The sequence below is a fragment of the Pholcus phalangioides genome, unplaced genomic scaffold (assembly GCF_987345545.1).
Source record: "Pholcus phalangioides strain wild (caught in Gottingen) unplaced genomic scaffold, Ppha-v1.0 ptg000024l_1, whole genome shotgun sequence".
Classification (NCBI taxonomy): Eukaryota; Metazoa; Arthropoda; class Arachnida; order Araneae; family Pholcidae; genus Pholcus; species Pholcus phalangioides.
The window spans coordinates 13,580,853-13,635,829 of NW_028301616.1; the positions used below are offsets into that span (position 1 = coordinate 13,580,853).

At 39.0% G+C, this 54,977-nt stretch overlaps 1 protein-coding gene across 2 annotated transcripts; it reads left to right on the plus strand.

The window, feature by feature from the left end:
* The first annotated feature begins 20,716 nt into the window (after positions 1 to 20,716).
* LOC149068772 (uncharacterized) lies at positions 20,717 to 35,197 on the plus strand. Of its 2 annotated transcripts, none has more exons than XM_089250644.1 (4): positions 20,717 to 21,233; positions 25,763 to 26,356; positions 30,131 to 31,066; positions 34,999 to 35,197. In XM_089250644.1, the coding sequence occupies exons 2-4, from the start codon at positions 25,867 to 25,869 to the stop codon at positions 35,088 to 35,090; spliced, it is 1,518 nt and encodes a 505-aa protein (XP_089106770.1). In that variant the 5' UTR covers positions 20,717 to 21,233; positions 25,763 to 25,866; the 3' UTR covers positions 35,091 to 35,197. The 2 variants fall into 2 exon arrangements, with proteins under 2 accessions (XP_089106770.1, XP_089106771.1); XM_089250645.1 differs by having other exon boundaries at positions 20,737 to 21,233; positions 30,131 to 30,868.
* Positions 35,198 to 54,977: the final 19,780 nt, after the last annotated feature.

Sequence of the window (54,977 nt, forward strand, 5' to 3'; positions counted from 1 at the left end):
CGAGCATGTCCCAAACATGCTCGATTGGATTCAGGTCAGGAGAGCACGCTGGCCATTCCATACGCTGTATTGTTTCAGCTTCAAGCATGTTCTCCCCCAGACGAGCTCTATGCGGTCGTGCATTATCATACTGGAAAACAAAGGAATCTCCAATGGCTCCGGCGTAAGGGATGACATGAGGTCGCAGTATCTCGTCTGCATACCTTCGGGCCGTCAAAGTGCCATTCCGAATAATATGCAGGTCCGTACGTCCACCTATGCTGATTCCAACCAGCTCGTCTGTATTGTGACCTTTCACGAACGAATGCGGGGTTATTTCGAGTGCCCCTGTCCCTCCATACCAGAACACGTCGGGTGTCACACTCCAGACTGAATCGGGACTCGTCTGTAAACTGCACTTGGCTCCAATCATGTTGCTCCCAATCTCGATGTTCAGCAGCCCATCTTCTTCGGGCCGCACGGTGGCGTGGGGTCAACGGAATGCAGACCAGTGGCCTACGTGCATAGAGCCCTCCCTCATGAAGCCGATTACGTACTGTTTGGCTGGACACCCTTCGTCCTGTTGCCAAGAGCAACCGTCTTTGCAGCTGCGTAGCAATCTATGTTCTGTTTCGACGGGCTGTTAACCGTACATACCGGTCATCAGTTGCTGTAGTGGCGCGTGGCCGACCTTGCCCTGGTCGACGTCTAACATTTCCTGTTTCTTGGAATCGATTCCACAGCCTTGCAACAACACTTCTGGTGACTCCAACAGCGTCCGCGACACTACGTTGTGTTTGCCCGGATTCCAGTCTGCCTATAACACGCCATGCCATGGATTCCGGTAAATCACGTTGTTGAGACATCCTCAAGTCACCTTGTCTCAAAAAAAATACTGCGCAATCGAATTTCACAGTTACGGCAGTAAAACAGACGTGTCTGCAACATCCCGATTTCTGCCCTTATCTCCTTTTTCTGGTTTTTGACGTCATGAACTTTGACTTGCATAAGAAGTTTTCTTCTTCCGTTTCCTGCTAGGCTTTAAATTATGGATGATTCATTTTATGTTACTTATCGGTATACATCTTTGCGTAATTTTGTTAAAACCATGTGCTCCCCTAATTGTTTTGAGCAGTGTGTATTTCCGTCAATTGAAAACTTACCCTTACGAATGCTGACTAGTGCTGCTACCTAGTGACAGTGTTTGAAAGTAGAAACAAAACACGTAAACTGTACTCGACTTATGTGTAAAAAGTTGAAATTGTTATAATTTTTTTTTCGGAATCCGCGTAAAAAAATGGCTTCTAAACGGGATTAATGGGGCCGGGGGCCCCCAAATTAGTGCAGATGCTTTCTAACAAACGTGTGCATTGATTTTCGTCAATTCTGGGATTGTTTCTCTCAATAATTCCGAATTTTCATCAATTCTGGAATTTCCTTCTCTCATTAATCTCGAATTTTCAACAATTCTGGGATTGTTTCGCTCATTAATTTCAGATTTTCATCAATTCTGAGATTATTTCTCTTATTAATTCCGAATTTCCATAAATTCTGGGATTTATTCTCGCCATGAATTGTGAATTTTCACTAATTCTGAGATTGTCTCTCTCATTAATTCTGAAATTTCTTTTCTCACAAATTCTGAATTTTCACCAATTTTGGGATTTTTTTTCTTTGATCAATTCTGAAATTTCATTAGCGAATAGATATTTTTCAGCATTCGCGTATATTCTGTGGTAATGTGTGCAATCTTTGGTGCATTCGCCAACAAAATAGAATATAAAATCGGGCTAAGAGGCCCCTGAATTATTTTCGCACCAGGCCCCACGTCTGACAAGGGCGGACCTGACCCTCACAAATTAGGGCTAATGGGACCCCTACAAGAAATTTATCAAGAGAAGTCCATCTTTTAAGATCTTAAGACGGCCTAAAAGACATAACTACATGTTTCAAATCTACTTTTGTTATGATTAATTATCATCGATTATTATTATCGCGAGAAATAAAACCGCTGAAATTTATATGCATCGACAGGGCTGTCTGCCTTAACACATGGCCCACACTTAGAAACAGCCCAGGAGGGCACTCACGATAATTACATCTGGTAAGGTACTCGAAGCCCGACTTCGACATGTAAATGGGCCCAGTGCAATTAGGTGGTCCTTCAACAAGTGTCAAAGATAGTTGATTAGTCAGTGACAATGCTTAGTCTCAATTTTGGGGGCCTTCAAAATTATGAGACACCAGACCAGCGGTTCTCAACCTTTTTTCACTCTATAATTTCTACTATGGAGCCCCTTGGGCGTATTTGTTTTTAATTTATGTATCAGATCTACTGATTCATTGTATTGCACTGGAGCTGCCGTGGAGCCCCCCCCCCCCCAGAATAGTACGCGGGGCACAGGGTGAGAACCCCTGACCTAGATAGTTTGCAAGCACGTGAGTGATGAAAACAATGTGGAAGCACATGGGTGATTAAAAGAGTGATTCAGAGAGCGAGGGACCAGTTCGGCGAGTGACCAAGAAAGTGTGCAAGCATATGACTGACCAAAATAGTGACCTAGAAAGTGTGTGTGAGCAGGGGAGCAACATAAAAGAGCGAAAACGCACTGAGTGAGCGGCCAAAAGAGTGACCGAGCAAGGGTGCAGCAAGCATGTGACTGACCGAAAGAGTGATTTATAAAATGTGTATGTGATGTGGGAGTGACCTAAATGGCGAAGGACTGAGTCAGCGAGTGGTCAAAGGAGTGGCCAAGAAACTGTGTAAGTATGTGATTGACCAATAGCCGTGGTTCTCAACCTTTATTGGAGCTCTTTTTAGAACAAGATATTTCCACACATGGCGGAACCCCGTAGTCTTTTTTTATTAAATTTACTGATTTATTTTATTTTCCGCGAGCGACCGCGGAGCCAATGGGAAGTGCACATGGAGCACCGCTGCCCTAAGCTAGTGCTCCACTTTGTAGCAAGTGCATATGGGTGGCCACAGAAAGGTTAAATCGTTAAAAATGTCCTTATTCGTTGAATATCAATTTAATTATTTTCAATGTCAGCAACCGGAGGCACCGACACGGTGAAAACATTGGAAGGGAGCGTTTTCTGCCAGGCGTCCCGTATATAAGGGATTCAAAGACAACGCAGTGATGGGATAACCTGGCACTACTCGGGCGTACGTAGCTCCCATTCTGACGGAGGTATTTTGATGAAAATTTGTACATGGTAAAAATAAAGATTTAATATAAAAAAATAGTTCAATTTTTGATCACCATGTGAAAAAGTGGCGCTTTTTATCAGTTATAATGGTCTAAATAACGTATATAATATTTTACGAAGTTTGCAACGAGCACTATACAACCGGTCGGAGTCGGTATAATTCAACTGTCACTACTCCGACCTGTGTAGCGCCCGTTGTGGTGAACGTATTTCGTTGAAACTTAGTATATATACGTTGTTTGGACCATTATAACTGATAAAAAGCGTCACTTTTTCAAAAGTCTCGCCACAGAGAGCAACAGGCCTACAACGACACAAATATTCAATCATTCCACTTCGTTCACAATTTGAAATATAGATGGCAGGCAGCACTCAACATTAACACACAACACTATATACGCACTCGGACTGTTAAACTGTTAGGTACACGCATACACTCACACTTCCGGCACAGCTAAATCGGTAGTAAATTGTCCATGGCGATAGACCGGGGGGGGGGGGGATTTCTGTTTGGGAAAAAAAATAGATTAAGAGCCCCTGTTCTAGAGGATGAAGGGGGAGTTGGTTGAATTGAGACAGGATTTTAATTTACCTGGAAACATTCATGTGGCCCATGTGCAAAGCATCATAGGCTGCCCCCAACCCCGCCCCTACAGACGAACCTGGTGGAAGTCTGACATGGATTTAGCTGAGGGGACCCTCGGCAAGGATATGATACTTGATTTTTTCTTGATAAAGCTGCACACAGTTTTTCAAAACGGGAGCAAAGTGTGCTAAAAGTTCATTGAGCAAAAATGTACGTCACCATACTTCCCGCTCCCCCCCCCCCCAAATCACGTGCCCAACTCAGATATGTCATTCATGTTGTAAGGGGTTGTATAGCTATAAAATAAAATAAAAATAACTGTTTATACGTGTGCCAAAGAACCCAATTAAGACGTTGTTGCTCTGTCTTTTCCCCGATGACAGCTAAAATAATTTCACGTTTCTAAGAGCAATATTCACCGAGATATGCGAATTCGAAAAATTGAGGAAATTTGGGGGAAAAAAACAGCATTAAATGCGGGTAGAATGGTTTCCTCTCATTTAATGATGTTTTTTTTCCAACTTTCTTCGAATATCTCAGTGAATATTGCACTTAGAAACATTACTTTTTTTTTTTGTTGGAGACCGGGAAACAACTTTTCAATTGGGTTTTGAGGCACAGGGTGTCCACATAAAAAGTTAATATTTTAATTTTAATAACTATGTAACCCCTGGCAACATGAATCAAATATCTGAGTACTACACATTATTCGGGTACTTTTTTCCAACTGGAACTCTAGGACCAATGGTTCGCCATTAAAATGCCATATGCTCCGTTACCTATGCTCCTTGTATATTACTATAGTACAGACTATTATGTGAAATTTTGTGTTGCGTTTAAGCCAACTCGCACGTTGCTTCGTTCGCCTGCGAGAGACCGGCCACATTATGAACCAAAAAGCCACTTGAAGGCAACTTGTCATGCAATGAAATATCAGATTTTCACCGTATCGAAATTGAAGTCAACAAACTGATAAGAGGGGGTTTCGGATTTGCTGACTTTTGATGACAAGGAAAGGGGTTTGAAGGTTGCTTACGTCATCAACCATCCCTTTTAAAGATATGAAATATTCTAAGCTGCTGACGAAATTTTGCTGACGGGGGGGGGGGGGGATCAGTGTTTTGCTGACTTTTGCTGACAAGGGAGGGAAAGGAGGTCAAAAATGGCTGAAAATCTGCTTACGTAATATTTGAATGGCCCCTTATTTATATTTTCCGATGGGCTTGAAATCCTGATAATGAATCATTATTATGTTCACACGAACAGTTTTGTCACTGCGTTACGCAATGACAAAACCCGTATATACCGGGTGACTCGAAACGTTACGCCGTCCGCCAATAGTAGTTTCTTTTCTTCTTTTTTTTTTGCCTTGTAGCATTTGCCGCGAATTCACAATGGCACTAACAATTTTAAAAGAGAATTAAAATTAATTTAATACTCTTAAAATACTTTAAGAAATTCATTTTTAAAAATATTGTTGGTGCTGCTACCTACTTTCAAAATTAGAAGTACCTTATGTGGTGATGATGAAGCTCGGGTATAAAAAACTAAATTCTCAATTCAGCTTCACTCTTTATAAACAAAGCTTATAAACTGACCTGAAAGATCAAAATTCCAGTTCAGTAATTTTTTCAAGACCCAAGGAGACATCCAAAACAAAGGTCCTCCACACAAGCAGACGACAGGTAAGATCGTGAAAAGGATATTTTTCCACACTGCATTTTAGTGTAATGTGCTGCCATCTAATGTCAAATTTAAAAGTGACTCATGTGGTGATGATGAAGTTCAAAGTGAAAAAAACTATATTCTTTATTCCGCTCAGTTCCTTATAAACAAAGCTCGTGAACTGAACTGGAAATTTGAACTGAAAGTTCGGTTATTTTATTTGAGCATAAGGAGACGTCCAAAACAAAGAACCTCTTAATGAGCAGACGACAGAGAAGAAGTCGGTTCCCTACAAGCTAAGCTCACAAACAGAACTGGAAGTTCAAACTGCCAGTTCAGTTATTTTTTCCGGACACAAGGAGACGCCCAAAACGAGTAACCTGGAGAGAAGCAGACGACAGAAATTATATATTACTGGAGGGAGCATCCAGCTACCGCGACTGCAGCGACATCAAATGCAAGGAAATCACGGGACTCGGTCAAAACAAACTTCCCGCCTGGAAATTTTTCCATAGAAATGTACAGTTCGGTCTCTAAATATTGGGTTTTAAAGATATAAAAAAATATGGAGAACTCATCTAAAGGTGAAAAAAGGTTAAATTATTTATTTCATTAATTTTCTGGATTTTCCTTCATTATTTCTTGAATTTTCTTTCATTAATTCTGGAATTATTTCCTTTATTAATTATTATTTTTGTCATTGATTCTGAAATTATATCTCATTAATTCTGGAATTATCTCTTTCATTAACTTTATTATCTCTTCCATTAACTTTATTATCTCTTCCATTAACTTTATTATCTCTTCCATTAATTTTATTACCTCTTTCATTAATTTTGGAATTATCTCTTTCCTTCATGCTGGAATTATCTTTCATTAATTTTATTATTATCTCTTTCATTAATTTTATTATTATCTCTTTCATTAATTCTTTCACTAATTTTGGAATTATCACTTTTATCAATGCTGTAATTATCTCTTACATTAATTCTAGAATATGTTCTTCCATTAATGCTGAAATTATCTTTCTTTAATGCTGAAATTATAACTTTCATTAATTTTGGGATTATCTCGTCCATGCTGAAATTATTTTCTCATTTATTGTTTTAAACTCCTATTTATGTCATAAGAAAATAACGGGGGATCGTGTTTGTTTTCACTGAGTGACGTGATGTTCCGTCGAAAGATATTGGGGGACACCGTTCTCACAGTACTGCCAAGGCGGAGACCGCTGACGTCATACTCTCTCCGGAGGCTTGATTTATATACTGTTGGTGCTGCCATTTAATCTCGAAATTTCAGGCAACTCATGAGATGATGAAAGAGAGAGACAGAGAGTTCTCTTTGTCATTTTTTGGCATAAAATGAAATTTTTTTACGAGACGAAAATTTCGTAAACAAAATTCGTGCAATTGCAATAATCGATTTTTTTATGTAGAAAAAAATGATTATTTATTCCCACAAAAACATACGGACAATATGGATGATCGAACAAATAAGTGAAAACACGGATTATGTGGTCTTCAAATAGGGTTACCGGATTCAAAACTGAAAAAGGAGGACGCCTGGTGCGAACCTTAGGCAGTGCCGTCTTAACGCATGCTTCCCCCACCCCGGGCAATGCCCGAAGGTCCTCGAGAGAAGAGGTGCCTCAGAAAAACGAGACGTACTTGAATTTTTCGAGAATTTTACAGGTAGGGCCTCCAAAAAATCCCTTGGCTCGGGGGCCTATGATGCTATTACGACGATCCTGCCTGTCAGCCCCACTCTTGTGGGGGTCATGGAATTCCAGTACTTGATTCCTTTACTTCTATTAATTTACATTAATTACACAAAAACAGCTATAAAAGATTCGAAAAATGATCAAAGTTGTCGAATTGCAACGTATATTTGATAAATAGCTGATGAAGCGCTTTAAAAGTATGACAAAATTTTATGACTGTTCAATATGGTTCGAGCCACGATGAAGTGTCAGCAGATGGACCCACGTGCTAATTATTATTAATAATCTATGAATTTTGTAAAATTAATTTAAATGTCATTCTCTCAATGGATCGTGTTTGATTACGATCCAGACTATGAACGCGTTCCTGAAATAATGAGAAAAAAAAATGATTCGTTTTTTTTCGTGAAAACAAAATTTCCCCTTCAAGATTTATGTTCGTAACTCGAAAAGTTTGTAAGTCGGGGAGCAACTACATAAAAAATTTTTAGAGGGGGCCATAATTTTTTGTTTTTTTTTTGCATTGGGCCGTGAAATTCTCCTAAGCCCGGAGTTGTCTCCGACTTTTGAATTTAAATATCTCAGGGAATAATGAAGTTAAAAACATGTAATTTGTTTGTTGGGATCAGAAGAGAAAGAGCAACAACTTTCTAATTGTAAGTTAGAGGACGCGGGGGGGGGGGGATCGTATAAAAATTCCATTTTTATTTTGTGTACACTGTATTTCCATCCTCAAAACTCGTACATGGTATGGTCACATACTATGTGTATATCACATACCATGGTATGGTCGTACTCGTATGGTCACATTTTGAGAATTTTTAAAATTAGAACCACACCACTACGACGAACGGTTGACGAGATAAAGGCTGTAACAACACTCCAAGGAGAGACCATTGGATCTTAGAATGGCCATAATATTACCAATAGGCAGGGCCGCATGTAGTTGGGGGGGGGGGGGGAAGCAAGCGAATCTGGTGCCCCGGGCGCATTAAAAAAGGGGCGCAGATTTAACCATTCAACCTATCCTTCAGCATTACGGGGGGGGGGGGGTGGTGCCTGAATGAGTGGTTGCCCTGGCTAACCAAGTATCCAGTTGCGGCCATGCCAGTAGGTATCTTATTTCTGAGGAATCACCATTATATATATTGGGTATTTTTTATTTTTAGATACATTCTCAAGTTCGTAATTTACACCTGGTAGCACTTTTTTTTACTTCTATGGGTCAAACTACACAGTTGATCCATAATGACCCTCAAAAATGACGTCCTTATTCTGTAGAACTTGGTTTACTGCACGGGGCCCATCCGGGCACTTCTCCGGGGTGTCAAGTGACAATTAGATCTGGTTCCGATTTTCAAGAGTAAATATGCAAATAGGTAGGTAGGAACTTTTAACTAGGTTGTAGTGCCTCTCTCAGCAAAATCACTTTGTATGTGGGCGTGTGATAATGTTAAGAGACAGCTCTGGGCGTACTTTATGAAAATTGTGAAAAGCTAATCAAAAAACTCAGCAAAATAATGTGGTCTAGTTTTATTAGTTTCTCATCTTTCATGCCATTCTTGTGATAATGATCTTCAACTATACAATCAAGTGGTCTTACAATTTCAGGATCTTCTATCGGATGATGGATGTTGAAAAAAAATCGGGCATTAAAAAGAAAATACCATATGATATCTTTTCGTGGTGCCCCTTTAGTACTGATGCGCTAAGCACGTGCTTATTTTGCTTAATAGTTAATCCGGCCATGTGACTGCGTACATGATTTCTCTGGAATGAATGTTTCAAACAAATATTTAAAAAATTTTCACACGTATTTTAGTTCATTTTTTTAAGTTCATCGTATGGCTACAACATGAACCTATATCTTTGATACATTATTGAAAACGATGTGAAGGGTTGAACTTTTCAATTGTGATTCATTTCTGTGTGGCCTCTCCCTCATTATATACTACTTTTATCCGCATGAAGAGAATAAAATTAATAAAACTGCTTGCTACCACGTTTTGCGATGTTTATCACTATAAGAATGCGTATTTTGGAAGCTACAACTGACATTTTCTCAACGAAACCATAATCATTTACACAAAATTAAACTAATTTGAAATAATACAAATTTCATCCATGATGAATTTTCCTACATGTGTAAGTGTAAGAGGGTTCTCATACTAGGGGATTTCAATTACCCAGGTATTGATTGGGTGAACCTTTCATCTAGAGATCAGTATGAAAGAGACTTTCTTAAGTTGGTGCTCGAAAATTTTTTGTATCAGCATTTATCAGAAGCCACTATGGGTACTGCTATTTTGGATTTAGTTCTTACTAGTTCTGAGGATCTTGTTGAACATGTTTCGGTAGGGGAAGAGTTTTCTTCCAGTGATCATTGTATAGTCAGATTTCACTGTAACTTTTCTTTGGGTAAGGTTGATAACAAAAGACTGGTTCCTTGTTTTCGGAGAACCAACTTTGATGTTTTGAGAAGAAGGTTAGCGGAAGTGTTCGAAGACCGGTTGAAATCAGTAGGGGTGGTAAGTCAATGAGAAGAATTTAATACGAAGCTGTCCTCTTTTGTGCACGACGTCATACCCTTTGTTCGAAAAAAGTGTATTTGTACATCGCACCCTCTATGGTTCACGGATAGCGTGCGTAACCTTTATCTTGAAAAGAAAAGAGCATTCAGAGAGTATAAAAGTGGACGAGGTGACCTATCATTGTTTACTGATAAAAGAAGAGTATTGAAGAGAACGATAAGGGATAGTAAAAAGGAAGTTGAATATAGGTTGGCAGATAACATTATCTCTGACCCAAAATCATTTTTTCGATACGGCAATAATGGATGTAAGGGGACAGTTGGCCCCCTCTCGATAGGAGGCTCTAGGGTAGAGAGCAATGTAGGCATGTGTAGTGCTTTCAATGACTTTTTCGCGTCGGTTTTTAATGGAGATAATGATATTCGATATACGGGTGTTGTATGGGGTAATAAAACCCTCAACGATATTCAAGTAGAAGACGTGGAGGTCCTAAATCTTCTAAGAAATGTATGTGCAAGCAAAGCACCAGGACCAGATGATATCTATCCCAGGGTTCTCAGGGAAGGCGCTAATGAATTGTTGGGGCTGTCGCACAGATATACAGGAGTAGTGTTGCTGAGGGTATCGTCCCAAGGGATTGGAAATTTGCTAATGTTGTTCCGATATTTAAGAAGGGTATTAGAGAAGCTGTGTCCAATTATCGTCCAGTGAGTTTGACGAGCTCCATCTCGAAAATTTTGGAAATTATCATCAAAAGGCAGTTTGTGAAGTGGATAGACGAGAGTAATGTATTGTCGGATAATCAGCATGGGTTCAGGAAGGGAAAGTCATGTGTAACTAACCTCCTTTGCTTCTATGATCACGTGACTAAGGCTTTCGATAAGAGCAAAAATGTAGATGTTGTTTACCTCGATTTCCAGAAGGCATTCGATCGGGTCCAACATGGTAACCTCTTGAAGCGTTTACACGAGATTGGAATTGGGGGAAACTTGCTGAATTGGATAAAAGAATCGTGGTTAAGAGATAGGTCGCAACGAGTTATGGTGAACGGGGAATTCTCTGATTGGACAGGCGTCATAAATGGAGTTCCTCAAGGAAGTGTCCTTGGCCCCATACTTTTTTCACTTTTTATCGATAAGATTACTAGCAAATTCGCAGATGCTGTGAAGCTAATGGGGGTAATCGGAAATCAATGCGATAGGGAGCTGCTCCAGACCAACTTAAACAGGATTGCAGAATGGGCAAATGAATGGAGCATGACGTTTAGCGTTGATAAGTGCATGGTCACTCATTTTGGTACGAACAACTCACGGTTCTCTTACGAGTTGAATGGTGTCACTATCCCAGATGCAACTAGGGTCACCGATTTGGGAATTCTCATTGACGAGCGGCTTAGGTTTTCTGAATATTGTTCAGCGGTGGTCAAAAAATCGAATAGAATGCTCGGTTTCATTTTCAAAAAGGTCTCTTCGCGTTCTCCTAAAGTCATTCTTCCGCTTTTTCGAGGGTTAGTTCATCCTGGACTGGAGTATGCTGTAATGTTTTGGAGACCATACCTACAGAGGGACATGGACTTGGTTGAAGGGGTGCAGAGAAGAGCTACGCGTGTCCTTATTGGCACACGGGGCTTGAGTTATGAAAGAGAGACTTCATTTTTTGAATATGTTTACATTGGATGAACGCAGGTGTCGAGGAGATATGATCGAAGTATTCAAAATTTTCAATGGGATGGATAGGATGAACCATGAACTATTAGTACACCGCCAATCGACTGCTTTTACAAGGGGATACCAGTATCGATTGGTGAGGGACAATTCAAGGTTATGGTGTCGCAGGGAATTTTTCTCTAATAGGGTTGTTAATAAATGGAATTGCTTACCCCAGGAGGTAGTAAATTGCAACACAATTGACATGTTTGAAAATAAATACGATAAACATGTTGGGGTAAATCGGGAAGCTCTGCCAATACTTAGAATAAGACAACCATAAGTATGGGCATGGTATAGTATTTTATCATGTATATATATATCTATTCTATAATATAAAATCACAAACAAACTCGAAAAGGGCCTGTTGCTAAGTAGCCGAGTGACGGAAATCTGTTACGGAAGTCGGTTTCGATTCATATATCGATATTCACATTCATATATCGTACATTCATATTCATATATCGATATGATATCATATATCATATATCGATATTGGGTCGATATTCACATGTCGGGACCCATTTGACCCATCGGGACCATGTTATGTGCATGTACCAAGAGGCTCCTACATCCTACAGCAGAGCCCTTAGGCTGGAATTTAGATTTCGAGCCCCCAAACCAGCTTTCCAGGGGCCCCTCTGTGATTAATTTATAGTGTGAAAAATCAAAAAGTGATAAGAATCGTTGTGGCCCCTGTCAGCCCTTCCTTTGTGGGGCGGGAGGTCCATGCCGAGAGGTATATATATGTATAATATACACACACAACAGCAGTGCTCCCAACACAGGGTCGGGGTACCCGGGGAAGATTTCACATATAAGTAAAAAGTTTTCATTCCCAGGGGCCCTTGATGGATCTCATTGTTTTCTTGCTGCTTTAACGTTGAAAAATTTCGATAGCGGAAGCAAAAGATATATCCAGTCTGGGGCCCCACCAAAAGTATGCGAATTGGTGTCCCGGGTAATTGGTTGGGGGGTCCTGGATTTTATTCGTTGGTAAAACGAATACAAATGGAAATTTTTCATGGCACTCGCTCCGGGGGATGACCGACAAGCTTCCAAGTCGGGGCCCGTGTTTACAGGTTTCATTTTGGGTGCCCTGGATTTTATTTGTTGGTAAAACGAATACAAATGAAAATTTTTCATAGCACTCGCACCGGGGGATGACCGACAAGCTTCCAAGTCGGGGGCCCCATGTTTACAGGTTTCATTTTGGGGCCCTGGACGAATCTCATTCTTTTCTGTTGTAGAATTCGCAACAGCGGAAGCCCGAGATAAAGCCAGTCTGGGGCCCCACCAAAAGTATGCGAATTGGTGTCCCGGGTAATTGGTTGGAGGCCCTGGATTTTATTCGTTGGTAAAACGAATACAAATGAAAATTTTCCATGGCACTCGCTCCGGGGAATGACCGACAAGCTTCCAAGTCGGGGGCCCTGGATTTTATTCGTTGGTAAAACGAATACAAATGAAAATTTTTCATGGCACTCGCTCCGGGGGATGACCGACAAGCTCCCAAGTCGGGGGCCCCATGTTTACAGGTTTCATTTTGGGGGCCCTGGATTTTATTCGTTGGTAAAACGAATACAAATGAAAATTTTTCATGGCACTCACTCCGGGGGATGACCGACAAGCTTCCAAGTCGGGGGCCCCATGTTTACAGGTTTCATTTTGGGTGCCCTGGATTTTATTTGTTGGTAAAACGAATACAAATGAAAATTTTTCATAGCACTCGCACCGGGGGATGACCGACAAGCTTCCAAGTCGGGGGCCCCATGTTAACAGGTTTCATTTTGGGGCCCTGGACGAATCTCATTCTTTTCTGTTGTAGAATTCGCAACAGCGGAAGCAAGAGATAAAGCCAGTCTGGGGCCCCACCAAAAGTATGCGAATTGGTGTCCCGGGTAATTGGTTGGGGGCCCTGGATTTTATTCGTTGGTAAAACGAATACAAATGAAAATTTTTCATGGCACTCGCACCGGGGGATGACCAACAAGCTTCCAAGTCGGGGGGCCCCCATGTTTACAGGTTTGATTTTGGGGGCCCTGGATGAATCTCATTTTTTTCTGTTGTAGAATTTGCCACAGCCGAAACCCGAGATATAGCCAGTCTGGGGCCCCACTAAAAATCTGCGTATTGTGTCCCCGCTACTGGATGTGGGGCCCTGGATTTTATTCGTTGTAAAATTGATAAAAATGAAAAATTCTCACAGGGGGGTGTCCGACAAGCTTGCAGGTCAGGGCTTCATGGAAATGTTGGCAGGTTGTAATTCGGTGCCCCTGAATGTATCTCATTGATTTTTGTGGTTTAACATTGTAAAATTTGCAACACATCGGTAGCCCAAGATATATCCAGTGTGGGGCCCCACTGAAATTCAGCGAATTGAATCTGGGGACCCCCATGGGGAAGTTTTCTGGGGATACTTGATGAATCTCATTTGTTTTTTGTTGCTTTATTATTATTTTCATTAAAATTCGCTTCTTCAGTAGGCTGGTGCTTTCACACGTCCCTTTCCCCTTTTCCATAGCACGCTGATGAAGTGGGACGAAATAAACAAGATATGTCCGGGAGAGAAGTGGGGGGGGGGGGTTGGCCGCCAAAGGCGGCAGGGGGGCAGAGCCCCCCTAGTATATATATATATAATTGCATTTTTAATTGGGTTGCTGTATTTTTGGAATATATGACATCCATATTTGTTATGGGCATCTTTTTCTCAGCCACCTCGTTGTGCATTTTGCCTGTTGTAGCGTTGTATTTGTATTTATTTGTATTTACAGTAACTTGATGACATTGTGCCGCCTTCAAGCGCAGAATTTACATTGATTGAAAATAATTTATTCTATTTTTTTTTTACTGTATTCTATTACGTTTATTTTTCTCTTTCATTATTTTCGTAAATTAAAAATTAATCAAATTAAATTCAAACATATTTATATACTTCAGACAATTTTTGAATAACTATCTTCTAATGGGAAAACGGGGGGGGGGGGGTGTAGAAAATTATTCATGTTCCCAAGAGGGGGGGCCATAGGAATGAGTAATGGTTGAAAGGGGGTCATGGACAAAATGCCGAATTAGAGGAAAGAGTAGTCAAGAAAACTAGACTAGAATGGGAGAAGGGTGGCAAATTTCGTCTAGACCGCCGACGGCAAAACCATAAACGCGTCTCTGAGAGTGGAGGCAACTAAATGTACATTTGGTGCCCCCGGATGATAGAGTACATTGAGGTAGGCCTATTGTCGTCCCACGCTCTGTCGATTCAAGTTTTCTCAACATTTCGTCGTCAAGGTGATGGTGACATGGCAATTTTTTACTTTTGTAAACTTTTGAAATTTCAGTTGTCTATAAATCTTAATCTGCAGCCCCTTGCACCCTCGTTTGAGCCGCCCGTGCCGAAGTCTACACGGAAATGCAATGAACTTCATCCGTGTCTCGTAATAAATTTTTTTACGGCTTGACATTGAGACACCATTCATAAAAAATGCAAATTATGTAAATAATACAGTACGCACATCACGCGAAATGTCGGGGGACGCGCGCGTGATACACACATTCTCGAGAGAAATAAATAAATAAATAAAACGATCGCTCCATTTCTCAGAGAGCGCCCAGCGTGACCATTAACCCTAAACGCGCCATTCCCTTTTCACGTGCGTCTTTTTCTGGACCTTCCTGGTTCCGGTCGCCGTTTTTTTTTTAGTACGTAGTACTAGTAGTAATAGCAATAATGATATGAACCCAAGTGCATTATCATCATCATCATCATCATCCTAATGTCACGCATGTTGTCACGCGAACGCATTAAACCTCGAACCGCGGAGCACAATTTCCATTTTTTTTTTCTTCATACTCACTCGAATTAGTATTAATTATGCACGAATCAACGACCATCTAGAGATTTTTTCCCATCTCCGACTAATGGCGATGGTTTTTATTTTTTTACTATAACAATGTTCTCTCGTAATTATTATTATTTTTAGCTACAATAAACTTGACACTAATAGCTTTTCTTCTAGGGGTTCTTAATCAGGAGCTCACGGTCCCCTTGGGAGGTTAAGTTGGGAAGGATTTTAAGGGTCCGTGAGCTTTCGTTGAAGAAACAGTTAACGTTATTTTACATTATACAGGGTGTCCTGTAAGTGCTATAATGCTTACGTCATCAACGACCCTTTATAAAGATATGGAATATTCTTAATCGCAATTCAGTGCACCAAAAACGGAAAAAACCTTTCGATAGTTATTGGGAACCCCTGAACTAACATAAACCCTGAACTACCTATTGATAAGTCCCCTACATAGAGAGCCACTTTAATGATCTCTAAATGTTTCACGGATCCTTCGAGCGTGCTCTGGAAATGTTTCCGGGCCGCTTAAGTGCTCTGGGACTTTGCCAAGCATCACTCAAGTGATCCGTAATTATACCACGGATCGCTTAAGTAATCTGGGAATGTTTCGCGGATAATTTGAGCGATGTGGAACCACACTGGGGGCCGCTTAAGTGATCTAAAACTGTGCCACATGTCACTCAAGGGATCTCTAAATACGCCACGGTGATCTTTGAATGTGAAAGTGATCGTTGAGCCTACTTCAGTGATCTGAAGTAGGTACTTTTAGTAACCTACTCAAAAGTAGGTCTGGCTAATCACTTTATATTTAATCTCCTGGGCTTCGTATATCTCTAAGCGAACTCAATATTTCAAAAATCTAGAATTCAATAAAATTTTTTAAAATTATTGATGTGTGGTGGAAAATCCCGCCAAATTTCCGCATTTCTACAGTAAAATCGGCAATTTTAACACTGATTTCTATGAGAATTACCCTTTTCCTGACCCTCAAAGTGATGCTGATGATGATTATGGGCCACTTAAATGCTCTGGAATTGTGCCACGGGTCATTTAAGCGATTTATAAATGTGCCGCTTAGTTCATTTTTACAAAATTTGGTTTGAGGGGGGCAAGCCACATCAGATAACCTTCAGGGACACATTTGGTCCGCGGGTTAAGGATTTCCCATATATGGCTTAAAGATAGCAAGATAGAACTTTTTTAAAGAGTAATTTTGAGTTCTTACCCTTTAAATAGCATTTAAATTAACAGAAATCGATTATAATAACATAAAGGTATTTCCTTTCGAAATTTTAATTTTTTTTAAATATTTTTTGAATTAAAAAAAAATTTTGTCTGGGGGAGGCGCACGAGCCTCCTATGCCCCCCTTCCTCGTACGTTTCTGATCCCACCAATATACGTTAGAAGGTAGGGGGCAGTGATGAAATTTTGCTGACAAGGAGCGGGGGGGGGGTGGGGGTCAAAAATGGCTAAAAATTTGCTGACGTAATACTTGAACGGCCTCAAACCATTCTCGACAATTTGTGAACGTAGTCAGTTGCCTTAACAGTCCGAGTACGTATATAACGTTGTGCATGAATTTTTAGTGCTGCCATATCTTCTTTACAAACTATGAGTGAAGTGTAATGGTTGAATATTTGTACCGTTGTAGGTCTGTTGCGAGACTTTTTGCCTTGGATTCAGGAATCTCATTCACGGCTCGTGGTTAAGAAACAGAAAACCAACTTCAGCTGACCACCACTGTGTTGCCGGTGGGTCCTCGCAATGCGAGTCCGTCCGTCACTATGACCACATGACCGCACAGCGGCCTTGTTTTTTTATTCCGTAAATTTACTATAAATCGGTTCGTGAAAAAATTCCTGGATTGGTTTTTTCACGAGCGAGCCCACAAAATATACCGATCAACAAAAAATGGTTCCCCTTTTCAGAATTGATAATTTTCCAATTGAATTCTTCGTGAAAAGTACAGATGCACTATACAGTGATATAACATTTGAAAGTTCAATAATTAGTGTACAACACTACGTAGAGGGATAAAAATTGGCGCAACTGCTGAAAACAACATTGGGTGTTTGGTTATTGAAACCTTAAAAATGATTATGAAAATGGCCATCATTATAATGCATGTGTTAGAAACGATTAAGTGAATTAAAAATCTGTCCAGTGGCATGTGTGTTAGCCATTTTTTTTAAGGTTTCAATAAAACCCCATATTGTTTCCCTCATATAATATCAATTATCAATTTTTATCCTTCTACGTCCATTATTAGGTGAATTATAGAACTTTCAAATCTTCAGTGTTTTTTGGGGTCACCTTGTATATTCAAGGAACTGTGATTTGAGGGAATGACTGTGATTTCTAGGGAATGTTCCTCTAAATAGCACTCGTGCTCGTCAGTACACAGTCAAATGCTTCACGTACACAGAATTTTTACAGCATAGTGGGGATTCATATACAGGCTTCGATATATTATCATACCTTTATTGCCACAGTTTGCTATATTTTTATGCATTTATTGCCACCAAATTGTAACAAGTTCAATCATTGTCAGCATTTTAACGTGTGTTTTGGCACATGCATTGCCTAATCCTGCGTCCATTTGTGTTTGACAGGTCCACACTGGTAATTCCCGCTGCATCTGGCATTTTACCGAATCTTGGATGACTTCATGAGCACCTACCAATGTACTTTTCTAGTAAGGCAGAATTTTTATATAAAAGATGGAGTGCTGAAATGCCAGTGTCTTTTGTAGTAAAAACGCGTTGCAGAGAGATTCGTCTCTCTCTAGCATTATTGTTTTTCTTCCTTTGTTGTGTTTTTTTTTTTTTTTTTTTGGAATATCGATGTAACAATTTCCAAACCATGTTCAAACTAGGTTTATACGATTGTTCAAGAAAAGAATGTGGTTAACTGTGGACATTAGTGAAAAAGTAGTGCATAAAGTCACGTTGGATTTCTCACGTTGAAGGCAAAAAAACTAATCTAAGAAAACAACTGAGTTCCCTATTCCAGTGGTTCTCAAATTTTTTGAAGTGCGACTCCCTCCCACACGACGAGAAATTCATCAGCGACACTTCCTTCCGTTACCACATGTCCCGGTTTCACCGGACATTCCAAAATTACATTGCTAGTAAATGTGCTGTCCCGGGCCGTTTGTTTCGGTTTTTCAGACGATATTCACTCTCATATAGAAATGTCCTCTCCACTTGCCAATACAAGATTCATTGAGAGGCTGGTTTATTTGTTTAGATGAAGATTACAAGGAAGAAAATTCATCACTGCCCCCGCGGGGACTCGAACCCCGGTCTCTCGCTTGCCGGACGAGCGCTCTATCATCTAAGCTATGGACAAACATTCTATCGGCTTCCATAGCTTAGACGGTAGAGCACTCGTCCGGCAAGCGAGAGACCGGAGTTCCAGTCCCCGTGGGGGGCAGTGGTGAATTTTCTTCCTTTTAATCTTCATCTCCACAAATAACCAGTCTCTCAATGAATCTTGGATATTCACTCTTTTATAAAGATATTCATTAGTTTTTGTTTTTTTTTAATTTATATGTTTATTTATATTATATGTTGATATTTATTTTGTTTCTTCATGTATTTTGATGTTTTTTTTATGTCAGATGGAAGTGCAGCGAGGTGTCTGCTCCTTGATTTTGGTATACAGATTGATAAAGAAAGATCCACCCGATTTCAAAATGGTTCTACACTTGAAATCGGCCATTAATAATAACATTGTTCATAAAACGTAGGCATTTTCCCTCCTGATATTTACGTAATTGCTTACCATTCTGTGTTTTCAATTTAGAAAAATGCATTCAATTTTGAAATCGGGGGTGATCCCCTCTGAGTCACACTAAATGAGTATTAACTTGATATATTGATCAAGTAGAATTTGATAAAATTACATTTTGTATGATGCATGGTGAGTAGCTCAGCTGAGTAAAGACATTTGTTTTTAGCATTGACGTATGTATTTTTAAATTAAAAATAAATCTCTTATTTGGATGGTTTTATTTTGGAAAATCTCTCGCAACCCCCCTCCCCCCAGTTAACTGGCGTGACCCTCACTTTGGGAACCACTGCCTCTTTGTTAATATTTAATGCCTATTTTAACATTGATCAGCTGGAATACATCGAGAATGTCGTTCAACCTATGGATCAAGGTGTACCATTCAAAATATGAATATTTTTATCGTTATTAAGTATGGAACGTATCGGAAAAGTATGAAATGTAATACGTTAATGGAAGTACAGTATCTGCATATTTTCTTGATAGCATTAAGAATGATAAGCAAAATTTGGGAAATAGCTTTGAGCATAGTCAAGCAATTCCGCAGTGTTGCTGATTCCAGAACAGTGGAGTAATGTGTGGCAGTTGAGATAGATTATTGAAATTTGGGAAACTGTTTCGTAGCTGATGATAAAATTTTAATAGCTAATAACCATCATCCTATGTAAATGTTGATTATTAAGTTGTGCGTGTGCAATTTGCAGTCATTTTACAGATCAGTTGTAGATCAGTTGAATAATTCAAATTTTAGATACAGTTGAATCCCGTTATAACGAACGTCAAGAGACCGGAGGAATCACTTCTTTAAAACGAAATTTCGTTATAAAGGAATTCCAGGTTACCTAGCATTGTTCAATACGTAAACTTATTTGGGGGATTAGAAAAGTGTTCGTTAAAACGAGATTTTCGCTATAATGGTATTCGTTAAAACGGGATTCGACTGTAATTCGAACTTTTTCCAGTGTGACTTTGGACTTTGAATTGACCAAGTTCGACTGTATTAGCCAGCGGTCGTGGCTCTACCTCGCAGTTTTGGAATGCGATAGAGCAGCTTGGAATGCGACAGAGCAGCTGAAAAGAGTGACCATAGCGATTTAAAGGATTAAAACTCTACATTAGTTTGAATCAGTGTCTTTTGGAATTTTCAAAGAATGCAGTCGAACCCCGTTATAACGAACTCAAAGAGACCAGAGCAATCACTTCATAATAACTAGATTTCATTGTAAGGGAATTCCAGATTTTTACATTGTTCCTATGTGCACTTATCTGGGGGGATTTAAAAAAACTTCTTTTCGCTATAAAGGTATTGCTACATTGAACACCTACTTCTTTCACCTTGGAGTTATTTCAGTTAGTTCCTCCGTGCTGTGCAGATATAATTACACGCGTGTACGCGCGTATCATTTCGATATACGAGAACGCTCCGAATATAGATTCCCTTCGAACATAGAGAGAATCAACGAAGTTAGGGCTTCAGCACAATGCAGTGCTCTACTAACTCCAGCTCATAATTGCAGCGATCCGTATTAATTCATCGCAACGGCTCATTCAGTCCTCCGTTCGGCAATAAAGACACACACACACACCTTCATCTAAAACATTTAATAATAACTTACTCATTCGGGCAATCGCGCCCCACTTTTTTTTTTATTCGATCGAGCAAATGTGAGCCACGGGGTTAGTGGGCAAGAGAATCGGTTTTGGATGGGTCACCGAACTTCATCAATTCCTTGACCCGTGCGTGTGTGCTCACGGGGGTCCATCCGATCATGTAATTGAACGAGTATTTGTACGTGTGTGTGTGTGTTTCTTTTCCATTGGGGGGACTCGCTTCGTTGGCCATCTTGGTCTTGTTTTGGTCCGTTGACGGGCATCTTTCTTGCAAACGTTATAAGAGACTTCTTTCTTACTACTTTTATGCAATAATCTTCTTTTACTGCTAGTTTCTTCCAAGCGAAACGGGAAAACTCCCCGAAGAAACAAAAGAAAAGACGATGATGTCGACATGCTTCGAGTGAAAAACGCGTGTTATGTGCGTACGCACCATGAGAAACGTCGCTGCAGCAATCAATAGCGCGCCATCTCGTTCATTTCTCAGGGAACTGGTGTAAGTGATGGTGGAACGAGTTCCGACAAGCGAAAACGATTGCGAAACAACCTTCTTCACCTTCAGTGGATACACGATTCCTCTTGAAGTAAGTACTGCTGAAATTACTCTCGATAGCAAATTTGCCAAATGCAAATTCAACGGCTTTTTTTTCTTGAGATATTGTGCTACACGAGAATCGATCTTATTGTTAGAGAATATACAGCTGGAGTGGAGCGCTGTTATATCAAGGATGTCCAAAGAGCAGAATTCATTAACCTTCTTTGCTTCTTTGCCCATGGTCCCCTTTGGACCATATTATCTCCTCTTACACTCCTCTTTCTTATCAAGGACCTCAACCAGGAGCGAGACCTTTTCTACTAAGTAGAGATTGTTGTTTCAAGTAAATTAAGGAATAGAGGGATGGAGAAGTTTTTTTTTTTACGACTGACCATAGGCGGAGATATGGGGGGGGGGGCCCCCAGTGTCAAGGTGGAGTCGACTGATCTAATGTGTATGTCCATATATGAATTGACATCATCATCATCATCGTGCCCTCCCCCCCCCCAGACTTTCAAGTCCATCTCCGCCCATGCGGCTGACTGATGCGAAGATGAATTTAGGGGAAAGAGTGAATTTTCAACTTCTCTTGCGGGGAATAAAGAGAACCCACGTCCTCTCACTTGCCGGGTGAGTGCCCTAGACCACCCTTTACTAAATTCATCTTCGCATCAGCCAGCTGTGAACACCCCTCCGATAGCGAACACTGGCATCATCATGCTCGGATTGTATCGGGTGTTTCCACCAGAGCTGATTTTCTAAACGTTTCTTGCTCGTGGTTCCCTTTGGACCATAATTTCTCCTCATGCCCCTTCACACACCTTCATCCAAGAACGAGACCCCTTTCTTCTAATTAGATTGTTTTTTTCCAGTAAATTAAGGAATTGGGTGATGGAGAAGTTGATGGATGAGGAAGATAGATGCAGTTATTGTGTCAAAGGTGCCCGCTACTACTACTACTGAACCACACATGCACCTCGTCCATATTTCTCTGCGGAACTTCTAACGAATTGGTCATAGGCGGAGAGTGACTTAGAAGTCTGGAAGTCTCAAGGTCGTTATTGCGGGGGGGGGGCACGATGATGATGATGTCAATTCGTATATACATATATACATTAGATCAGTCGACTCCACCTTTGACGCTGAGGGGGGGCAGCCCCCCCCCCACGCCCCGCCCCGTATCTCCGGCCATGGAATTGGTACATGTTGGAATGTGTGTATGTGTAACGAACCTGGCGTGAAATTGGTTTCTGTGTAATGCTTGTTGTGTGTAGTGCTTCCATCTGCCATCAATTTTTCTAACTATAAGTGTAGTGCACTGGAACAGAATTTAACATTTTTTGCCCATGGCTTTCTTTGGGTCCCATTTTCTCTCCTCAGGCTCCTTCCCGTTTTATCCAAGGCCTCACCCACCCTCATCCAAGCGCGAGAACGTTTCTACTTAATGGATTAGTTTTGGAGTAGATTAGTAGTGAACAAAAGTTTTATAAATGAGGTCGATCTACGGACCCCTGGGCTACAATTCAGTAAAATTCCTTCTTGTGAAAGTTCTATGCAATGCAGACTCAACAAAGTCATGTTCAGTGGATGGAGGGAGGGCATTGAACTTGAAATGCTAGCTTCCCCAAATCCTCACAGTATCAAATCATATCATGTAACCCCTATAGACATGACGTTCTTTGTCCTTGCACGATTGAGCCCATGGGTCAAATGGTCCTGGTTCTATGGGCGATTTTGTTGGATACCGAACGTAGTCACACCTTTTCTCCCTACATTTTAATACAAATACAACGATACAACAGGCAAAATGCACAACGAGGTGGCTGAGAAAAAGGTACCCATAACAAATATGGATGTCATATATTCCAAAAATACAGCAGACCCAATTAAAAACACGATCACAAAAACTATAAACAATATATACACATGATACAATGCCCATAAAGAATACTTATGGTTGTCTTATTCTAAGCATGGATAGCTTCTCGATTTACCCCAACATGTTATCGTATATTTCATTCAAAAGCTTTATTTCTTCGCATCTAAATTTTTTTACAGCTCTCTGTGGTTCCCCCCCGATCCCCTTAACAATCTGTAATGACTTTCGCTTCCACCTAATTTCCCCCCATGCCCCGTTCTAGAGTATCCCAGGACCGCAAGATGGCCATATGGCCCCACTGCTCTAGCGTATAGTTCAGTGGTTGAGAACCACTCCCCTCTTTTCAGGCTCTAATATAAGTGCAACATTCGATTGTTTATAAAGAAGGGGGGGGGGGGTCTAATACCTTTTCGCGTGATAAAAAAACTATGTTCTCGTAGAAATGTCCCGTAAAAATGTTATTAAGTCATTGATTTATTTCAAATTTTTTCACGTATTCTCAATTGTACATGTTATCCTCTATTCCTCTATGCTAGCATAAAATTACATACATCTCTAATACTTGATTTTCTGCAAAATTTCAAAATAATGCATTAAAAGCAGCTTTGCGCGAATCGTAAAATAGCGTAACATCAATGTAATTGAATAGAAATTGATTCAAAATATGAAGGAAACTGTTTAGTTCATGAAATGAAGCAAACGTCAGATTTAGTTCACTCAATATTATTTAAAATAAAATTTTAAATTTAATTACTAATGAATCAATTTTTTATGGCATGCTCTTTTATCATGGGTGTAAGCTGCTCATAATGGTTTTTTTTTAAATTTGCAAAAAATCAAGTATTAGAGATATGTAAAATTTTATACCGACGTATAGTAGCATAAACAATCAAAAATTTGTGCAAAAAAAGACGGTGGCGTCTGGAAACATAGTGGGTGCTCGAGCAAGTGGAGCCAAGAAGCATAGTGAGTGCTCGAACAGGTAGAGCCAAGAACATAGTGGGTGCTCGAGGAGCCAAGAACATAGTGAGTGCTCGAGCAGGTGGAGTCTGGAAACATAGTGGGTGCTCGAGCAGGTAGAGCCAAGAAGCAAAGTGAGTGCTCGAACAGGTGGAGCCAAGAAGCATAATGGGTGCTGGAACAGGTGGAGCCAATAAGCATAGTGGGTGCTCGAGCACCATACCAACACCATAATTTGTAGCATAGCGGCCGAGCACCTAAGAATTCAATTCATAAATCAAGAACATCAGCAGAGCATCCACGTGTCCGAAAAACATCGGACGACCCAGAGTTGTCCCGGAAATCCAGCTATTTGGAATGGACTTTAAGCTGTAGATTCCAGTCCAATCAGATCTTATTTGCATAACAAAATAACCGTAAAGCCGGGGAGAAAAACACCTTATTTAAATACTGCAAGCTGATTTGTGTGACTTAAAAGCCGTTTATTGTATGCTTTATCACACGCGGTGATTAATGAAGAGAAGCTGCTAGAAATTAGAACAACATAAGAACGCTACAAACGACCGTCCTTAAGAAAGAGGACAAACATCGGCTTTAAATGATAATTCCCAGAGAAAGTTTGGCGGATGTTCCCAAAGGTATACAGTGTGAGAAGCTCTTCATTATAATCCTCTGTGGAACCAACCTACTTCTTGGGATTTGTTCCCAAAGACTTCACCGCTAAGAAATTCCCAAGACGCGTCCTAAATATTTGAATTAGGACTTAAAACACGCCAGTTCATCTTGCGGAATGCGATTTTTCCAGACATCTTTGAATTTTCCGTGAGATGGGAAAAAGGATCCAACACCATCAGACTACAAAGGCAACGAATTTCAATCTTTCTCATAGCTCGTGTGTGGTGATTGGGGTAGTACATGGACGGTCGGACCTAACTCGGAAAGATTGGTGTAGCCTTTGTAGTGTAGAGCTCTAGGGCGCTCGCCGGACAGGTGACAGGACGAGGGTTCGCAAGAGCACAGTTGAATTTTCTTTCTCTCCTAAATTCATCTTTGCATCAGCGGAGAGTGACGACGTCTTTGGATACCTGTAATTTTCGTTGTTCCGATTTTTTGACCTAGAGAGCGAGTTGCCAGGTCAGTGACTGAACAAAAGATTGACCTAGAGAGCATGTGAGCATGGGAGGGACCTAGTGGGAGCGAGGGACGGAAATAGTGACCTAGAGGGTGTGAAGGCATGTGAGTGTACAAACAAGTGAGCAACCACAAGAGGGAACCTAGATAGTGCACAAACAAGTGAGCAACCACGAGAGGGGACCTAGATAGAGTACAAACAAGTGAGCAACCAAAGCAGTGATCTAGCGAGTGTACACGCATTTGAGTGACCTATGACCTAGAGAATGTGAGAGCATGAGAGTGACCCGGAGAGCAAGGAACCACGTCAGTGAGCAACTAAAACAGCTACTTAGAGACAGTGACATATTCACGTGGAGGGTGGCGGCTAAACAGGCTTTAGCCCGGGGAGGCTAATTTGAGCAATGAGTGGTCAAGAAAAGTGGATAGAATGGGTAAAGGGCAGCAAACTCTTTGTGTTGCTCGCAGACAGCAAAACCATAAATTTGCCTCCGCTCACTTTTTCTGTATAATAGTGCTAATGTATAATAGTGCTTTATTGCAATTATCACAATTATTTGCTCGATGGTAAAATTTTTTTGCATTTATCTCAAATTTTTCTCTTCCAGGACGAACTCAAAGACGATGTCGAAACCGAGGATTTACTACGAGGTTTAGCTAATAATTACCTTGACTGAGGTTAGTGGGTGTGTGTGTGACTGTGTATGCGTTGATGGTGACTCTCACTGAGTGCTTTCGCACGGACTTGAAAATGACCTTCAACAGGACAAGGTACCATCGGTCGCAAAACTTCGCCGTTTTGTGTGTGCTCCTCGCCTACGTTACTGTTTCTGCAGCGGCAAGGATTTACAAGAACACCGTGAGTTTCCCGACGAGCGACAGCCATGGAAGATCCTACTCAAGATCCGAGGATCATCAACGTCCGACGTCCCAGACGCTCGTTTTCGCGCACGATCCCGAAAACGAAGCCGTCTTCAACAACACGCTGCTGATCAGCAAGACCAAATTCGCTAGACCAGAGCAGTCCAGGTCTGGTGGTGGCGGTGGTGTCACTTACTACCAGGGTAAGAGCCCCTCGATCCCCGGGCTCTTCATCAGCAATCATCAGCCTCAGACTGCAGAGATACCGAAGAGAGCTGCATCTCACAAAGGTGCTCAACAGGTTCCATCATTGAGTTGGACGATCGGGGACATTTTACATGGTGAGTATACTCTCGAAACTTCTTTTTTGAGTGTATAAAGGGTGTCCCGGAACTCATGTATAAAGGGTGTCCCTCAACTCAACTGTTGAAACGAGAGGGGGGAATTATTTCTACGTTAATTCTATATTTTCAATTGTGGAATTTTTTTTTCCAACCCATGATTCTGAAATTTTATCAATTTTAGGATTATTCCTTCCGTTAATTCTCAATTTTCATTAATTCTGGAAATACTCCTTTCATCAATTTTGTAAATATTTCTTTCATCAATTTTGCAAATATTTCTGTCATCGATTTTGGAACATTTCTTTCATCGATTTTGGAACATTTCTTTCATCGATTCTTAATTTTCGTTGGTGGTTTTACATATACTGGAGTTATTTCTACGTTGGTTCTATATTTTCAATTGCGGAATTTCTTCAACCATTAATTCTGAACTTTCATCAATTTTGGAATTATTCCTTCTTTTAATTCTAAATTTTCATCAATTCTGAAAATATTTCTGTCGTCGATTCTAGAGCCATTTCTTCCATGGATTCTCGAATCGTTTCTTTCACCGATTCTGGAACCATTTATGATATCGATTCTGGAACCATTTCTTTTATCGATTCTGGAACCATTTCTTTTATCGATTCTGGAACCATTTCTTCCATCGATTCTGGAACCATTTCTTCCATCGATTCTGGAACCATTTATGATACCGATTCTGGAACCATTTATGATACCGATTCTGGAACCATTTCTTTTGTCGATTCTGGAACCATTTCTTTTATCGATTCTGGAACCATTTCTTCCATCGATTCTGGAACCATTTCTTCCATCGATTCTGGAACCATTTCTTTCATCGATTCTGGAACCATTTCTTCCATCGATTCTGGAACCATTTCTTTCATCGATTCTGGAACCATTTCTTCCATCGATTCTGGAACCATTTCTTTCATCGATTCTGAATTTTCATTTCAGCTGAAATTATTTTCAATTCATCAATTCTAAAATTTTTATTAGGTTCGTTAATTATTTCTCTCAAGTTTAAAATTACCTTCAGTGCCGAATTTTGATCAATTTTTACGTTAATTTACACTTTAATTGTGCATTCAAGTTTTTTTTGTATGGATATTTCTCAGCATTCCTGCATATTCCGAAATAATGGATTCCTATCTCCTCACAAAAAATATATAAAATCGAGGCAAATGGGATTCTAAACATTTTTGGTGCTCGGAAATTATTGAGACAACCCCATGCCTCGTTGTCATTTTCATAGCGGGTCCGCGTCGTGTAACCGTAAGGGCGGTTCTGAATGAACCGTCCTCTCGCTAATCACTTTTCTTATGGCATGTTAACATGCAATTTTAGTCACTGGGGCAAAAAAAAAAGGGGGAGAGGAAAAAAATCCGAAAGTAACCCTACATTGATCGGTCGTTTTAACAATTCCGGTGACCCGGGAACATTTATTGAGGGTCCCTTTACACTTAAATTTTATCCTGTCCGGAAAATTCACCGATAACAGTTCCACATGAGTAAATGCACAAGTGAATGAATGATCGAGTGAGTGAGTGAACGAATGAGCTCACTCATTGTGTTACTCATTCGCTCACTCACTCCCTGTCTCGCTCACTTGCTCACTAGGTCACTCACTCTGTCTCTCATTAGGTCACTCACTTGCTCACCAGGTCACTCACTCTGTCACTCATTAGGTCACTCACTCACAATGTCGCTCACTATGTCACTAGATCACTCTCTCAGTAGGTCGCTCAATCACTCAATAACTCGAACTTCTCATTTACTCCCTAAGTCACTCACTTACTTCCTAGATCACTCACTTACTTCCTAGATCACTCACTTACTTCCTAGATCACTCACTTACTCACTAGGTCGTTCACTTTGTTATTCACTCACTAGGTCAGCATTATGTTACTCACTGACTTGGTTGCTCATTCTATCATCAACTCACTAGGTTGCTCATTCTATCATCAACTCACTAGGTTGCTCACTCTGTTGTAAACTCAATAGCCTGGTTGCTCACTCTGTTGTAAACTCAATAGCCTGGTTGCTCACTCTGTTGTAAACTCAATAGCCTGGTTGCTCACTCTGTCATTCGCTCACTCATCAACCAGGTCGCTCACTCTGTTGCTCCCTAAGTCGCTCATTTTATCACTAATTCGCTAAGTCGCTCATTTTATCACTAATTCACTAAGTCGCTCATTTTATCACTAATTCACTAAGTCGCTCATTTTATCACAAATTCACTAAGTCGCTCATCTCTAGGTCACTATCCCTATGTCACTCACTAACTAACTACTGCATCATTTACTGACTCACTCACTCGGTCTCCTCGCTAACTCACTGGTTCACCGACTTGTGTCGAACTGTTGTCGGTGAAACTATTGTTCAGTACATCAAATTTTATACATTTTTAGAAGAAAGTCAGCTATGAAAAAATGAATTATTACACCAAAGCTGTAAGCATGGGTCCCCCGGAAAGTGAAAGAAAATGGCTGGCCGACCGAACGACAACAGAAGTCACGAATGGGAATCGAACCAGTAATATTTGAATTGCCAGCCCCCAATTCTCTACCATCTTCCTTTCTTTCAAACCGAGCACAACTCAGATCTACTGCCATTTATGGGCAACTTACTACCCCGCGAGTTGTGTAAGTGTGTGTGCACCTAACAGTCTGAGTGCGTATCTAGTGTTGTGTTAATCTAGTGTCAATGTAATCAATGAATATTGCAAATTATTGCATGAAACAAATCCAGAATCAGAATTAATGATGAGAAAAATTAGACAATTGAGAATTAATGGAAGAAACAAATCCGGAATCACAGAAAACTTCAAATTAATGAAAGAAATACAGTAATTCTCCGAAATTTGTGAAATAGTGAAATTCGTTAATTCTGGAATCACTTCTCAATTTTGAAACCATGGGCTCGTTGGGCCACCCGTTAAGACGCGACTGCTTACGCGTCAGAGCCGCAATTAGAGGGTGTGCGGCCGGTGCTGTCGCACCAGGCCACGGGATTTACGGGAGGCCCCGCGTTTACGGTAATGGAAGTAAAAGGTATACACATATATCACATGCATTTTTTTCGTAGTAGACAATTCTGGGACTTTTTCCCTCATTAATTCTGAACGTTTTCATCTCTTTCTCTCAATTCTAAGATTTTTTTTTCTCTTGTTTATTCTGAATTTTCATCAATTCTGGGATTTTTTCTCTGATCGGTTCTGGAATGTTTTCTTTCATTAATTCTGAATTATAATCAAGCGCTTTTTTGGGATTTTCTCTCATTAATTCTGAATTTTCATCAATTCTGGAATTTTTTCTTTCATTAATGCTGAATTTTCTCATTGATGATATATATATACAATATATATTTTTCCGTACGATAATGCAGGAATCTTAGGATACCCGATGCCGATTCCCTTTCCCCCCCCCCTGCCCCCCACACAAAATACATAAAATCGGGGCTAAGGAGCCCCGAAACCCGAAATTATCTTCACAACGGGCCACGCGTCTGATAAGGGCAGCCCTGCTACGCGTAGCCTTGAAGGCTTTTTCTCACAACAATGTTTCAATTTAATGACCAAAGCTTCTCTAGACCATGCGTTTGAAACTTATTCGGTGGCAATCAAGATTACTTGTACATCGATGCGGTATGGAAGTGTTGAGCAGCACTCTATGGATTTCCAAATATCGGGAGTTGGATTTTCAATTTAGCTGTATATTGATGAATTCTACGAATAACACAATTACTAAATACTTTGTTTTCTGCCTTCAGGTGGAATCATGACGAAGAAGACTCAACCTTCCAAAGCGCCGATCAGGGACTGGCTCACGGAACCATACGGCTCGGGCACCCATTCCAAAAAGACGACCCCCGTACCTTCTCCTGACGACTCAAACTCCGGATATTCTCAGTACTTCGAATTAGCTGCATCGTCGCCTCAGACGTCCATCAACAACCATCGTCAATTCGACAACAAAGGCACGAAACGCAAGCCATCGTCTCAGACGCCTTCATCCGCTATAACCTGGCAAATATCGGGTGCCGCCAAGCCTTCGACGGCAGTCAAAGTGAAAGGCGAGAATCTCGACCGGCCGAACACCGACGCCCTCGACGTCCGCGGCGAACGGATGAGGCACCCGGAAAAGGTGACTTCGATCCCATTGACGGTCCTCGACGCTCCGGATAGCGTCAAGACTAAACTGTACAAAAACCTGATCGTGGCGCAAAAACGGATGCTTACCGTCAGCAAACCCGAATCCAATCCGGACATCGCCGTAGCAGCCAGCAATCCTCAACACGTGACGGCCGCCGACACGACTAAAGGATCATCATCATCATCATCATCATCATCCTCGGGTCATCAACAGGGCAATTTCCCCTCGTCCCCAGTGATGGATCCTTGGTCGAACATACCAATACCGTCGATGCCGTCATGGGCTTCATCGTCAAAACCCCAGAAAGGGACGACGTCGCTATCATCGTCGCCTTCGAGGCCGTCAATGTTCCCAGGTGTGTTCTCAATTATGCCTTTTCTAAACAATTTGGTCGCTCCTTTCCTGAAAAAGCCTCTCTCGCCCGAAGCGTTAAATACGGGTATGCAAGGTATCAAGGCAATGCAAAGGTTCCTTCGAAACTCCCTGATCGGAGCCATAGTTTGTTTTCTTCCAAGCGCCCTAATTGCCATATCCCTTAGCGCCACGCAAAGAGGTAAGTGGCCGACGGCACACCAACAACAACCACAACGACGAAAATATGTGTAGTATGTAGATAGTTATAGATGTTTGCAATGTTTTTAAAGAAAAATCCTTTTATGGTAATGTCAATCAACGACGTATTCGCGGGTAGTAGATCATCCTTTCACATAAGCCTTGACCACGAGATCATGGCGTGGAATGTGTCACCTAAAAAGCACCAGAACGAGATAATTCATACTAGGAATCTGCAGGAATTTAGCTGTTTCCTCCAGCTACTGGTATACAGCAGGACGATGATTGGGGTATGGTCCTAATGGGATTATATAGAGGCCTTTTGCTAACCCTTTTCCAATTTCAAAAATGGTAAAAACTACAGTGTATACATCCAGACAAAGTAATTTCTCCCATGGTCCCCCCCAAAAGAGATATATGTATAAGAAAATGGGGTGTCAATGGACATTGTGTATTAGGCTGTATAATAACACGCTGGTCGTCCACTAATACTACTTAACCGCGATACCGCACCTCCCTCGGATACATTCCTCTGCTGAATTTCTATATCGGTCATCCACTGGAAGCGACAACAGCCGACATTAAGTCAGACGACTGGGGGGGGGGGGGAGAGAATCTGATGGCGTAAACTGAAAGCGATCCCCACCTGCTACCCAATTATTGACGAGCATGTTCACTAATAATCTTGAGGAAATATTGGAAAACTAAAATGTTTCATGGGAAATGAATCCAGAGCACCGCTATTTATTGAGTTAATACTTAATGAGACATCTGACACAAACTCGAAGACGTTCGTATGGTGAATAAATAGAAATAGTAATATTCAATCGATAAGCACTTACGATCACAACCCATAAACGACAATTATCCGATTTTCAGCTTCCATGTTCACGCGGAAAAGAAGAGAGAGAGACACGAAAGTGAAAAAAAAAACTGCTCAAATTTCAGGGGGGGAGGGCATACTGCGCCTGCGCAGATAAATACCACGCGTACTAACCCAATTGGGCAGGATTCGTCTCTCGTCTGCTGCTGCTGCCATCGGAAGTCATTCGCTCAAGATCGTTTCTAATGGACAACGTTCTCCTACTTGCTGTACAATGGGATCAGTTTTGCGAACACAGACTCTTTATCGCTCTTTATGCACGCGACTCTTTTATCGCTTCAAGTCGCTCCAATTGGGTTGTCAGTCCAAGTTGCCCCTGCCAACGGCACATCAACCTGGATCCATGCTTGCTGAATTATCGTGAAGCAGGTTTAAGGTATTCACTCTCGAAAATTCTAGAAATGACTATGATTTCGCAAGTGGTGAAATATAAGTAAATATAGTAGTATAATATAAGTAATATGTAAGAAAATTACCATTTATCATGCACTCTCGAATTACCAGGATAAAATCAGTAAGGTAAAGTCTTAAAGTCGAAACACTCGTTCTCATGTTTGGATGCTTATACCTGCACACGCGAAAAATCTACCGGATGGCTCCTACACTCAAAATTATGAGTCGAGGGATAAAATCATTCTGAATTGGACTATTCTTACTGATTCGGGAATTTTCATTGATGAGTTGCTACACGTTTTAGGGCCAAAACACTACAGTGCGTAGGGTGTTTCGACTTTTAGTCGTCGTTATGATCATCAGCCATTTTGGAGGCAATATTATATTCTAATATTGAATATGATATTGCTTATTGGTTATATAGTTGTTAAAATGCAAAAATTAACTTTTTATATGGACACCCTGTCCTCAAAAACTCAATAAAAAAAAAAGCTGTCCTGTTTCTTCCGAGGCCAACAAAAAAGATTCCCCGTTTCTAAGTGCGATATTCGCTGAGGTGCTCCAATTCAAAAATCGGAGTAAAGTCGGGGAAGAACAGCATAAGCTAACGAACAATGGTTCTTTTTTCCTCGTTTATCCTCTCCGCTCCAGAAGTACACGTATGCGTATCTTCATTTTTGACGAATTGTAATGCTTTTAAATAGAGTTTTAAGGATTCTTTTTTTTCAAGACTTGAGGTATGTGTAACAGTAAATTACTCAAATATGGTCCTAGTAAATATATTGATCCAAATTAATTTTAGTTCAAAAACATTTTTTTTTTCTTTCTAAAGAGTATTTGCACTTACAACAAACGCAAATCATACGAAAGTTTTCAACCGCTGGCTAATGCGAAGATGAATTTAGGAAAGAAAGCAAATACAATTGTATGCCCTTGCGAGGAATCGAACCCCCGTCCTTGCCGAGTGAGCACCCCAGACTACTAGACTAGTACAAGGGGAACGAATATCTCAATCTTTCCTTAGAGCTCGTGTGCGCTGAACGGGACCATTCATGGACGGTCGGACTCAACTCGGGCCAAAGCTCATAATTGCTGAAACTGGCACCAGATGGCGGCTTATCCCAGGATGTGTCACTCTTCGCTATCCATACAAAGGTTTTGAACAGCTGGCTGATGCGAAAATGAATTAAGGGTAGAGGGAAAAGTGGAAAGAGAATAGAGAGTCTAGAGTGGTCTAGGGAGCTCGCCCAGCAAGTGAAAAGACGCGGGTTCGATTCCCCGCAGGGTCAGTAGTTTGCTCTGATACCCAGTCAATCAAATGCTTCGACAAGGTCACCCCCAGTACTGGTTGGGACAGTACCAAGCTATGGTGCCACAGGGTTAATTACCCCCCCCCCAAATCCAAAAATGTGAATATATTACATAGCTTACTTTCTGCTCTTTTTATGCTCTACTACTTTTACCATACACGCACCTTTTAAACATTCCTCGAGAATTTATAACGAATTGGCACGTGCCGGAACGTGTGTTCTGAGTGTAAGTGAGTGTGACTGTGACGTGTTTATGACCGTCATAGTCATTCGTGCTTCGCATTCTAGTACTGCTGCCATCTGTCTCCTATATTTTAAGTGAAAATAGAGGTACCTGATTTTTCGTGTTCTGTACGTATTGTGTTGGAGTGCTGTCCGCTTCCTGCGGAGAGACTGTTTCGAATCGTAAGTTCTACCATGGTGCATACACGTTTAAAAAAGTAAATGTGATTCACGACGAGATAAATCGTTACACTGTATCTTTGAAATCTTCTGAATTACAATCTATAGATTTTAGTCAGAGCCGCCCTTAGGGGTGTGCGACGACAGGTACGGTCGCACAGGGCTTCGCGCTTTCTAAGACCCTACACTCACGGTAAATAATTTGAGGTTTCCATCAACTCTCAAATTATATCTTGCAATAATTCTGTATTTCTATCAATTGCGGAACTAATTAATTTCATTAATTCTAAGTTTTCATGGATTCTGGATTTTTTTTCGAGTTTGAAATTTAAAAAAGAAATAGTTCTGCCCAATAAATATTTAAAATAATTCTATCACGTTATAGATCTTTGATTGCGCAAGGAAAAACGGGGAGAAACAGACGTCCCGATAGCCTTTAAAAAGAACTTCGGGACAGTGAATTTAATAGCGAAAAACCGGGGTCACATCTAACCATTCCAGCCCCGAAAGAAGAAAATTTCTATCATTTTTTTCCCAGAAAAGCTTCCAAATAGACTCATTCGTTCCGATGCGATTTCGGTTTCGTTTTTATCTATTCAAGCGTTATCTATATTGAATGATAGTAGGTGTTTTATGTCATCAGGAGGTTTTTGTCTTCTTTCCGCCTGTGCGTAGGAAAACATTAATTTTAGAAAAAAATTTAAAAATTATTTATATTATTTTATTTTGACATAATCATAATTAATTAATTTTTCATAACAGTAAAAGAAATTAAGTATATAATCCGATAAATAGTGTGTGGTGCAATTGCAATACTGTAATCTGTAAGTTGCTAGGGAGTCCTAGGGCTGGACGGTGATGAGAGAAGTTAAATTTGGTCGTATTGAATGTTTCTGTGGGATGTTTTAGTAATTCCAATGAAAAGAACATTTCTTCCATTTTCAGCTGAGTTCCGTAAGATGCCTGAGATCCAAGACAGAATCTTCGGTTTCTGTGAGAAGTGCCTAGAAAATTTCAGCACAGAAAGGATAGGATAACAACTAGGAGTCGACGATTCCGCTTTTCACCATGTAGTATTTATTTATTTTGATTAATTTCTTCATCGAATGAATCATTTGCATGAAATAAATTATGAAATGAAAAATGTTTTTATTCTCAGTTATTCATCATTACATGTCCAAATGTACCAGCATTTGCTGCTCATAATTTTTCCGAAGGACAATAATAATAAAGGCAGTAAACAATTCGATACAGATCCTAGTATAAGGGAACCAAAAAATATCTGGTCATTTTTTGATCTTCAGGAACAAAAGAAAGTGTACAGCAAATGTCAGTAAAGTAATCCATGCACTTTTTGACAAGGTGCTTCTAACTGCTCAATGCCGATGCGGTAAAAAACGAAGAATCTTGGTCGGAAAAAAATCCCTGAATCCTTGCCGCAAATTATACATTCGTGTGTGAATGACTTTTTCCATGGAAGTGATTGTCCAAAGAATAGGTAATCTTCATTGATCCTCCCCCAAAAAAGTACATAGGATAACCCGTAAATCTGACGCTGCATTCCTGCTCAGTAAGATACTTGGCAGGGCGAAACGGAAATAAATCTGGTCTGGTCCAAAGAAGAGGTAAAAATCTATTGGAGTAAGATCCGAGTGAATGACATAGTGTCTTCCTTAAACCAACAGATCATCAGCTCTTCCATTCGATGGATGGTCACCTTCATGATAAATATCCTCCGCAAATGAGGCATTGCGACAAGTAACTCAAAGACTCTTGCGTCCAAGATCTTCGATTTTTACCTCCAGGTTATTTCATAATTGGAATTATGTCGGTAAAAGGTACTGGATGTCGATTACTTCGACGACGCAGCATTATCTGTATACTTTTATATCGGATCATATACGGCAAGGAATTCTTTTGTTACCTTGTACAGGGTGCGCAAAAAGTCCGTAGAAACTTTAAAAATAAATAAAAACCGGAAAAATAACCGAAAAAAAACAGTTTGCAGTTTAGCATCGCCAGATCACGGGAATTTTTTAAACCAGGGAAAATAACTCAAAAAATAGTCGATAGATGGCGCTGGTACGAGTAGTACGGTCCTTGTATCGATGCAGTCCATCCAATCTGTAGGAACTGAAAGATGCGATCCGCCGAGAGGTGTACACACATCCGGACCCGCTGCACTCTGCCGTTGCTGGATTTATGACTCGCCTGCAATGTGTTATCCCCCTGCGATGGTGGTCGTCATGTGGAACAGATACTGCTGTAATAAACGATTTGCAGGCATTCTGTTCGTTATTTGCGTATCTTTTCTTTGACTTGTATACGTCAGCACCACGGGGGGTTTTTTTTTGTTTTTTTTGCCTGTCTTAAAACAATTCCCGTGACCCAGCGATGCTAACCCTGGAAACCATTTTTATTTCGGTTATTTTTCTAGTTTTCATGAATTTTTTAAATTTCTGCGAAACTTTTGCCCACCCTGTATATGGTCAATGTATCTACTTTGCCCAGTAATCCAGTGCTGTTACTTCTCAGGTCCAGGCACTCACTATCCTTAGCTAGCAGGGATGTCTACATAGATCTGTCTTGAGGAGGAAGCACCAGTCTCTTCGTGGGGAGCAGGCGCCCGATTGGCGTGGTGGTAAGATGCTCGTCTACCACCGTGAAGGTTGATGTCATGGTTCCGGGTTCGAACCCGAGAAAAGGATATAGATAAGATATTTTCCCTAATGAACTTGAGACGAGACAACCAATAGACAGCGCCTTCGCTTCCCACCCATCTCATTAATGGCAGTAAATTGCAATATAGTGATATGGGCAGAGTAGGTGATGCAGTTGTAGACTCTCCCTGAAATCTACTTCGGCTTATAAAAGGATTGAGCGGGCACCATGATGCTCACTAAAACATCAAAAAGTGTTCGATCCTTGTGTTCAATTTTTATTCGCAGAGAAATAAAAATTGATTAAATCCCATTCAAACACCTCACTGGGATAACATTCAAGGATTTGAATTTGATAACGTGTCAAAGTTGCCATATGGGTGCACTTGTTTCCAGTATGGACGTAATGGTTCTTCCTTCTTGCTCAGGACTCAAAAATAACGTATCAGACTCCAGATATTGCATATTATTTACGTGGTAATGAAAGGAAATGTAACTAATACCCTTCCGCGACCAGGTAGACAAAGCAATATTTCGTCTACGGGTTGAAGCGCCAACCATACACCATTTCTAGCTTCCACTTCTTTTTTATGCAGACAGATGGCACATGCAGGGTGTCGCTGCTTGGAACTACGCGCCAACAGCAATGAACATTAAAGAAATGATTGCTATAGCATAAAAAATATGAACGAAACCACTCAGAAATTAGATCGAAACGAGATCCTTACTAGAGTGAACCCACAATTAACATAGAACTAATTGATCGTTGGGTTGTTTTGCTTCTTTGTGTGTGTGTGTGTGATCACTTGGATTCAAACACGAATTCATGTTGGGGAACCTCACCGTACCTGAAAGTAGAAAGATTTAAAAAAAATGTCATTCACGAGTTTGAAAAACAAATTTCTGCTCAGAAGCGTCTAAACATAGAGAAACATGGTACTACGTGTGATACAACCCATACCTGTTGAAGTTGTCTTGCAAACAAGTTCAGCATAATTTGAAATTACGAATTCATAGTTTTTAGAAAATGGAAAAGCTCTAGACATGAATGTACGTCTGATACTCACTCACCTCAGATCAACGTGGCGTAGTAGGTTCCACCTGATGATAACGTCTTGCCTCGTGCCCTTATCAATTCTCCGTCCAGATCTCAATTATTGACAGCCTGGACAGCCGAATGATAAGGAGGCGGGGAGACTCTCATCACATCCATCATCGAAACACACACATGTCAATAAATATCATGTTATGTACATAATCATTATCACGGGGGCGCACCAATAACTTTTTAATGAAATTAAATTTGAGGATTCCAACTTTATGATTAACCTACCTGCGAAACTACAGCTGGACTGTTAGATTATTGTTAAGAAATTAGACACAGTAAAATCTCTCTTTTAAGCTGGGATTACATTATAAAGGTTTTAGAAAAGTTCTTTCATAAAACTTGAAAAATGCAACCATTCAGTGTACCGGTTATATTCGAGAATGTAACCAATAGGCATATTGGTTGCTTTTTTTCAAGTTTTGTAAATGATCTTTTATCAAACTTTTATAGTGCAATGCAGGCCTTAGGGGTCGCCCTACTGCTCTTCAAAAAGATGACTCTTCAACCCTTTGGAGGGCACTTTTAACTTTCTACAATATTTAATGAAATAACTTGATAAATGGAGTCTTAGACCAGGATTACACTGTAAAAGTTCTTTTACAAAACTTGACAAAAGTAACCAATAAGCTTATCGCTTGCATTTGTTTAAATATAACCAATAATCATTTTGGTTGCATTTTTCAAATTTTATAAAAGAAATTTAATAAAACGTTTATAGTGTAATCCCTGCCTTATGAATATAAAATATGGTGAGAAAAAAAAAATTGTATCTCTGAGAAGAGAGGTGGGTGATAGTTTAGCGACTTAACCACCAAACCAGTATAACATAGTATTGATGAATTTCCAAGGTGTTCGCGTCTTACATTTTACATTAAAAGGATAAATATATCGATATCTATTTTATCCTTTCATTTATAAATATCAAAAGAAAATGAAAAATTCAAACATTTTTTAGGTCATTTGAAAATTTAATGACAAATCTAGCATTTATTCTGATTCTATTTCGTGCGATTTTATATCAACCAATACTTGACTTTAAAAGAAATGCGCGAAATAAAATCATAAAGTACAGAAAGTTGTCTAGTATTATTCAACGAAAATTTATGTAAAAAATTAATTCAGGTATTGTTCACTTCTTCTATATATCTTTCTTACCTTTACCAATCATGAAATTACTAAAAACACCCTTCTGATAAGAACAGTGGCGCGTTACACGTACTGCACATAGTGCTTGTTCAGTGGGGCTGCTCTTTGTTACTAGAAAAAGCAAACCTTTGTGAAAATACACTTCACTGATACGTGGATGTTACAAGTGGGCGGTGGTTTAGGCATGAAACCACTAAAAACTTAAAAAATAATAATATAGGAATTGCCAGTAATTTTTCTTGGTTTTATGATTTTAGCAAATAAAACAGTATGTAGCTAAAACATTTATAAGTTTTGTACACATTATTAATATATAAATTAATTCATGCTCCCTTCGGGGAACCCCGTATGGCGAACTATGTTTGCCAGTGCCAGGCCGGAGATTAGTATCTCTTATAAATTAATTAAATGAGAGAAAAATCAAAATTTTCATCTTCCTGTATCTAAAGTTTGTTCATATATCACCCCCTTCCCCCACAATGTCAGAAATATGGATGTGCAAAGTTTCACGTTCTGGGTTTATTAGCTGGCTGGATCCCTTATTTTGCTATATAAGTTTTGCCAGAAACGTGAATGCTCAACTCCTATTGAAACTCACGTCACGAAGTATTTGAGGGAAATGACACTCTTAAAATAACATGAGTAGAGTAAACATTCAAGTCATTTCGCACGTTTTTGAAATTTGCACATTCATGCTTCTGGGATGAGGGGGAAGATGCGAGTCAATAAAAAGAAAAGAAAAACTATTTTATGCTGCCATCTTAATAGCTAATAGCTTTATCGAACGTTAGAGATCACATTTTTCAAAATCTACCACCCCCTAAACCACTGCCCGGCTTGGAGGAAAAATATTTTGTTCAGGTGGTTTTGCAGTGAAACCACCGCCCCTCAAAGGGTTGGTAAGATCAGCTAAAATATAGAAGAAAAATTCCGGACAAAAAAATTCTGGCTTTCATGAAAGTGCTTTTCCGAGACGTTTTACTGCATTTTAGATTGAGAAAATAATGCAAATCCCTTAAGAAATAGAACGAATATGTATCTCTCATTGAATTTCCCCATAAAAGCATATTTTTTTATTTTAAATTTCACAGTCATGTGGAATGGCAGCTGTATTTTTTTATTAAGTTTCCCACGTATTATTAGCTATTGTTCACTGTGAGCAGCAATGTTGAAATGAATTAAGGATGGGCAAGGACAACTTAATGATTTCAAAGGCTCAAACAAATCTCTTTTCAGCCACCATTTTGTAAATTGGGCTGTGTCAAAAATATTCAGTGTCAAACAGATTTTCCGGCATGGCCCAGGTTTTCATCTAACATGATAACTCCAAAATCACATTTTTGGATATAAGTATTTTCATTACCATTTAAAAATCGAAAATGAAGCATACACACAAATACAAATTTTTATATCATACATCAGCATGTTGTTTAGCCGTACGCACGTTTTTGTGTATTTATCTCACTTCAAATTATTTATAATTTATTTTATTTATTTATTTATTTATACAATATTGTTGGCCCTTGGGCCTATACAAGACATTATTAGCAAGACTTACTTTTAGATCAAAAAGCCATTTTTTGGAGATATGTTCTGACCAAATAACCACAGAATATTCTTTGAGACAGAACGGCAGACCATGATTTGGTTAGGAGGGAATTTGTCAAATAGCTATACGGGGGTGTCCCATAAATTTTGTGAATAATTTAAAATTTCCCAAAAATTGAAGGAATTGGTATATTTGAATGCGGTTTGTGAAAAAGTTATTCTCACGAAAAAGCAGAGTTGTTGTTGTTGTTGTTGTGGTTGTTTTTGTGAAGAAAAGAAATTTGCTTTGAATTTCCGTCGATAGAGAGCGCTGCACGAAAGCAAATTATCGGAACTATGCAAAAATCAGAGTCATAAAATGCAGGTATACTATTAACAGCTTAATTTCTGAATTTCCCAGTTATACTAGCGATTACATTGCGATGTTGACATTGGTGGATGAAGTAATATTGGTGAAGTTGTTTCACCTCAGCAACGAATCGTCGATTGAAGTTTTATGAACGTTTCGGACACAGAATAGATTAAAGAAAGATTCAGGTTCAATCACTCCTGTCCCCAGCACCCTCTATCGACAAAACATTGAAATAAAAAATATGCAACCCAAAAAAATCCCTCTTCATACGCAATAACTTTATGGATTTTTAAACTATTTGAAAATTTATGGGACACACTGTACATATTTGTGAAATATACATAAATGTCATACAATATCAATGTCATACACAGCTAAAAAAAAATTATAAAAACTGAGAGTGAATAAAAGAGACAGAGAATTTAAGAATTTTTTTTCAGGCTTCTGAACCCAAAATGGATCACAAATCAAAAGATGTCACTGAGAATGATTAACACGTGAATGTTATATGAACTATTTTGCACGTCCACATTTAACATACATGCGAATGCTTATCCTCGCCCTCTATTAGTGAAATTCACAACTTCCTTTTCAAGAAATTAAATATTCATATGCATTTACTACTGTCAATTGAACCATCTTACTAGAAATTTCATGAACTATGCTAAATATTTCATTAATTAACTTATGCATTTCGCAGTCTAAATAAAATTTAAAAAAGTAATTAAAGGAAAAATTTATAAAATTAAGTTAGTTTCTTAATTACATAATTTTTATAGATGGCTTTTTTCTCAGCCAGAGATATCAAGGAAACAGTTATTTTCCGGATATTATGCTGAGGTGAGCTCGGAAAGAAAGCATGCTTGCCCGGTATGCAAGAGGGCCTGGGTTCGAGTCCCGGCGGAGACGTGATGACTTTTCTTTCCGAGCTCACCTCAGCATAATATCCGGAAAATAACTGTTTCCTACATAAGTTTTATTAAACTGTTCAAAGTATTTTAGTTGCCTTTGAAAATATCTAAGGCACCTCTGTGAATAGCTGTTATTCATGAGATCACGCCCAGAGTAGTAGGGGCTGTCATGAGCTTGGATGAAAAAACAATTTGCTTATTGTCTTTACGTCATAATACAAAGTGCCTCGTAAATAGTTTAAAAATGTGTGAGGCTGAAGGAATAGGTATGTATATCTGTGTGAATGCAGTTTCCGAATAAGTTATTCTCATGAAGGGGGTATTTTTTCTTCAAATAAAAACCTTATTCATATCCGCTGCGTTAAGGGGGTTGGTTCACGCAAATTTTCCAAAAAAAAACTTTTTCAAGTACCATAACTATGAAATTTTCTGCATCTGTGTTCAAGTTTTTGTTCCCCCCCCCCCCCGTACTAGAAATATTTTTAAAATATTTCAATATAAACTGCAGGCAAGCACATTATACGTATAAAACTATTATATATAAAACTAAGTTTTTTGTTAGATAAGGAAAATTTTTTTGAACGCCACTTGTTCAAATGTCTTGAAACTTGTCTCTCAGCACTATGGTTTTACGTACTTCAACACGAGAGTTTTTTTATTAAAATTATTTATGTATAAAAACATTTTATGGCACAAAATGTGGGTACATTTTGGTGACTTTTTAAAAAAAAGTTGCATGTGTGTTGTTGAAGTTAAACTTCTGGAAACAAATAACCAGAAATTAAAAATCCTAAATGCTGGCGTTAAATTTGTATAAAAATATCCATATTATTTGAGAAAAAAATTGAGTTCCTGAAATTAGTAGAAAATTTTTAAATGTTCCTTAAAGGAAGGAGATTTTCCCATAGGAAAGCATGGGAAGCTAAGATCGTGCACCAATCCCTCTTAAATTTGAAATATTTATTAATATTGTTTGTATTAAATTTTTAGTATACGTAATTTTACCATATTTGAATGTCATTCTAGACATTTCATTACATTTAATAACTACACTTAGACACTACACAAGTTTATCTAGCCATTTCAAAAAACTTAACTAGACCTCCCAAAAATTTAAGTAGACACTTCACAAATTCAACTAGGGCATTCCAAAAATTTAATTGGACATTTCACAAGTTTGTCTAGGCATTACAGAAACTTAACTGGACATTTCACAAATTTGACGACATTTCACAGTTAAACACAAATTTAATCGGATATTTCACAAATTTAATTAGTCATTCCAAAAATTCGACGAATCATTTGACTAGGCATTCCAAAAATTTTAATCGGAAATTTCCCAAATTCGATTGGAGACATTTCAAAACTTTATAACTAAGCATTCTAAAAAATGCAATTAGTTTTTTCACGCACTTACATAAGTTATTTCACGAACTTATCAAAGCATTCCAAAAAAAATTCGATTAGTTATTTCACGAACTCAACTAAGCATTCCAAAAATTCGATTGGTTATTTCACGAACTTATCAAAGCATTCCAAAAAAAATTCGATTAGTTATTTCACGAACTTAACTAAGCATTCCAAAAAAAATTCGATTAGTTATTTCACGAACTCAAATAAACATTCCAAAAATTTGATTGGTTATTTAACGAATTTAACTAAGCATTCCAAAAATACGATTAGTTATTTCACGAACTTATCAAAGCATTCCAAAAAAAATTCGATCAGTTATTTCACGAACTTAACTAAGCATTCCAAAAATACGATTAGTTATGTAACGAATTTAACTAAGCATTCCAAAAATACGATTAGTTATTTCACGAACTCAACTAAACATTCCAAAAATTTGATTGGTTATTTCACGAACTTATCAAAGCATTCCAAAAAAAATTCGATTAGTTATTTCACGAACTCAAATAAACATTCCAAAAATTTGATTGGTTATTTAACGAATTTAACTAAGCATTCCAAAAATACGATTAGTTATTTCACGAACTTATCAAAGCATTCCAAAAAAAATTCGATCAGTTATTTCACGAACTTAACTAAGCATTCCAAAAATACGATTAGTTATTTCACGAACTCAACTAAGTTATTTCACGGACTTAACTAAGTTATTTCACGAACTTAACTAAGCATTCCAAAAATACGATTAGTTATTTCACGAACTCAACTAAGCATTCCAAAAATACGATTAGTTATTTCACGAACTTAACTAAGCATTCCAAAAATACGATTAGTTATTTCACGAACTTAACTAAGCATTCCAAAAATACGATTAGTTATGTAACGAATTTAACTAAGCATTCCAAAAATACGATTAGTTATGTAACGAATTTAACTAAGCATTCCAAAAATACGATTAGTTATTTCACGAACTCAACTAAGTTATTTCACGGACTTAACTAAGTTATTTCACGAACTTAACTAAGCATTCCAAAAATACGATTAGTTATTTCACGAACTTAACTAAGCATTCCAAAAATACGATTAGTTATTTCACGAACTTAACTAAGCATTCCAAAAATTCAACTAGACATTTCACCAACTTAATTAGGCAGTCCATGATGTGGTTATGCGTATCCATATTCACATCATAAACTTTTTTCACCTTTATGTGGCACACCTCCTTTTCATCCGCGGCACACCGATCTTGACTACCGTCATTGGTCAAAGATTAAACGTAATCATTTCTCCAATAATGATAGAAATTCGATAGAAATTCCCCTCGCACTCGCAATTTTATGGATATTAAAATTACCGACAAAATTAAAATTGACATTCCGTCTAACGGGTAAACGATCGGAACCACCTCATCGATGACGAGAGTATTGGGGGGGGGGAGGGGAGGAAAATGCTCGTGCTTACCTGTATATGTGGGCAGCCATCTTGCTCGGAAGAAGAAGAGGAGGAGGAGGAGAACAGCCGGATAAAAGAGCAGGAAGAAGCAGAAGATGATGATGTCGTTCTCGGAAAGAGCAGATCAAAAAAAAAGTGATCATGTGACATTTCCGTCGGACCAAGAAGCTTCACAGTGAAGCCTGAATCTACGTTACAACCACTACTAATTCCCATACTCCACGAATACGGAGAAACATGAAAATATAAGCAAAAGCATCCGAATAGATCTCGAGGAAAAGAACCGTTCATTCGGCTGTATATGAATGCATATAAGATCGTAATATAAAATAAATATTTGGATGTCTCGGGTTGGGGGTGTGTACGTAATTTTGAAGCGCAACAGACTAGTAATGTGCCTGTATGTATTTTACGTGGGATATGTACGTAAGTATGCTTTTGCTGCAATCGTCGGGCCGGCTGCATTGCGCATGCTCGTCGGAGAGCCAGAGCAGACGAGAGAAAGGAGAGAGAGAGAGAGAGCTTTTGTTCTCTGCTGCTGCTGCTGGGCATCGCATCCTCCAACTCTCAATCGATGATGATAAGGGAGAAATAGAAGAAGAAAGGGGGCCATGCGATGCAGACGACACGCTCACTCATTCAGTCACTCACACAGACGACGAAAATGAAAAATATATTTACAGACTAATAGTATTTATTATTCTTTCTACGGCAGGAGATGTCATTAAGGGGAATTGCTCTTCAAACTCTATGGACTAATTAATCAATTAATATATTAATTTACGTAATGAGTTATGATTAATATACTTTTTTACGTGGTTCATAAGAAATATTGATTTCTAAAATTTTAATTTAGTTTTCTGTCTTGATATTTTGCGAAGATGTTGAACTGAAACCTGTTGCTTCATTCCCAAATGCCTCAGTAAGTCAAGTTAGTGTTTCGATCAAAGTTAAAATTTGAAGAAAAAAAAATTAACTAATGAAATGAAAATGTAATTGTAATTCAAATTAAGAGATTGAAATTTAAAATTTCTAAAAGAAAAATTAAGTTGATGTGGTCTTAGTTTTGAGAAACACGCTTTTATGTACCAAAAGCGAATATATTCTGTAGCATCAAAAAATGGAATTAGATTTAATGGGTATCGAAGATGCTTCGATAGAGGGTTTGAAATTAAATTACAAGGCTTAATTTTCATGTTCAATGACGTCGGATGAGATCATAGATAGAAGCAGATGTTGAAACATTATTTTCTGCATACATATTTCGTTAACTTCACTAAATTTCAGCTATGTTATTTTTATAGATCAGTCGACTCGAACAGCTTTCAATTTTCGGCCGTGCATTTTATGCAGCTTTTAAATTCCAACCATCCTATTTTTCCAGCAAAATCGAGCATTTTAATTCAGCTATTTATAGAAAAAGCAATATAGCTTAAATTGAAATGTGTCATCTATTAGACTTCAGCCGTTAATTCAATTAAATGGTAGAGAGAACGAAGGTAAGTTTACCATTGTCAGCGCCAAAGGGCTGATGTGGGATTTAAGCTAGAAAAATTTAATCATGTCAATTTGTATAAATAAATGATGCATTTTAAGTTTAACCGACATTTAAATTCCAGCAATTTCACTTTTTGCACATGAATTGTAAATTTATTCAGCTTTAACGCTATAATCATTTTATTTTTTATGTATAAATGAACCAATTCAAGGAACTACAAAATTTTTGAAATGCTATTTTTTATCGATAGATAGCGCCTTTCATAAAAAAAACGCATGGATATAATAGAAGTCATAGACACACATTTTAAAAATTAATTTAAAAAAATTAACCAACTGGCATAGAAAGGTACGATTTCCACCTTTATAAACTTATCATGGCTTAAAGTATTTTTTTATAATTAAAAAAAAGTTCCAATTTCACTCATAGGTGGCGCTGCAACGTGGAAAACTCGATATAACCCATAAAATGCTACACAAACAATAGTGCGTACCTAATATTTTCGACAATTTACGTTGCATGAAACTATCACAGTTCAATATGAGCTCCCATTTAGGGATGGGAGCTAATAACCATTTTCCCTAACTCCATTAGGGATGCATCTAAACGGGTGAAAGGGTGCTCAAGCAATGTAATGTTTGTGTTGCGTCAAGTTTTTTGTTATACAGCGCCACCCATGAGTGAAATTTTAACTTTTCTTTTAACTTATCAAAAAAGAAAAACTAGGCCATGAGTGCAAACCCCGTACTTGTTTATGTCAATTGGTTTTGATTTGTTATTAATTTTTAAAATGTGTCCAGGGCTTCTCGTCCACCCTGTATATTGTATTGAATATCAAATCTACATTATAACATAGATAGCGGCGGCTGTAATTATCGGGAAGATGCCGATTCGAAATAGAGTTTTAAGCTTTGAGACTCAACTATGTATACGCTAGAAATTCTTTAATGTTTAAGGATAAAATGTTAAGGATGTTAATTTTAAGGATAATGTTAAGGATAATGTTTATTATCAAGGTAAAATACAAGTAAGTGATGTATGTAATATAAAAAAGAAAACATATTATATGCTTTCTTTTTCAACATCTCTGGTCTTCTAAAGGGAAGTTCAAGTTAATTAGGGGTTTTGGGGGGTGTCAGAGTGACCACATCTGGGTCGAACATTTCACGCATCGTTTTCTAGGTGCGGCTTCTTTTCATTTTCCGTTATATATATAATAAAATTTTATATTATAATTAAATATATATATTACACTATTTATATAGTTTTACGTTACTATTATCATATATTACTGAAAATTATCAAGGCAGAAACAGATATGCAACATAAAAGAAAACATACTTTCTTCTCCAGTTTCTTTGGTCTTCTAAAGGAAAGTTGAAGCCAATTAGGAGTATTTGTGGGGATTGGTCAAAGAAGTGCTCATGACCACATCCGGGTAGAACGTTTTACATCGTTTTCTAGGGCATAAAATGCGGCTTCTTTTCATTTTCCGGGAATCGTTCTTTAAAAAAAAAATGGGGGTGCCCATCAGATGCTCCAGAATCTTCCCAACAAAAAGGAACCAACGATCATCCTGGAACAAACCAGAAAAAGACCGTCGAATCTCTCTCTCGCTCTCTGGCAAAATGCCAAACGTTAATATTGGCGAAACTGGTGGATGAAGAAGAGGCTTCAGAGAAGATGGTGGCCAGGCCAGGCCAAGTGAAGGCAGCTGCCTCCTCTGTTATGTGTGTGTGTGTGGGTGTGTGTCAAGAGATTGTGTGAGGAAGGTGGGAAATGGCTCTGGCGCACACACACGCACACACGAATGTGTATGTGCCGATCGGAATGCAGGATCATGAGGGGAAAACTGGAACAAAAATCTAGAGAATTCTTCCGGAGTGGCGTTGTCCCCGGCAACCGCCATTGAAAGAGAACGAGAGAGAGAAAGAGAATGAATCCTACAGGGGAATGGAGCATGAGCAAGGCTTCGATCGAGAATTTTCAGGTTCCTTTTTGGTGAGGGTGTGCGTGTGTGGTGCATGTGTGTGTGGTATCGGTTGGTGCGATGGAAGAACATCTGACCTGTGAGGCGCACACCCCTCGGTTTGGTAGAGCCAATGGAAGGATCCCCGAGAAAACCCCATTCCAACAGGTATCAGGATGGAAGAAAACTTCGATCCTTCTCTCTCTCTCTCTCTCTCTCTCCCTTCTTCAGCCAGCCACACAACACCATCTACTACCTCCACCTTACTCTGCCGAGCCTTTTACTCTCTCCACATTGAATTTCCACCCTCTCACTACACTCCCTCTCTCTCTCTGTATACCAGAACCGCTTTTGCATTCGAAATCACCTCAAGGAATAGGAGAAAAAAAAACAAATTTTTTAAAAGATTACGCGAAAAATCGAATTTTTAGATCGAGTCTGTATCGATATTATTACTGTCTTACCCTCTTTTTTTACGGTTGTGTCTGTTCTTGTTTAATTTTTAAGCTTTCTGGACTCTTTGACGGATGCTTGTTGCTGTGAAAGTTGCAACAGGAGTTCGTGTTTGCTGTGATTCATACAGTCGAACTTGGTTAATTCGAAGCTCAAGGGGACAGCAAAAAAAAGTTCGAATTATCAGAAATTCGAATCATCCAATTCATCCATATAAGATAATAATCAATCATATATATTGCTGTCCCGCCCCCTAGAGGCATACAGCGGTCCATATAAGATAACTAGACATAATTATATCTATAATATAATATATCTACAACATATTGTATTATAATAATATAATATCTATAATTATATACATATTAAACTCTTAATAATTATATAAAAAAGAATCGAGTGCCGGGGCGTTGGAAGTGTTATGCAATTGTGGGTGCTTGGCTTGAATTTTATGTAGCAAATTTTTATTTCTGAAAGAATTGTGGGGTTGCTCGGACTAGCGGCAAAGTACTAGTACTGCAACCACGGTTCCGACGCCATTGTTGAATGCGATCACTTACTATGCCAATTTCCTCGTTGTTGGAAATGGTGTTTGTATAAAACGTAGGGGAGGGCGCGGTAGCCTAGGTCGATAAGATACACGCCTAAAGTACCAAAGGATGTTTAGAGGTGTCGCGAGTTCGATACCCGGTTCGTCCTTGTCAGAAACTTTCTGGACACAGGGGTACAACAGAAACGGTGACATGACCGCAGAAAAAAGTTGCTACCGCAAGCAGTCCCACATCGAGGGGTTAGCGCACTAACCTCTTGGTGAGTATTAAATAGGGCTGCCGTGTTCGGAATCGGCAATGAATTCTAGGTCCCGGTCTAATTAGCCCTCGTGCGAGGAAAATTATTGTGGTGCGATAGAAATGATCAATGATCAAATGTATAAAACGTAACGAATCTCCATACGAGGTGCTTGTATGGTTTAGTAGTAGCACTACACATAGTGTATACATACATATAACATCCATTACACAGAAACAAACTTCACGTCAGGTTCGCTACACTTACGCACAGTCCAACATGTACCAATTCGTTAGAATTCCCGCAGAGGAATATGGACGAGGTGCATGCGTGGTTCAGTAGCAGTAGTAGTAGTGGGCACCTTTGACACAATAGCTGCATTCTAGCTTCTCCATCACTCCATTCCTTAATTCACTGGAAAAACCAATCTAATTAGAAGAAAGTTGGTCTCGCTCTTGGATGAAAGTGGGTGAGGCCCTAGATAAGAAGGGGGGACCATGAGGAGAAATTAAGGTCCAAAGGGAACCATGAGCAAGAAAGGTTTGGAAAATCTGCTCTAGTGGAAACATCTGATACAATCCGAGAATGATTATGTCACTCTTAGCTATCGGAAGGGTTTTCACAGCTGGCTGATGCAGAGGAATGTGGACGAGGAGCATGTGTGGTTTAGTAGAAAAGACAGAAGGCAGTATATGTGTGTAGGCCTGATTACACAATCGTGCTTGAAGCCGCAACTAAAAGAGCTTAGATTTTATTTAACCCTTTATATCCTGACGGTACTTTAAAGTACCAGGTAAGATAATTTGTTTTGAACTAACTGATTGTTTCAAAAACATTGTTGTTGTTTTTTGTCTTTAATTAGAACTAAAATGACTTAACAAATAATGTACATGATAAATATTCGTTATTATCATTACATTCATACTTTCATTTTCATTTATTATAATTTTCTTCTCATTCTACTTTTCATAATGTCGGATATAAAGGACTAGCTATAATACCCGGCGCTGCCCGGGTTTTCTTCAATGAGGCTTTTGGATCACGTGATATCTCCCTCTCTTTTTCTCGAGGGACACACAAACCGTGTCCAAGTTAACCAATATAGCGACTTCGCGATTCATGAAATAATTAAATCTCGATTTACAGAAACGTAGAAATGAATATATATTTTTCCTTTTTTAAGGGGCACTAGGTATTTCGATAAACCTCCACCCCCTGAACTTGAAGTTACCCATCTGCCTATTTCAGCTTCCAAAAAATGCTTAATTAAAGCTGTGGAGTTTTTTCGATACACTTTTTACGGGCTCATAATTAATTTTAAAATATCCTAACCTACATGAATTCATGAAAATAAATATCAAAAGACAATACGGAGACATTAATTTTCATGCTTGAGGATATAAATAAAAAGTTGAAATCAATATTATTGCATGGATATCCAAATCAAAAGTAGGTCCGGCTAATCACTTCATATTTAATCTCCTGGGCTTCGTATATCTCTAAGCGAACTCAATATTTCAAAAATCGAGGATTAAATGCAATTTTTTAAATTATTGATGGGGCGGAAAACCCCACCAAATTTCCGCATTTCTACAGTAAAATCGGCAATTTTTACACTGATTTCTATGGGAGTCATCCTTTGCCTGACCCTCAAACTGATACTGATGATGATTATGACGCCTATTCCAAAAGCCTCATTACTGGGAGGATTGAAAAAGTGGCAAACCATTATAAAGGCTTAAACTATTATACATATACTAACAGGATTAAAGAAGTGACAAACCGTTGTAAAGGCATATACACGTCTGAAACGCATGGCTAGGGAACCACGGTAACCAAAGTAAACGTTCGGAAAGTGATTGTTGAGGCCCAAAAACCATTGTTGCCCGACAGTTTTTCGCCCATTTGGGGCATTTACCCTGCTCTGATGAAATTTTAAAGTAGCCTATCGTTCAAGTCGGGTCCCATTTGGTATATATGCAAAATTTGGTGACGATCGATCTAAAATTGTAGATTTGTATAGAGAACATACATACACACACACAGACACACAAACAGAAAATCAATTTTATATATATAGATTAGTTGTTATTTCTTTTTAAATATTTACTACAAGTTATATTCTGGAAAAGATCAGTAAACCACGGAAAAGAAGAAAAGGATGATTGACATTATTAAGAGAATTTGCCGGGTATTTCTTAGAGAAGAGACATTTTGAGAATGGCGTGTCTGAATCAAACTTCGAATTATCTAAAAACTTAGGAGAAAAATTCGAATTAAACGGATAATTTCTTTTTTAAAACATTAAACTGAATAGGAAACTCAAGGAGAATTCATGAAATTCGAATTATCCGAAAATTCTAATTAACCTCGTTCGAATTATCCAAGTTCCACTATAATAAACAAACTCGGTTATAACTCCCATAAAAGGTGGTCCCGGCCAATTTCTATTGATAGACATCGGATATAACGATACCTTTCGCAGCATTTTTAATTTCACTTATATATGGTGATTTTTCTAAGAAAGTTTTAGAATTTTAAGCTCAACATATTTATGAAATATGTTTTCCCCCGAATTTTCTTTCGACAATTTATGTCGACATCTGTAATTTTCAGCCAAAAATTTGTCTTATTCCGGCGTGAGATTGCTTATACTGAAAAATCAATAAGATTGGCATATTCTATATAGACTGGATAAATTCAGTTCCATATTCTATCATATACAAGGTAAGATTATCGTTCGACTATTTACATAAAGCTGGGTTTTCCTAGGATTAAGTTTTTTGAGCCGCGTGAACCGAATTAGACCATTTCGCGCCGGCAGAAACGTGTTACATAATCACGCTACGCATTTGTGTTTTCCTAGTGTAGCGCCCTTGGCATCATCTACTCTGTCGTCTGCATGCTCCGAACATCGGCGAAACGCGCGGTGCACGACGCATTTGACTCCTCCAGAAGCAGTCAGCCAATCACGCCCGACTTAAAGCGCTGTCGTGAGCCGTATTGCACTCTGTTGAAGAACAGTCATACTGCTTTTCTTATTGGTCAGTGGACGGCGTATCGCACTGGAGGATTCACGTTGCACGCGGCACAGAAGACCTGCTCCTAGGAAAACCCGGCTTTAGGGTATTAATCATTGTACGATTACGGACCGATTAACTGTGGACGATGTTATGGTCACAATTTTTATTCCAGATTCTTTACCGAGAATATGTATATACGAAATATCGTTATATTTGTTATTTTCACATAAAATTAATAAAAATTTCTGGATACACCCATTCTTCCGGGTGGCTTCGATATCTCTCTGAAATGGGAAGCGGGGTGTGTGCCGTCCCTCAATGTTCAACGCCTTTTCTTTCGATAGCTATAAAATGAAGATTCCTTAGATCAGCGTTTCTCAACCTATGGTTCGAGGTCCAGAGGTTTTTCGTTGTGAAAATAAGACGGGTGTTCCGTAGGCACACTTTAAAATTTAATTCTAACTAAATGGAAATTACTCAGCTGTATGCAACTAACTGGCGGAAGGCTCACCCGAACCAACAAGCCAACGAGGGAAGACGTGGTCCAAGACCTGGTCTGGATACGGCGGAGGGTTCACGAGGGAAAACGTGATTCAGGATCTGGCGTCGGCCACAGAGAACAACAAAGGGCTCAATAGAGCTAGAAAGACAGCATAAGAGCTCATCGATATAAATTTGTATAATAGAAATATTTAAATCTGCATATTTTTTTAATAATATGTTTATATTCATGTAATGTATTTTATATGCGTAATAAAGCACCCGATACCACCCAGTCCCCCTTATCCGGGGCAATAGCTAAAATTGGCAATGGTCGATTGAGCCTGGACGGTGCACGGTAACAATGATGCAGTATGCAACTAACAATGATGCAGTATGCAACTAACAATGATGCAGTATGCAACTAACAATGATGCAGTATGCAACTAACAATGATGCAGTATGCAACTTAATGATATTCACATAAGTTCGAATAAGCAGTTAGGTCCATACACTGTAAATTAGTGGTCCGTTGCACGAACTGTCGTGGAAATCGGACTACAGAGAAACCTCGCTACAACGATACTCGATATAACGACGAATATCTCAACAACGATATTTTTTTAAAATTTTGTTTGGAATTGCCTATAATCTCATGTTAAACCACTCTCAATACAACGACATCCTTTACTACGATAAACCCCTATATAACGATATATTTTTTAAGAGATTTTTGAAACTGTTACAGCGACATTTTTTTTACGTTTCGATAAAAATCACCTTCAATATATTTTTAGATTCCAGACCAGTTTTTGTTCTTTCGAGGATGTTTAGTAACTTTCCGTGGTAGTACACAAAAGTAATGTACGGTAAACAACTTTACAGGGTGGAACAACTTACCGAATTTCATCAACTTAGCAATCTATGGTGGTATTAACAACGTCAATTCTGAAGAGATACCAACAACAGCATAAACTTTACGTCGCCTGCTGAAAATTCTACCTCTCAATATAACGATAACCTCTCTGCAACGACTTGATCCATAGAATATCGTTACATCGAGGTTTCACTGCATTTGTTGCGGTGAATGTGGCAAATCTGTAGTCATGAATTTTTACCAACCGTATCGGTAAGTTTGAAAAATTTCACTGCATTCATTTGATGAATTCAGGTTTTTTTCATTTCACTATTAGGGGTCATTCAAGTATTACGTCAGCATCGATTGGGTGTGGGGGGGGGGGGTTCCGATTTGCTGACTTTTGGTGACAAGGGGAGGGGAGCGGAGTTTGAATGAACCTTATGTCATCAACCCCCCTTTATAAAAAATATGGCATATTCTCTATGGTATCTCTCTTATTCTCGGTGCGCCGAAAACGAGAAAAACCTTTCCCCTAGTTTGTGGGCACCTGAACTAACATTTTCCCTATTGATAAGCTTTAGTGATCTCAAAATGTTTCGTGGATCCAAGTGATCTGGAAATGCGTCCGAGCCGCTCAAGTGCTCTGGAATTATGCCGCGGATCACTTAAGTAATCTGGAAATGTGCCGCGGGTAACTTCAGTGATGTAGAACAGCACTGGAGGCCGCATAAGTGCTCTATAGTGTTGCCACATGTCACTCAAGGGATTTTTAAATGTGTTGCGGGTCACTTAAGTGATCTATGAATGTGCGACGGGACTACTTGAGTGATCTGAAAATGTGTCACGGACGGGAAATGAAGCGTTACTACAAATTGCAGTGGATTAAAATGAATTTCACAAAAAAAACGTTCACCAAGACAAATGTGGGAGATTCATAATCTCATTTATAGTTGTAATTATCATAATATAGTTCATTAGTTGAAAAATAATTTCAATCTTTGACTTCAATAAAGAATAAAAATTCAAGTAGACTTCATGTAAAATACGGAAAAAACCGGGACACTTTTGCCAAAAAGTCGGGACGGCCAAAAATACAGAGAATACCGGGACTGTCCCGGGAAATACGGGACGTATGGTCACCCCAGTTATAATTCAAGTAAAATTGGCTGTTGATTTTCAATAAGTGGGCAGCAAGAAATTAATAGTATATGGTATGATACTACATAATTTTTTATTTTCATGCTGTATATTGTGTAAATTTTATGCTTC

What these genes read in the sequence shown, in the direction of transcription:
- LOC149068772 (XM_089250644.1), top strand. Translation starts at nt 25,867, where the DNA reads ATGGTGACTCTCACTGAGTGCTTTCGCACGGACTTGAAAATGACCTTC. An exon ending in GATCGGGGACATTTTACATG is followed by an intron (nt 26,357 to 30,130) that starts GTGAGTATACTC and finishes TTCTGCCTTCAG; the next exon opens with GTGGAATCATGACGAAGAAG. An exon ending in CCTTAGCGCCACGCAAAGAG is followed by an intron (nt 31,067 to 34,998) that starts GTAAGTGGCCGA and finishes TTCCATTTTCAG; the next exon opens with CTGAGTTCCGTAAGATGCCT.